The following is a 70,038-nucleotide window of genomic DNA, read 5'->3' as shown; positions in this document are numbered from 1 at the left end:
GTTCAGAGCAGCAATGTGGCCATCAGCTAAGTCTACCACATGGATATAATCGCGTACCTGGAAATTCAATAAAAAAAAAGGCATTTAAAAACTTGTAATCTGAATCATAATGTCATGATTTGAAGCAATGAATTGGCATAAGATGTAAGAATGTCTGAGCATTGAGATTAAAACAGCAGAAGATAACTAGAACCACGATCTATGTCATAAACGAAGTTCTTACCCCAGTACCATCCTTCGTTCCATAGTCAGTTCCATAAAGAGTCAGTGCATGGCGCCTTCCAACAGCTACTTGTTGCACAAAGGGCATGAGATTGTTTGGGATTCCACGAGGATCATCGCCAATAGCACCGCTGGGATGTGCACCAACCGGGTTGAAGTACCTCAGCAATATGATTTTCCATGTGGAGTTAGACTTATAGACGTCACAGCACATTTCTTCACCGAAAAGCTGGAAATACAAATACAGTCAGTTGAGTTGGTTAATGAATATACCACAATTCTTTTCTCATTTTTGATCTCCAAATATTGACATTACAATTGCCAAAATGTTACCTTTGTACGTCCATAAGGATTCAAAGCGCAGATGGGGGATTCCTCGTTACAAGGTACAACTTTTGGCCAACCATAAACAGTTGCTGACGATGAAAATACGAGCTGAGATTTAACGACAAAGAAACCAAGTTCATACAAGAGAAAGAAAGCGATAATAAGGGAACGAAAGAGAGATTTTGCAGGACTACTTTTTTACATCCATGGGCAGCCATAACTTCTAGCAGAGCAATTAACCCAATAAGGTTATTGTCATAATACATCAAGGGTTTTTGCACACTTTCTCCAACTGCTTTTAACCCCGCGAAATGAACAACAGCATCAAACCTATATCAAGTGTATGCAATTTGGTTTCGACATCTTAACACACAGATAATGTAAAACGGAAAAAATTAATGAATTTCATAAGTAACAATTAAACACAATATGATTCTATTTCTATCATTTGGTCAGCCAACTCAGATGCAAACTCAGCTTAAATACATGATTTTAACAGGACTTACTTTTCAGAAGCAAAAAGCTTTTCAAGTGCTGGCCTATCGCGAAGATCAAACTGCAATCAGGTACCAATGTATTATGTATAATAGATTATTGGAGTTAAAATTCAAAGTGTAGCAAGTTGATGACAGCAACCATGTTAGATCAATCAAGTCTCTATCATTTTAACTCAGACAGCAATAAAAATTTAATACTCTAAATTATACACATAAAATATATGGATATATATGTATCAACAGCCACCTAAATATTTAAAGATCAAAACAAGAAAACTAGGAAAGATGAATATCCACACATCCAAAAGTAGCAAAACAGAACTAAGTTGAGACCACATCACTCGTTACATCAATCAGACAATCAAAATCTTAAACAGCTGCAAATAACAAATACTAACAATTTAATCATAGTTTCTCAAACCACAAAGATTAAATTTTTTCACCAAAACAATCATATTGATCACAAAATCCCAAATAATTGATATGGCCAAGATCAAATTTTTTTCAGCACCCACAAATCAATCAAAACCACCGAAAATGTTGAACCCAGAAAAGGGAAGAAGAGAAACCTTGCGAAAGGAGAGTTTGGGGGCATGATCTTGGGCGAGTTGTCTGACTCTTTCAAGGGAAATCTGAGAGGAATTTTCCAAACTATCGACGACGACCACCTTGTAGCCTCCGAGAAGCAACTGCAGCACCGTGTGGCTTCCGATGTAGCCGGCACCGCCAGTGACCAGTATACTCAACGACATCGCACGCCAACAGAATACTAGTAAATCCCTCTGTGATTTTAAAACCCCAAAAATAAACTTACGTACTGTATATATATATAAGTTGCATCAAATAAATTACTTTTGCCTCAAAAAATTAAAAGGTGGTGGTGGAGGTGCGGGGAATCGAACCCCGTGCCTCTCGCATGCGAAGCGAGCGCTCTACCATATGAGCTACACCCCCATGCTATGTCATACAGAGCACCATGTACTCTATAGCACATTGATCACGAATTACTTCTAAATAATTAAACAAATGCAAAATGAATCCACTGATATGTCACTGTAGAATAATTCGCGGAGAGATATTAATTAATGATTTCATTTATAATAATTTCTAAAGATATTAGCCTAGAAATATACAAATAAAAATTTAAAAAATTGCACATGATCTTAGAATTACATGAACTTGCAGAAACCGTCCAAAGTTCGTATTTTTAAGAGCTAATATCTCTTTTTACAATCCCAAATATGTTAGATATCAAAATATTTTTCTCCCCTCAATTTTTTCTAATATGAGAAAAGAATCGGACTTGAAAATTGGCTTGTTAAAGTTGCAAACAGTACTTCCTTGTAATTGCTGAATTAGTTTCTAAGCAGATAAAAAAACATTCATTCTGTATGAGAATGGGTGGTTTAGATATTTTTGGAGAAGACTGCTCTGCTTTAGTATATTTATAGTTTTATATAAATATCCCAGTCAACAACATGCAAAGCTAACTACAGTTCTCAAAAGCAATCTAAGCCGGAGGAGCTACTAGTTTTGGTTATATCCTCTCGCCCACGGCACCCCATGCTGGCTCCTTCCATTTCTTCGTGATCCGTTATTCTGTTGTGACAAGACCCTCATTCTTTCTTCTTTCATGTTACCAAATAGAGCGTCCAAGGTCTGAGGCTTCTGTGCGGATTGTTGTAGCGTTTTCTGCACATAAATAATAAGAATCGACTAATCAATATGGCTACAAACTATCAAAAACTCAGCAGAGGCCCTAGTAGCGTTGTCAGGTGGTTGTGGATAAGGGAGCGTATGAGCTCAAGCAATACCCAACATCATTTCCACCTTTAATATGGCTTCTACTTAAACTACCTACCATCCAATAATTAGTATGCTAAGAACGTAACTTCATACATCAAACCTAAAAAAAATCTCTTGATCTTTAGCTTCTAAGGAAATCATGTAACAATGCACAAGAAGAAGAAAAAGTTATACATAATGACAGAATATGGAAGCATAGAATGGTTCAGTGTTAAATGAAGGGATGTCTGTACCTTCACAACAAAGCCAACTCTTGCTACAGCATTCTTCTGGAAAGTCGAGGCCCCAGCCCTGTAAAAAGATTATATCACAGATTAAATATATATGCAGGTGAAAATAACAGTGCCTTGGAAACAAGGCATCAAGTCAGAAAGATCCCTCAGCTTAAGTGATCAGTTAACCACGGTCCAGAAGCAACATGACAAACTTGTGGATCTCTTATTTTATTCGATACTTCATAACCAAGGAAGATATACCCAGACATATCTGAAGCTCATTATCAACTTACAGACAACCACAATTCAGCATTTGCCATTTGCCAAGACTTATGGAAAACAACCCCTCCTTCAGGGGGCATTAAAAAAGTCTTCCCTGGCTCATTGAAACAACATAAACCTTAGCCGAAACAGTAGATCAACCCCCAGACACGCCATAAACTTCATGGGTTTCTCACAGCCAATTATTTATGTTGAAAACCAAGGAAGATGGAAGTATTGCTTTAGCTGGCAAAAGAGCACACACAAAACAAGCTGGTCTGCATCACTAGCCCCAAATATTCATTCCAACCAATAATGCTGACTAAGTAGGTTCATGTTTAAACAACCATTTGTTAAACAAAGAAAGTAATACACCCCACCCAATTCACTCCCGTGGCCATCATAATATGGAGCAGATGCTGAATATTGTAGAATATTGTAGAACACCAGAGATGCCCAGACCATGAGCAATAACATGTCCACTTAATTATCCCCCTAATATAATACAGGCTTGTCCAAACACCCAAAGAGACTATGAAAAGCTGGGGCAATCGTTTAACGAGAGAGTTTCAGATGATTTTGTGTCTTGAATGCAACAACTAAAACAGAAAGATCCTCCAATAACACTTCATATGCCCCCGAATAAACCTATTCAACAACATTAATAATTTATAGGAGATATTTCAAGTAGGGCCAGTTTATGATATTAGTATACCATAGCAAACAGTCTATGGGGACTTAACACCATTTTCTCTTAACTTCCACAGGGAAATTCGTTTGCTTCACTTATATCACTGCAAAGCATAATTTCTTTGGCAGTAAATAGCCAACAAAATTTAATTAACCCATCCCACATGTCATGCACCCAAACGCCAACTGCAGGGGGTTAACTAATAAGGCTGAAAAAGCCATGATTTCAACGACACAAGCAAAAGTTCCCAGAAGAAGCCAGCACCCAACTAAATGAAAGACAACAACCACTTGCGCTCTGGGAAATAGACAAGTGGATGGCATGGCATAGTCTGCCACGGGAAAGCCATCAATTACCTGCATTAAAACAGAAAAGGAATTAACCCCATCACCATGTGTTAAAAGAAAATTTTGACAGTCCATAATTTAGAAGCATAGATGCTCCAAGACAATCACTGGTGTACCTTGATTTATTAGCATTCAATGGCCTAAACTGATTAGAAGCTTTGTTTCGAATAGGAGCAACAGAAGCCTTTTTAGCAGCCTCAGTTGCCAAAGGGAACTGATTTCCCTGAAAGTTTGACCTCCTTTTAGCAAGAGCACCCTGTCAGGAGAGAACAGAAATTATCATAGTACCAGGAAAATTACAGAGTATTTTAAGTGACAGCAAACCACACCAATTCTTAACACTTCCAGATATTACCATATCAAAACATAGATACATATCATCACACCACAAGTAGATTCTGATGGTTATTACGCATACCTGTCTGAGGGAAGTTCTTGTGTCCATAAACCTTTTGACTTTCAAACCTTTATCTTGGGAAGCATTGTTAAATGATTTCTGACCCTTATTCTGTAAGTATCGAAACCATTTAGTATTTCAGAAAAGATAAAAGAGAATATATGTCCCAAACAGAAGAGTCGAAGGATGGGCCTTACAGAGACTCTTTGTTTGTTCGGCTTCATACCACGAGTCTTCGAAATTTTGATGATGTCATCTGAATTTGAATGGAACAAAATCTTAAGCAAATGCAACAATGAAACTGTAGACCATCATCATATTACTAAAATGCATACCCAATGACATATCCATTTTCTTCTCTGTAAGAGCGATAGCCTCACTAGTTAGGGGCTTAGCTGCCATCTGTATTTGGGAAGAAAGGTCATGCATATTAAACACCGGAGATAATCCCAAAACATAGGTAGACACAGCAACAATGTCTATCAATAAATTAAATTAATACTCCAATTTTTTTTCAGCTCGCATATACACTCCTTCCTTTTCTAATTTCTCAATGAATAAATAATATCACAATCGGCAAACGAAGTCTGAAAGACCTAATTCCACATCATAAAACGATATCGCAATCCGATACTCAGCTCGCATCTTTGCATCAATAAATTAACCAGAATCGTGCGATTCCAAATATGGTCGTGGATTACTAGCACACACTATACAAACAACACAACCAAATATAAATCCATTACGGTTAATCCCGACGCAGATTGTTTACTGTAAGCAAAAATACGGTACCTGATGATCTAATATGGTGGTAAATTGTGGAGAAAAAGCTGAATTAGGGTTTGAGCAGAAGCTAAACAACGACGAAGTAATCAAACGTGACAGCACACAATGTGATATTAAAGGGCAAAAAACAAATTTACGAATATGTGTAAAATGTGCACTTGTTAATTTCCTTCGAGCATCAGCAGTGGCGCGGAATTCCCGACGGAATTCTCAAAAACACCTGAATTCTCAAAAACACCTTCGGCCATGTTATACGAACTTTCCACTGCACTGCCACGTCATAATGACTTCTCACTGCACAGTGGCGGACATCCCCAAGGACTTCCCGAAGAACTTCCCACAATTAAAAAAAACCACAAATTCACAAATTAAATAATTTCCAGAATTAAACAATTTACGGAATTAAAATTTCGGCACAAATAGGGAAAAAAATCAATTAAATAAAAAAAAGAAAAGTACATTTCACCAAATTAAAAAAAATATTTCAATAATTAAAAACTACATCAACGACGATCTCTCCGCTGCCATACTTCTTCAATAATATCGTTCTAGAGCCGAACATGGGCTTGTCTTTGGCGCATGTCGGCAAATGCACAGATTCGATCGACATCGTCATGGGGTATCCCCATGCGTACATTGCTAGTGGCCACGCCGTGGTTTGGACCCGCAGCACCAGCATCATCATTGGTCCAATCAGTTAGTGCTGGACCTTCATCTTCGACAATCATGTTGTGCATGATAATACATGCGTTAATGATGTCGGCGATGCTATAAACATACCACAACCGTGTTGAACCTTTCACTGCCGCCCATCGAGCCTGGAGCACACCAAATGCCCGATCCACATCTTTGAGCGATGCCTCCTGGCGACCCGCAAAATATATCTTCTTTTCATCTGCTGGGCATCTGATCGTCTTCACAAAGACGGGCCACATAGGGTATAGCTCATCCGCTAAATAATAGCCCATATTGTGTTGGTTGTTGTTGGCGACGCTGTTGACGGCCTGACCAACGCCCATGCACTGCTCGTTGAAAATGGGCGACGACTGGAGGACGTTGATGTCGTTGTTAGACCCGGCTACTCCAAAATAGGCATGCCAAATCCACAGCCGGTAGTCAGCTACCGCTTCAAGGATCATCGTGGGGTTCTTGGCCTTGAAACCAGTAGTGTACATCCCTTTCAAGGTAGCGGGGCAGTTCTTCCATTCCCAGTGCATACAATCTATGCTGCCTAATATCCCCGGAAACCCGTGCTGATTCCCGTACATATCCAGCAGAGCCTGACAATCTTCGGGGGTAGGCATCCGAAGATACATATCCCCGAATATCTCCCTAACGCCCTGACAAAAATACTTCAGGCAATCGCGGGCAGTTGTCTCGCCGATGTGGAGGTACTCGTCGAACATGTCGGTCGCGCCTCCGTATGCCAACTGCCTGATTGCGACAGTGCATTCTGAATCGGCGTGTGGCCGGGTTTACCAGCCGCATCCTCCAGCACCCTGAAATACCCGTATCGACGCTCCAAAGCGCCCACGATACGCAGAAAGAGTGGACGATGCATCCTAAACCGTCGCCGGAACAGGTTCTCCCCAAACCGTGCCTCCGGCGCAAAGTAATCCTCATACAACCGAGCGTGGGCAGCGAGGTCGTCCCGAGGTATTATAGTTCGACGATGGATGGGTCGAGGTACCGCCGGTGCCAAGGCCGCTTATTCCTCCCTCTCCGCTAATTCCCGCACACGTGCATGAATCAGACTCATCATGTGTTCATAATGTCCACCACTACCACTACTAGCCATTCCGGATATATAAAAAATTTGTAGAGAGATAAACTTGTTAAAACAAGTGGTGCGAATGAAATGCAGTTCAACGAGCCGTATATATAGAAATTTAAAATAAAAAATAATGCAATAAACGGGAATTCCGCGCGGACGTCTGTGGGAGTCAACGCAATGGCGGACGTCCGCACGCCCGTCGCGACAGAACTCCGCGTAACGCCGCAGAACTGCGGTGTCCTCGGCGGAATTCCGTATCCGTGCATACCATGCCCAATGGCGGACGTCCGACGCAGAATTAAAGTACGCCGGTCGGAATTCCGCCGGAACGGGCGCGATCGCTGATGCTCTTATATATTTTGAGATATGGAAAATCTAAATCTCAATATATAGAAACGCTGTCAATGTTATTACAATTATAAAATATTGTTTGTTTATGTCGGACATATTACCCTATTATTTTCTCTTATCGTCGTCGCTCGAAGTTGACAAAACATAGATTTGGGATATATACTATTTGACATGACATGTATTCATGTCATTATATTGAATATTAACTTTAAAATCTTCAGTAAATTAAAAAATGATAAATATGTTACTATAATTTTGCAATTAATCAAGATTACGACACTGACATAGCTTGACGACTTACTTACATGGCATGACGACTTACTTACATGGCATTATCAGATGTTAACCAATTTTGACGTTGACATAGCTTGACAACTTACTTACGTGGCACTATCAGACGTTGACTAAAACGATCACACATTATAGACAGTGAAATGATGTTATATTACACTAAATTAAATTATAATTAAACAAATTAATTTAATTAATTTAGTATAATACATCATTGTTTTGTTGTTTAAAATATGACATTTTGATTGACACGTGATAGTGTCACATAAATAAAATATTAAGTTATGGCAATATCAAAATCTTGTTGCAAAGTCAAAACAAATTAATTTACAAAATTTAAAGTTGATAATGAAAAACTGAATTGACAAAAAATAGTAGTAATTGGGTGCGCTAAAATGCTAACTTTTCTTAAATTGCTAACTCATCAACGTAGTGCATTAAAAATGTCAACACGATTACATTAAAATGTCAACACGATCACATTAAAATGTCAACACATATTTGTGTTGTCATTTTAATAAACTGTGTTGACATTTAAATATCAATGTCAACATAATGAATTAAAACATCAACTCAAGTTTATGTTGACATTTCAGTATCATCGTGTTGACATTTTTAATGCATTGCATAGATGAGGCAGCAAGTTAGCAACTTAAGAAAAGTTAGCAACGGATCATACCCCTAGCAGTAATTAATTGCAACTAGGGGTGTCGAAACGGGTACCCGCGGGTACCCGTACCCGGAGAACCGGGTACCCGTACCCGTTTGTAGCCAAAATCTTTGTCCCGTTACCCGACCCGCACAGTGACAGGTACCCGCCTTGTCGGGTACGGGATACCCGTACCCGACAGGCGGGTACCCATACCCGACCCGTTTGTTATAATTTACCAAATACTCCAGCACATAGGTTACGTGTTATAATTCTAAAACTCATCCCCAAATACTTGCCACCTAAATCTATATTTTAATGCATAATCTATATTTACCAAATACCCGACCCGTTTTATGGTAACGGACAAAAGACTTAAACAGATATTAATTAAAAAATTTAATACAATATTTATATTTAAACGGGTATATAAGCGGGTATCGGGTATACCCGATACCCGCAAAAACATGAAACTCAATACCCGTACCCGAACCCGTTCCCGCTTATGTCGGGTAGCGGGTACCCGAAACCCGACGGGTAACGGGTCGGGTGTGCGGGTACCCAATACCCGCTACCCGTTTCGGCACCCCTAATTGCAACATATCGAAGCCAAATTAATAGCAATTATTTGAATTCGAAAAAACTCATCTAAATTTCGATCATTTTATAAATGACCCAATCTCAACTTCTAAAATGTTTATTTCCTTTTTTGTCTGCTTTACCAGCAATTTCAACAAATACTGTAAAAGTCACAAATAAAAAGGTGCATTAGCCAAAGGCAGAATGCAAGATTGCTAATATTAGAAGACAACTGCGGCAAAATTTGATCAAGCAGATTCCCTCTAACCAATGCTCTTTCTCACCTAAAGAAAGCATGAAATCACCATCATTTCTTTTGCTTCCCCACTCTTTATTCAAGCAAGGCAGGCTATTATTTTGAACAAATACCAAAAGCTGTGAAATCAGTTAATGCCGTATATCCATTTCTCCGCGTTGCTCGTGTAGTTAACCAGCTCCTCAGGTTTGAACCACAGCTTGATTTCATCCTTGGCGGTTTCAAGGCCGTCGCTTCCATGGATAATGTTTCTGCATCATGCAAGTACGGTTGTGTTAACTAGGCCGGAAAAGTTCAACAAAATGATGAACATATCAAGATATAGTAGCAATCAAAAAGAACTTACCTTCCCACTACAACAGCCAAATCTGCTCTGATTGAACCGGGTTCAGAATTCTGAGGATCGGTCGATCCTATGAGCTTGCGGCCGTATCTGATCACCCCTTCGCCTTCCCAAACCTGGATGAGTACATAGGTGACATGTAATGAATTTTTCTAGAAATGTTTGAGTAGAGCAACAAGATATAGGGGTGGTGGATTAATCATTGTTACCATGGCAAGAACTGGTCCGGAGCTTAAGAAGTTGCACAGCCCATTGAAGAAAGGCCTATCCTTGAGATCATGATAATGCTTCTGAGCAAAGTCCTTTGGAGGAACTATAATCTTGATTCCTACAAGTTTGAAACCTTTTCGTTCGAACCGGGAGACAATCTCAGAGATCTAACACCATAAGGGACTTCATCAGAGTGAATGCAAATTTGCTGACACATAGGTTACTTTAACTATACATTCGTGTTTTAGGATAAAGAAAGGCGAACTAAACGTCGCACTGCATACTAACCATATAGAATGCAAACAACCTGATCAAATTGAATCATGTTTTGAATTGAATAGGCACTTAACAAGGAATGATGAGAAAGAATCAAGACAGTAGGATACCAGTCCTCGTTGCACCCCATCTGGTTTTATGGCAATAAACGTCCTCTCCATCTTCAAACGAAGTGAAAACAATGCAGCGTCAGTGAGAAGGATTTAATGAATGGTAGTTAAACATGAGCGTCGAGACGATTCATCTATGAAAGAAGTACCTGAGCAGCATGTGCTTCCTGCTCTTGAAGCATGAAGGCTGCCGTATAAAGAACAAAAGCAAAACAGGACAAGTGAGAATTTATGTCAAAGAAGCTCAAATCTAATGCCTTATCAGCATACTAAGTTTATTCATGCTAACATGAAACTGGAATTGGTGAGAAGATGTCAAAGGTGATAGATACTACTTTCTCTACAGGCATTAAATCACAATTTGGTATTGTCATCTACTATTCAATTAACCAATTAAAAATATACAACAAACTAAAGTAAGAGCTCAAACAGATATGCTACAAATGAAAGGAGGTAAGAAAGTTGATTAACCTGCAGCAGGCAGAGCAAGGACTCCAGATATCCAACCTCTATATGCATTTCCCGACTCCGATAAACTGTATGAAGCTAAATATGACATTCTTCTTCTGCATGAAACTACAGCTGCTGTGGCTGCTTTTCCTCCTGAAAAAAGATTTTTTTTTAGCTTCGTTTTCTGATAAATGCGACTCCATTGATTTATTTCTAAATCCACTGATAGAAGTCACTTTGGTTGCATAAAATATTCCCAGATTCCTATTAGTTCCATATGAAGAGAACTTGTCTTAGATTCCACGTTATGGACTAACCAATATTTGTTGATTGATTTTTCTGGTCATTTTCACCAGGTTGTGGATCTAAAAGGCGAGTAGATTGGTTTTGGAAGATCGATTCGAGATCTTTATTTTAAGAGATTTGACTTAGATATGCAATTTTTGATACTTTCCAAATGCATGGTTTTTATAAATGTATTTCATGAGATTCAATCTTACAACTCAATCCTAGATGAATAATCATGGGATAATTAGTCATAGCTAACCCATGTGACTAAAATAATCCCACGACTCAATTTTAGATTATATCTTTGTACTATTTTATCTAGGAAACTTAACACCACCTAAGTGTAATTCTGTGCATGGTATTAATATTATTATCAGTAACTTTTCAGGGGAAACATCTTGTTTTGAAATAGGCATGTTTCACTTCATCTACCAAATATGATGCATGCAATTAGGAAAAATGAATATGACAATGGAAGTTTTGAATCAAAATCTGAATCAAGTTTCCTAAGATTACACATAACCTGAAAAGGAAGGAGAGGTGCGCTTCAAAGTAGCAGATAGGAGCGATCTGTAAATCTGAGATCTCATTTTTGGAGAAGAACGATGATTTAACAATCTGCAGAAGGAAGTGAGAGTGAAGTGAAAGTTTATATGAGTAGAGACAAAGGATTTGTTACACACTTTGGAAACGCAAAATAAGGCTTCAATAACGCCAGGAATTGACTGATTAATTTGTTCAGATTAATTAATAACGTTGTGAGTTCAATTTTAGACACATGAATTTGGTATATGATTTCATTTATCACAAACTTTTCATTAATTATGTGGTCTCTACGTCGATGCTTCGGTAGTTTAGTTTAGGCAAAACACATGTTAAGGTCATTGTTTTGATTCATTTTGTTTAATTATGTCCTACAAATTTTTGGTTTATTAGGTTGTTGTACCAATATATTTTGTTTCATTAGATTTTGTATTAATGCATTTTGATTTAAGAGGTCTGTATACTTTTATTTTTAATTTTGTCGGACTTTTATTTAACAGACTTCACTAAGTTAGTTAAATTTATTTATTTTTCATTTTTTCTTCTATTTATTTTTAAATTAATAAAGTTACAATATTTACTCAAGAATTACTGGAAAAATTAAAATTTTTAGATAGTGCCCATTATCAATTTATGAAAAAAATTCAATGATTTTTGTGTCATTATAGTCGGTTGTTGGTCCCTCATAAGAGATTATAACTAAAACCAATTGGTGATAGGAGAAGAGATTCATGAGACTTATATAGTGGATTAATCTCTTTGTGTACACCGACGTGGGATATTGTTACATTAATTTTATGCTTCAATTGCCAACATACAATGCAGTCCATGTAGTCAGTGTGTTACAAGCCACTTAGCCAAAGTCACGAGCCTTGACTTGATTATATGACCACCAACTTACAATGAGTGAGAATGGTACTCCCTTCGTTCCATAGTAGTGGAGTCATTTTGCCATTTTGGCACATTCTGTAGTAGTGAAGTCATTTTTCTTTTTCATAAAAGTCAACATATTTCTTTTCACTTATTTTTACTCCCTCTTACTTTATTCTCTCTCCATCTCTCTACCTTTTTCATTTCCTACTTTATTCTTCCTTTACTTAACTCATTTAACAGAATTTTCTTAATCTTCGTGCAAAAAAGAAATGCCTCAACTACTGTAGAACGAAGGAAGTATATAACGGTGGCAATGAGAAATTATTTTCAACCAATTAATCACAAATATTTAATGTAAATGGATATCTTTACTAGATAGATTAAAAATACACGTATTTGAATATCATTAGGGGCCGACATGTTATTTTTATTCTTTATCTCAAAGTTGTTTATTAATTTTTATGTATATGTTCATTTGTTTATTGTGCTTATTCGTCATTATCATTTCTCTCTAAAAAAACTAAATTGTTACTGATTTTTAATCTATCCTGTGTATATTTACACGCATATGAAGGGGATAATTGAGGAATCTCCCTCGTAATATATTGAACCAAATTAAACCATTGATGTTTATATATACAAGCGATGATTGTTATAAAAAATGCACATAATTAGAACTTATAATATGCATTATCATTTATCTATATAAGTAAGTGTGGCCATTTTTTTTGATTAAAAAATTGCTTTATCAAAATAAATGTGACTCCAAGTGGCACTACAAGTGTGCAGGTTTTCACATGGACATCTGCTGTAAGAGATATGTAGAGATCTTCAGCCTTATCCTTATTAGTCACATTGCATTAATGAGTTCTGGATATTACAAGCTTCCTCAGTTCACACATACAGTACTATGAATTATTGATACATGTGCGATGAAATAAGCCAATCACACTATAGACTTGAAATTTGAAATTTCAAAAGAAGCAGTAGTATATCAAAATTGTCTACCGACAGAGACGTGTTGCAGTCTTTCTAAAAGGCCAATGTGAGCATCTCCAATGGCGGACGTCCGGTTGGACGTGCGCGACGGGCGACCGGGACGTCCGCCATTATAGCAGGGGAGGTCGGATACGGACGTCCCGTGAGGACGTCGGCGCGACGGGCGGGCGGACGTCCGCCATTGTGGCGTGGGCCGGACGTCCGATTTTTAATTTTTTTTAATTTTTTTAAAACTCTATATATACGGCTCGTTGAATTTTATTTCATTCGCACCACTTGTGTTAACAAGTTTCTCTCTCTACATCTCTAATTTCAAGTATATCTAGAATGTTTTATTTGTGAATTTGTGATTTTTTTTTATTGCGGGAAGTCCTAGTGGGAAGGGCGATGGGAAAGGCGGATTGTGAAGGGGATGTCCTAGTGACGTGGCAGTGGGATGAGAAGTCCTAGTGACGTGGCGGGAGGTGTTTTCGGGATGTCCTAGTGGATGTCCGAGTAGGACATCCGCCCACTGGAGACGCTCTAATCTTATGTGTACGTGCAACGTGTGTGTATGCGACACTACAAAGTCGATAACTTATAGTACTAGTATTTAATCTTTCTTTTGAATGAGTAAAGTGAAATAAAGTTATATCTACCTAATGTGTGTATATCACAATTTGATCAAATATACTAGTATTAATTTAAACAAATTAAAGGGTTTAAGTATAATAATTACCACTGTATAACCCAAACTCCAGAGCCTTCTCCAACTTCCAAGAATGACATATCGGTTTTATTCTTTTTTAAGTTTTTTTGAAAATCTCGAACTTTGTAGAAAGTTTAAAATTTCGCATGCGATCGATGTGATATCAATCAAAGAGTTAATTTCCCATATTATAAGGTGGATGGAATACGCAATTATTATAAATCATCCGAAAAATCAAAATGACCTCAAAAGGTCACAAACACGTCGAGCTATTTAGTGGAGTACAACTTATTTTAATGGTGCAAACTACAAAGTGAGTTAGTTGTGCATCCCATGCATATTATTTGATGTTAAAAGCTTATTACATGAAAATTTGTAATTTCTCGAGAAGACACATTGATGCCATGGATGAAACGCAATGGTTCAATGGATAGATTATGTATCCCATCCATTTATGATGCTGGACTTTGGGATTCAAATTAAATTATGGGTCTTCAACAGCCAACTAACTAGATACCCCACCCAATTAATGGTATTGCTCAATATTTGTGTATAAATACAGAATCATTGCATGCAAACATTCTCATCCTAAACAAAAATAAACACCACAATAAGTCGAAGAAAAATCATGAGTTCCAAACTGATCCTTCTTCTCGGCCTTTTCTTAGCTGTGGCTCTTCTGATTTCTTCAGAAGTAGCTGCAGCAAGCAGAGATCTAGCCGAGACTACAAATGCCGTCGATCCATGTAAGCTAATACTTATTCCGGCTGCAGAAATTTGTTATAGGCTATATATTCTAAATATAATTTTGTTTTAATAGGAGCTTTTGCACTTGATTCTACCCATAATAATAATAATAATAATAATAATAATTAGTTTGGGAAGGGCTTAAGCACATGTGTGTCCGCCCAGGCTAATTCTATAGTGAGGGTCCGTTTGGCAGGGTGGATAACTCTTTATCTCACTTAAAATGCGTGTTTTTATCATGTTTTGTATTATCTGTCACAGCTTCGGAAACCAATGGAGATGCACTGAATGACGCCAAATACGGGGGATACGGAGGCTATCCTGGCGGCGGCGGCGGTGGATACGGCGGACGTGGCGGCGGAGGGTATGGTGGTGGAGGGCACGGTGGTGGGGGAGGGTACGGAGGCGGGCGCGGGCGCGGTGGGTACTGCCGGTATGGGTGCTGCGGGCGGAGCTACAACGGACGCGGTTGCAGGTGCTGCACTTTTGCTGGTGAAAAGGCGGAGGTTGGGACTCAGAACTAATTAAGCAGACAGCAGTGTTATAAATTAAGCCTAAGATCGATATATGTAATCTGTTGGTAAAGTTTTATTATGCAAATTAAGATGTGATGAATAAAATGCATATGTCTACACTTTGACTACGTACGTTCAAGGTGTGGCTGTGTGTATTACCTGTTATATATGTTGTAACAGTTGCTAAATTAATATGGATTTGATGTGTTTATCACGTTTAGTCCTCAGATTTTGGGCAAACGGATAACAGAGAGGTATTAGTAATTCCGTAGTAGATATGCAACATCGGCGGTCTAATTCGTTTTAAATATCGTTAAAAAGGGACATTTTATACATGGATGAGACAAATGAGAAAAATTGAAATTTCTATGATTTAATATTCCAATTTCAAAATTCATAACACAAGTCTGAATTTGACCAAACTTCATGATTTAAATGGCTATTAACTAACGAACATAGATATGTAAACTTATCACATGCATTCTCTTAGGCCTCTACTGATGACCATCTAAGAGTATGATTTATATATGAACGTACTAAGTGGGCTGTCTGTGAAATTAAAGCTGTAGGCATCTACCTCCACCAGTTTTTACTCACTCCCACTGCAAATAATGATTTCACAAATAGTTCATTAATTTACTCCCTCTACATATATCATGATTTCACACTAGTACATTAATATACTCACACTCCCACTACAGATAATGAATTCATACACCCGAGATTTGGTGTGATAAAGGATGGATATGCCATTTGATCAGATATGGATACAGCCAATGGTATATTTAATGAAATAGTAAGATTTTAAGAAGTAGATCTGACATTGGGAAAATTTTCTGGGATCGAAATTCTGGGCTAGACTCGTACTGTATTAAACTGTAAAGAAGGTGAAATACATATATTAATTCAATAAATTATGTTGTATTCCATTCTTCCAAATTATAGTATTGCAAGGAAAATTAAATACATGGGTTGAAATTCGGAGATTTTCTATTTAAATAAAAAATAGTACTCATAATTACAATATATTTAAATAATCTGAAATTATACAGTCGAATTAATGTTTTTACTAGTACAATGGAAGAAAGAAAGCATAGAGACAAAATCCATCACATTAATTCACTTGGGATCTCAATTTTTGATGCCTGCAGCATCTTCATTAGTGCACCCAACCATTAAACATATACTTATGTAAAGCACAAAAATATAATAATAATTCCCAAAAGCAACTATGCTACAAAACAAAGTACAAACCTCCAACTTTTACATCAACAAAGAAAAATGTGAAAAAGAAAAAGATCCATAGTCTATAATTATAAAGAAAGAAAATAGTCAAAGACAAATAATAAAGAGAATTGAGAAGAGAAAGAAGTGATTAAGTGAGAACTGAAGCTATTGATTTCCTGAGTCAGTTTCAAGAATGCTATCCAAACAAGGCCTCCAAGCAGAAGGTGGTTTGGCTCTGCTTCTCTGAATCTCTCCCAAGACATCCTCCAATGGCCTCTTGCCACCTGTCTTCTCCAGCTGAAGCAGCAGCTGCTCCAACTCATCCTTTCTCGTAACAACTTTCACTCTCATTGTGTAAGCTGCTACTTGTTCAATGATTTGTGGGGTGTGTTTGGAGGTCATTTGGATGCAGTTTCCCATACTACCTCAAGACTGTAAAAATGGAGAGATAGAATATTGCCCGCAGGGGCGTAGCGCAGTTGGCAATGGAGGGGCAGATCTTGCTGCAATGAGCCTGGGTTCGAATCCCACTGCTGTCGTGTAGTTGCTTCCATCTCTCAGGCACAAGTGTGAGGCCTTGGGAGATGTGCTTCTGGCAGCCAGTGGGTTATGGCCTCCCCCTTAACGGGCTACTGCGTACCCTGATTGAACCCCCTCACATGATGATGGGCCGGAGTGTGGGGGCCGCCAAGGCGACGCAATCGCTTTTTTGCTGCAATGGAGAGAGAGAATATTAATGTGAGTGTGGGCAATGAGGCAAATCCCTTTTATAGATTCTTGACTCGTTCTTGCACACTTCTATTCTTACATTTAAACAAAATTATTGGTACAATCTTTGGTTAGATGGGAATTTAAATTTTTAATACATTCACATATTTCCCTGTGAAAATGTTGTCTATTTATGATTATTTTGTAGCTTGATTAATTAGTACTAGTAACTTGTTGGTGCCAGATTAATGATACTCCATTATTTGGGAGTACTCCATAAGATTCAGTAGAAATTAGAAAGTACAATCTTGTTTTGTCATTGTTATAATCACTTGTTTTAAAAAATTTGTTGACAATGATATACTCTATAATCAACTGCATGAGCGGGAGACAAGAATAATCGATTCCGGTACAATGCAACTTCGTGGAAACTGTGACACAAATTCTTGTTTTCTCCAAGCTACATTTAATAAAAACTTTCTTAAAAAAATCAAAGTACATAAAAGTTCCCATTTACCAAACAATAATAACTCGTATTCACAATAAAATCATAAGCCAAAAAGGAAATAATCACATATGGAGTACTATATAATAAACATTACACACTTTTCCCTTATCCAAATACCAAAATTTGAGTGGATATATATTTTACCCAAATGTGATTGAGTCATTGAAGATGGCCAAAGGAAAACCAAAATTGTACTAGTTCGAACCATAATTTAAGGATAATCTTAAAAATTAGAGGTAACATCATTTTAGGTCTACGAACTTTGTCAAAGTATCATTTTAGGTCCGTGAACTTTGAAAATATCATTTTAGGTCCGTGAACTTTGAGTTAGTATCATTTGAGGTACTTTTTACTATTTCCAAGTTTTTTTGGATGAAAATACCCCCAATACCTTAAAGTGTATATATTTTTAATAAATTTATCATATAGTCATATATTTTTTATAAATATCTTACAATATATTTTTGACAAATTTTCTAAATATAATTTGACCTTAAATATTATCACTTAATTTTGTGACACGCAAGTAACATTGCTTCTTCAATTTTTTATATTATTTTTTTTTAAAATTGAATAAAGAACTTTTCTTTAATAATAAAAAATTGAATAAAGATCTTTTCTTGCATGTCACAAAATTAAATGATAATATTGAAGGTCAAATTATATTTAGAAAATTTGTCAAAAATATATTGTAAAGATATTTATAAAAAGATCTTTATTCAATTTTTTATTATTAAAGAAAAGTTCTTTATTCAATTTTTTAAAAAAATAATATAAAAAATTGAAGAAACAATTTTACTTGCATGTCACAAAATTAAGTGATAATATTTAAGGTCAAATTATATTTAGAAAATTTGTCAAAAATATATTGTAAAGATATTTATAAAAAATATATGACTATATGATAAATTTATTAAAAATATATACACTTTAAGGTATTGGGGGTATTTTCGTCCAAAAACATTTAGAAATAGTAAAAAGTACCTCAAATAATACTAACTCAAAGTTCACGGACCTAAAATGATATTTTCAAAGTTCACGGACCTAAAATGATACTTTGGCAAAGTTCGTAGACCTAAAATGATGTTCTCTCTAAAAATTAACGTACCATCATTCAATTTATAGGAAGCAATTTATGCACACCATCACAAATTTATCCCAGATTCAATAGTGTAATATTACATTAATTTATCCCAAATTTAATTTTAAAAACCGGACCGGCCGGTTTGACCGGTCGGACCGCGAATCGGTAGGTAGTCCGGTCCGGTTCACCCCTTTAAACCACCACTGCATTGAACCGCCGTGAACAGGTGGAACCGGCCGGTCGGACCGGTTGGACCGTGAACCGGAAACCGATTTTCTATTTTTTCCAAAATTTTTTAAAATTTGTTGTTGGTAGAGGTTGAAGTCATGACTTCTCTTCTAGTTAAGAAGACCTCTACCACTCCATCACATGGACTCATTGAACAATTTGAACATTAAATATTTTTATACATTAACAATTAATTTTATCTACAAAAACTAATAATTCATTTTAATTTTATTATTCTTTAATATAATTGTTAATTATAATATATATAATTATCATCCTTTATATTTTAATTATGCTCTACTTACCACCTATATTATTATTAGTACGATATAAGATTCATTATTTACTATAAATAAATTTTTTATATTACATACTTAATTTATATACCCTAGCTATTGACATTAATGAATAATATTATTTAAACTAATTAATAAGTACTTAATTCGTATTTAATTATATATTATTTTACGAAATAAATTTTCTTAAATTAATATAAACATTATCTATTTTAATACATGAAATATTAAAATTTTTATCTAGACTAACTAATATTAAATATATATATATATCTGAATATATTTACTAAATTTTAATATTATTTATATTTATACATCACTAATTATCTATAAGGTTTAATGTTTTGTGATATATTATTAATTGCAAATCATTTATTAAATTTAATATATTTTTATATATATTTGCAATAGTAAAACGGTTAGACCGGTGGTTCGACCGGTTGAACCGATTGAACCGTGAACCAGTAACGTCGCCGGTTTGCTTGCCGGTCCGATTTTTAAAACATTGGGCCTAGCAGGTGACCCTTGATAGGTCGAAATTGTAGTATTGGAGAGTACGTGTACAAATTACAATGTCACAGGGGTGTGATCGTTCATAGTATGTCATCAGTATTTAAGACAAATAGAGTCAAATTAAATACTACTCCCTATAGATGTACATAATAATTGTCAATTTTTTGTTAAGAAGATGATCGATTAATAAGTTGAAATCTAAAAGTGCGAAATATTACTGTCACGCCCGCCCACCCTAGGGGTGTTACAAACGAGGCGATCGTGACCAAGGGACAAACATTAAGAATAACATTTAAGGATAACAGTTCATAAGAAAGACTCAATTAGCTTAAAAGAATAATATATATCAGAGTGTATGATACATAGAGTGCAAACTCGACTTTAGCTCCAAACAAATGGGAAAAGCTCGAATAAAATCAGAGTGTCTTTTCAACAATCAACAACTCAAGATAAAATTATCTCAACAACACTTGGCGGAAGCATTCGAGAGTACTATTATGTATGAAGACATAATATATTCAGAAAGTTTTATCTACAATCTTCTTCACTTTCATGCTCAACACCCACCGCGCTCGTCACCGCTCAACCTGCACATAGAGAAAACATATGCAGGGCTGAGTACTTAGTGTACTCAGTGGACACGTGCCAAAATATATTTTATAAAAACAGATTTTGTCAAGCCACTCTTTGAGTGAACTCGGGATTTTAGGAAAAGTCCGAGAACACTAAACATTTTTCTTTTCCTCGATCTATTTTCCTGGAACATATGCCGTATCTGACAAACCCGATTTCACTATCTCTTGTTCATTCATCAGTCCATTCATCATTCATCATTCCTTAACATTCAAGTGCCGGGGAAGTGGTTACCTTCCACGGTCTCTCATCAATCCATTCCATTCATCGTTGCAGTCAGATAGGCATAGTTCCAAAACAAAATATGGCTTGACATAATCTTTTCAACTTTATTTTCCTCAAAACGTTTTTGAAACATAAATCATTTTTTCTCCGTCAAGATCGAGCATCATCTCATATCACATCAACAAGTCGAGCAAATCACAAATCACTCGATAAATCAACACATATATCACATAACATCACTTTCACCTTAATTATTTCACTTTAAGCACATAATCACATCAACATCGAATAAAAATTTAATAATACTCGCAATCTCAGTTAAAAGGAATTTCGTCACATAAAATGATGCTCGAATCAAAATATTAAAACTAAAGCTCTTGAAAACACTTTAGTTCGAAAGCCCACGTGAAATACTTTTCGTAAAAACTGTAACTTTAACAGAAAGCCTACGAAAAACTTAGTTAGAAAGCTCTACCTCGTTCGTTTAAAGCCTTCACGCCGTGCTCCTCTCTTTCTCCTCTCGGTCGAAGGTAAGACTGCACTTCCCTCGATCAAAACGCAGCGCCGCCACCGCTGCGGGTCCGCCTCAGCCACCGTCGCCGAGGATCTCCCCCAGCCGCCGACGCCGTTCCCGACAGGTAGGTGGTCGGAAATTCGTTCCTCCATCCCCTCTCTCTCTCGGATTTCTCAATTCTTTGGTAGTGAAGTAAAGGATTTGAAGTGGAGGGAGGTTGTATTTATAGAAAAAATTTTCATAAAAGACAAAAATTCACGTCTTTTCGTTTTGATGCGACGAGTAATTAATGCGGCCGTCGTTGGAAAACGTGCCTGATGCGACGTGGTTCTTATCCAACTTTTCGTCTTGATGTGACGCGGTTCTTATCCAACTTTTCGTCTTGATTTGTTGTCGAAAGTGTATTTGATACGTGGTCTATTCTTTCGTGTAGGTATCATTTTGGGCTCGTAACAATTGGGTTTCAAATTGGACTAGGAAAGAATAATTGTTTGGCCCCAAAAGTGAAATACTTCTCTCGATAAAAGAAACAAGGTCGAAAAATTTTCAAGTGCACAAACGACGGTCCTTTCAAGAACATAAAAAAAGATAGAAAAAGTCTGGGTGTTACAATTACTTAGTCAGATATTCTAAACAAACAAAAATACTAGATTTTATTGTCATGAGAATTATAACGTGAAAATCTCTAGTAATATGTACTCCCCCAGTTCCTTCATAGTTTCTTACGAAATTTTTCAGCATGGAGTTTAAAAAATGAATATTGAGTATGTTAAATAAATTATTAATAAAGTAGAAAGTAAATAAAGTAGAGATAATAAAGTAAGAGATGGTAAAGTAAGAAAGAGAAAAAAGTTGCTACTCCCTCCGTCCCACATAATTTGGGACACTTTGACCGAGCACGGGTTTTAAGAAATATAATGAAAAATGAGTTGAAAAAGTTAGTGGAATGCAGGTCCTACTTTTATATATTAGTTTTATAATTAAATGTGAGTAGGAATGAGTTAGTGGAATGTGAGGTCCACTACCAAAAATTGTAAAAGTGAAATGTGTCATATTATGTGGGACGATCCAAAATGAAAAACTGAGTCAAATTATGTGAAGCGGAGGGAGTATATACGAAAATGATTCAACTATAAGCGAATTTCCAAAAATAGAAAAATGACTCAATTATGAGGGAATATGAGGGAGTACAATTTTTTATGATAAAATCATTCATCATCTGCTAATAGATGTTTTATATTTTGGCAGCTCAGGCTTTAAAAAATGTTTATGAATGTTGTTAAAAAGTAATGGAAAGTGTCACTTTTTGTATACATTAATTTTATTATAATGCGAGTAAAGTAAATTAATGAAATATATACTTATGGATTACGATTTAATTCAAATAAACAGAGATAAATAGTGACAAACAGATTAAAGTGATAAAATGATAAGAGAACATGATCACATTAGTCATTAGACAGATGATTAAGATTTTTTTATTAAAAAAATCAGTAATAATCGTGCAGAAAATGCAGAAAATAGTATTCCGAAATCCCAATGATGCAAATTCTCAGCAACACCACCACCAACACCTCAAAAAACCCTAAACCCTAATTGTCCGGAGATATTCTTCCTTGAATTGAATCCACACGGAACGCGTAAGTGTTTAATCACAATCACAATCACAATCACAATCACGAATTGCAGCTGATTCCTTCCGGAGCTGGAAATCTGCACCATTTTTTGAATTTATATGAAGATTATTAGAAAAAGTTTGTTTATTCCCTAATAATTTTACTGGTCTGACCGCAGATTGATGGCTTTCCGACGGAGCGTCGCCGCGCGCACTAAAGCTCTCTATCAGCAGCAGCGAGTCGCCGTTCCATTCTCGCACATCGATCGCGACGATGGCGACAGCGAAAATTTGCCCCGTCATAGCCCTATTTACCGTGGCAGTGGGATCCCCGACATTCTGCGGCAGCGCAGGCAATTCGCGGCCGGAGCAAATCTAGGAGGTTTTTACGGATCGAGGAATTTGTTCCAGGATCGGAGATTTTCAATTCCAGCTGTTTTCGCGGCGGCTTCTGTGAGGAAAATGTCAACTCTTGAAGGTGGGGCGGGTAGTGACAAGATGGAGATAATGACTGACATGGCGGATGTGCTAGGAGAGACGGCTGTACAGGTGGCACAGGCGGCCCCGGCGGTGGGTGAGGTGGCAGCTGCGGCAGCAGACTCGTTCTTGCCTGTGGCTGCACTGCAATACGTGATAGATTACGTGCACACATTTACAGGGCTGAATTGGTAAATATATTTTGATTGGAGGTTTTTTGTAAATTATGGATTTGAATGCATTTGCTTTATGTGATTATGTTCATATTAAGCTTCTTAACAACTGATTGGTTGAAGCTTCTTAACAACTGATTGGTTGTGTTTAGGTGGTCGGCGATTGTTGTTACAACGGTATTGATCAGGACGCTTCAACTTCCTCTTACAATTCATCAAATTAAAGCTACTTCAAAATTCACAGTAAGTTCCGACATGAAATTTCCCCTGTTTCCGTCGGTTTGTTTAGTTGTCCGATTGTGATTTTGGCTTGAAGGTGGATTGCCTAATTGCACACTTGTTTCTTCTTTGTGTTTTTTATTACCAAGAAACCATACTTCTGGTCGGCCGAATAGCTAAACTTATGTATATTTATACACGATGGTTTTAGCTGTTTTAAGTTATTTTCAGCAAGCTCTCATCTTTCCCCACTATGCCCCATAGAAAGATCTAGAAGACATAGACATGTTGATTACTTGAATATTGGTAGAAAATCTTTGAAAGAAGCCAAAGAAGATTTTGTGCTTGTCCAAAAGAAGGTAAATGCTGACATGCAAAAGAGGATAATGGAAACTGAAACATGAAAGAGAAACTCTAAGTGATGATTGGGATGCTCCTCCCCATTTGCACTTTCTTCTTCTGTCAATTCCCTGAGTAGTGTCATCAATCTTTAACTCCATGTACGTGGTGAATAATGCATGCTTCTTTTGCTAATACCAATATTATGTCTTATGATGCAGCTTATAAGGCCCAAATTGGAGGAGATTCAGCAAGAAATGAAGAGTAGGGTATGTGCATCAGACTATCATTAGGTGCTTCTGTGAATTTCTTCTTGATTGCTGGAATTTGTAAACCCATTTGTGTTACTTCATATCGTTACTTGATTTAATTGCTTCAGACACTTGACGAACACACATTGGTTGTTTCCAGGATATGAGTCCCGCTGCTGTGCTTGAAGGCCAGGCTAAAATGAAAAAAATATTTAATGAGTATGTGGCCCTTTTATTTTTCTTTTTTTGATTAAGAATTAATCAGTGGTTTACTTTCGTTTTATTTACTCTTTTGGGTGGTCCAACTTTTCCATATTAATTTATGCGGCAAGAAGCTCTTTACTTTTGTTAGTCTTTATTGCACTTATTTCCTCTTTCAAAAGGCCAAATAGGGACAAAATTACCCTATTGTTACATTAGACCGTGTACACCTTTAGATCCATCATCCAGAATACAGTGATTCTATCTAGTTCACTCACTTCTAAGACATGCATGCAATTGTCTGCTGAGATGTCGGTATTATAGCATGCCTTCCTACTACTACTTGTTTTAAAAAGATATCTTTTGGGAAAGTTAAAAAGTTTCCAGTATAATAATGTGAAGTTGATTACAAGGCTGTCAACGTAAACTGGTGAGATTATGTTAGAGTGAAGGTTACATAAATCAAATATTATAAGGGGTGAGTTATAGTGTATGGCCCCAACTATAGATTCTTTTTAATGAAATTACTCAAATTTACATTTAAAAAAAAATTCCTCCATTGCAGAAAGTTCCAATTTAGCCTGCCACCTAGAATCAGGCGTTGAACATTTGAATTAGCTCAACAGATTGTGTCATAGAGTATACAATAAATTGCGTGGAAACTAAAATTGGCTTTATAATTGCAGACTTCCATTTCAGTCAATGTAAATGCAACCATTTTTAGTACTATATCACATGCAAGATCTGGCTAGCTGATTCTGCTTTTTGACATCTGATTATCATTCGCTGGCCAAAATTGGAGCTTTATGCAATTCGGGCCATATATTATACCTAAACATATTATTAAATCCTTCTATCTAAGTGCGATCTATGCTGAATCAATAAATTTCTGGATGACCTTCTCATAAGGAGACAGAAAGGACTATGAATCTAACTAGAACTATGAAAGCCAATTATTATTATTGTTGTTGTTGTTGCTGCTGCTGCTGTTGTTGTTCTTATGGTTATCATCGTTGAAATATGTATTTATTGTTGAAATACTGGGATTAAGAATACTCAAGTCACAGAGTGGTTGCATCTTTCTGTTGCAGATATGGTGTCACACCGTTCACCCCTTTAAAGGGAATTCTAATTGTAGGACCTGTCTTTCTCTGTTTCTTCTTAGCAGTAAGATCACGTTTCCTTCCAACTCTTATAGATGATTCCTTCAGCTCCCTGTACATTTGTGTTTATCACTCAGTGTTCACTTTTAAACTGTCTGGTACTACTGTCTCGTCACCTCATGTGCAGATCAACAACATGGCGGAAAAGGTCCAGTCTTTCCAGCAGGGAGGAGCATTCTGGTTTACTGATTTGACAACCCCGGATACAATGTATATTTTTCCAGTTCTGACGGCATTGACATTTTGGATAACGGTGGAGGTCAGCCACTTAAACTGTATCTTTGACTGCTTGATATCTGTCAATACATGTTACTCCCTCCGTCCACCAAATGTAGTCCACATTTTCCTTTTCGGTCCGTCCCTAAAATATTGTCCACTTTGCGTTTTTTCCATTTTGGTAAGTGGGACTCACATTCTATTATAAGACTAGTAATATAAAAGTGGGACCCACATTCCAAAAACTTTTTCAACTCTCTTTTCTTCACATTCCTAAAAACCCATGCCGAGTCAAATGTGGACAACATTTGGTGGACGGAGGGAGTATATTCTTGTATGCTATGGAAAAAAGTGTCCAAACCATTCTCCTTTTTAATGAGGGTTATTGCGGGATCCTATGTTATGTGACTTCCTGTTTCCTGTCAGATCTTACTGCTCGGTCCACAAATAAGAATTGTTTAATTTGATTAGTAATCCTTTTTTAGTGCAATGCTCAAGAAGGTTTGGAAGGCAATCCAGCTGCCAAAACCATCAAGAACGTCTCGAGAGTCTTTGCAGCGTTGACGGTCCCTCTCACTGCAAGTTTCCCTAAGGTATGTGGGATTGCATTATACTCCACTTTAGTATCCAAGTTAATGGAAAAATAACTAAATCACGCACGATACTGCAACTTTTCCTTTTCTAGTGCTCATACTTGCAATGATAATTTGTTGTTTGGCAGATTTGGATTCATATAGATATCCCCACCCATGTGGTACTTCATTGTACCATATGGATTATTATAAATAAGATCCATCTGAGAACTTATTATGCACCTTCATTATGGAATAGAAAAACGTTGTTGTATAATTGTCTCCATAGCCTTCATACAATTTTGATAGCAATGCCTTCTAATTTCCTCCTAGGATCTTGATGCGCATAGCTGCTTCCCTTTATTTTTTCCTCATTGCCCTAATCTCTCTCCCTACATCTTCAGGCTATATTCTGCTACTGGATTACCTCGAATCTGTATTCCCTCGCGTACGGATTGGGTGAGTCCTGTGTATGTATAATCAATCAAGTGGTGTTCGATTTTCCAGTTCTTTGTGATTCTTGTCAAATGATTATCGTTTTCATATAATCTGCAGCCCTTTAACATCAATTTCTTCGAAAATCTAATCTTTTTTAATACCCCTGAGTTTGCAGTTATAAAGAAGCCTGAGGTAAAGAAGATGTTGGGAATCCCGGATATTCCAGTACCACCTCCGTCGGCTAATCAGAAACCCTCCGTCCCATTTTTCAAGATGCTGAAGAAGTACACAGCTGCCCAGCAGCAGATTAATTCTTTACCGCCCCCAACAGATAGATCACTATCCCCACCAGAGCAGTCTTCATCACCATCATCTGCTGATGAAATGTCAAAGCCAGGAAGTCGGAAGTTACGGTCAACGCCGTCATCAGCGCTTAGCCGGAGAATTAAGAACTTAGAGAAAGAGGTCAAGGGAAGGAAGAAAGGGAACAAGAGATCTTCCGGGTGATGGAAAACTAAGAAATATATAACCAAAGAGATGTAATAGTTACTTTTGAATAATGCAAATTTAATCCCATTCTCTTAGCCACCATGTTTTTGACTTGTAGAGAGAGAGAGAGAGAGTTCGGTACATTAATTTTATTTTGGCTGATGGGTATAAGTTAGTGAGTCAGGAAATTACCTGCCTGTTAGAAGTTTATCAGGATATTTTGCTTTGGGGAATAAGTCCCTCTCTCATGACATGTAAATGCATCATTTTGTTGTCATCTTTAATTTGTTATAGATGACAATAAAAATGACCTGAATTGCTTTTGTCTCTTTTATCAGTTTTAATCTAAGCTGGCGTGTTAGTTGGATTGAAAGAATACAAAAATGACCTGATTTTTTGAATTTGAGTTGCATATATGGCTCAAGTTATGTTTTCAATCTAAAAGTCTGCTGTCGAAGACCAAATTTGAATATGGATATTTTGATTCAATATGTAAATTTCATGAAAATATATTTTGCCTCAACATGTATTCTTAGAGCATCCACAATGGATGCCCAATCGCCCGAGATCGTGCTCGGGCATCCATTGCAGGTGCTCGATGGATCGTGCGCCCGAGAGAGACGATCGAAAGATCGGTCGTCCCCATCGGGCGCCCATTGCAACGCCGAACCTGAGCCCGATCGCGACGGTTTTTGCAATTTTTTTATTATTTATTAAACCACTATAAATACAACCCTCATTCACTTTTCATACACCAACACTCTCTACTCTATTCTCTTTCTCTTCTCTTTTCTCATTTTCACACTTTCAAGAATGGATCCGAGTCAATTCTCAAACCCCCATGGTGTCGACGATGATATGCCGATGTTTGGCGGCAAAGGCGGCGGCGGGGCCCGTTGGCCAGGCCACGAAGACTACCGGGTCGAGATGCGTGGATCTGTAGGGTCCACTTTCGTTTCTGACTCTGAGTTCGCTCAGTTCTTCAACACCGACGTGTATCGGGTTGAGGGCATGGAGCCCAGTTGTGGGCAACCTTCTGTCCTTGAGCCGCCGAGGAGGAAGAAAAAGATGGCGCAGAAGGAAAAGGCGCCATCCGTCCCAGTCCCACTCCCATCCAACGAGCCCAACGAAGAGTACGCAACGGAACGTGACTACGAGTTGGAGGAGTACATGAAGGTGGCTCAGTGTTGGGTCGATATATCGGAGGATTCGATAAGCTCCAACAACCAGACTTCGGCCAGGATGTGAGATCGCATTGAGGCAAGATACAACGAGGTGAAACCGAGTTGGGCGTACAAGCGGACCAAGGTTCAGCTGCGCAAGTGTTGGGATCGGATCAAGGTCCATGTCAACAACTTCAGCTATATCTACAACAAGAACAGGAATGGAAGGTGCAGCGGTGAGAGCATGGAGGATGTCCTCCAGAAGTCGATGGTCGAGTACCATTCGGAGTATGGGCAGTTCAAGTTGTACAATGTTTGACTGATCTTGAAGGACAAGGCGAAGTTCAACAGAGGGATACCGTTTGGATCCTCAGTTGCGAAGCAGACGAAGAACACCGCCAATGACGGTTACACGTGCAACGGCCCATCTCCTGTGGATCTGAACGCTGAGCCGGAAGGGAGTTCCGGCACGCCTACGTCTACTTTTAGACTCCCATTGGCACCAAGGCTGCCTAAGCCCAGGCCAAAGGGAAGGCGAAGACGGCCGCGTCTGGATCGGCTCCCCCCGCAAGCTGCGCCTCCTCCGTCTACTCAGCTCATGGCCTTAGCGATCGAGGAGTTCAGTGGTTTTCGCGAGGTGTGCGAGTATAGGTTTATACTTGACGTACAAAACAACCTTCATCAGGAAAACAATCCGGATAACCGACAGAGGACTAAGAAGATGATCAAGAATTTGAGCCCGAGGTTAAATTTAGATGACTAGTTAGATTTTTTTTAAATTTAGTAATTTAGTTTAGTAATGTAGTTTTTTTTAGCTAAGTATGATGTAGTTTTTTTTAATTAAGTAATGTAGTTATTTTTTAAAATTTGTGGTGCTTAATAGTATAATATATTTTGGTATTTTAGTAATTAAAAACAAAAATAAAAAATAATAATATTAAAAATTAAAAGCAAATTGAGTTTAACTGTTAGAGCACCCATTAGGGCTAAACCATTGCAGAAAGAAGTGGCATGCTGATGTGGCAACCACTAGAGCTCCCATCCTCCCACTAGGGCATCCATTGTGGATGCTCTTACTTTATTTTCTCTTCCTCCCGGTAAATAGCAAAACATGTATCCTTATTTGATACCACAATTCGCATTATTCTTGTACTTGTTCTTCTAATTGTTTTTTAATTTATCAATTCCACCATGTCCAACAATCTCATTCATCAGGTCGAAATCAATTGAACTTCTTTTCAATGGAGAGATCAACCTATTATTATAAAATCCATGAATAGTGTGTAGGGATCAGACTATCCGGATTCACTATTTACCGAGACCTCTTTGGTCTTGTTTACAAGATGGCTCAGTCAAACCACCAACCAAGCGACTGATTTAATACAAGGACACTAGCTATTACAACCAATGAGCTAATGAACTTAAACACTGCCTTCACGAACTAGAATCCTCAAGATTCACCGAGAACCCTGCACAACTAGAAACCCTAGTTAGTAAAATAAGAAAGATCCTTTCGGATCTACACAAACCAAGCAGTAATAAGCAATATAACAAAGGAATCGCATAGATCTATAAGCAATGGCTCAGCCACCCGCCAATAGTACAGATCTATTCACCAAAACAACAATCCAAGGGAGCAACGTTGAGTTCAACCGTGAAACTCTTCACAAACCATAGGTTGCAACCCCAAACCACTCCACTGCACCGGATCTAGCCGATCTCAAAGCTCACAACCACAGAAACCTCTCCACAAGAAACCCTAACTTCTCTGGAACCCCAGCAACCGAAGTAGTGGCTAATCTCAAACCCACACACTCGTTTAATCACACAAATATCAGTGATAAACCACAGTGGAACAACCAGAGAAACATCAGAGAAGGAAAACTCAAGGGAAACTCAAGAACTCGAGAGAGAAGTGTGAGAAATCAGAGAGTAGAGAGTGAAGTGAGGCGGTGAGTGGAGAGAGGGGGTATATCAAACCGGGAATGGGCTAGGGCAATAACTAGCCCAACTTACCTGATGGGCCAGATTAATTCCAGGCCCAACAATAATAGTCCACCAACTTAACAGCCCAAACAATCAACATACTCCACCTTGGACATTATTTTTGGGAAACCAATTGCACTATTAGCTAAGGTTTTAATCATCATAGCCTACAAGGCAGTTCCCACAGCACCAAAGAACAAAGTTCAATTGCATAGGGAAGCAGCCAGGTTTGCCTACAAGACTCCTGAGGGGCTGACACCCATTAGTCTTGAGGACTTAGTGCCTCCAGCCACCAGCTACCCTTACCACAGTAAGCTTAGAGGCTGAGGTCTTTAACCCCCGGGACATGCAGCTATCCTAGGTCAAAATGCAGATATTTAATGCAGAAAAGAAGTTTTTCAAGTGGTAAGCATTTAGTTCCCATGTCAGCTGGGTTCTTATTAGTGTGTACTTTTAAAAGAGAAACCTCATTCTTTTCTACAATATCTCTGATGTAATGAAACCTTACATCAATGTGCTTAGTCCTATCATGGAAGACTGGATTTTTTACACAGTTGAATGGCAGACTGAAAATCTGAAAACAAAACAGGAGGAGTTTTCACAAAATTGAGTTCAGAGAGCACTCCCTTTAACCATACAGCCTCCTTCATTGCCTCTGTAATGGCAATGTATTCAGATTCAGTGGTAGAGAGAGCTACAATATGTTGCAGCTGTGATTTCCAACTTATGCAGGACCTGCAAACAGTAAAGACATAGGAGGTGGTGGACTTCCTCTTGTTTCTATCATTAGCATAGTTAGAATCAACATAACCCGTCAGTTTTACACCATCTTCACATCTGGAATAGCACAATCCATACTTAGAAGTATGTTTCAGATATCTTAACAACCACTTCAAGGCTTCCCAATGAACAGGACCAGGATTTGACATGTATCTACTCAAACAAGACACAGCATAGGCAATATCAGGCCTAGTACTAACCATCAAATACATCACAGATCCAATAGCATTAGCATAGGGAACCTTTTTCATGGCATTGATATCATAATCAGATTTGGGGCACAAGTCTTTACTCAACATGAAATGAGCAGCTAAGGGAACAGATGTAGGCTTAGCATCAAACATGTTAAACTTCTTCAGAATTTTGAGCACATAGGGTTCTTGATGCAAAACAAGTACACACTCTTTTCTATTTCTGATAATATTAATGCCTAATATTTTCTGAGCATCCCCTAGATCTTTCATGTCAAAATTCTTGCTCAGAGCAGTTTGCACAGCAGTTATAGTCTTCAAGCAGGGACCCATTATTAACATGTCATCCACATACAACAGAAGGAAGACAGGAACAGCAGTATTCAAGTTTTTAACATACAAGCAAGCATCAAAAGTGCTCCTAACAAAACCTAGATCATGCATGCAAGTATTAAACTTAATATTCCACTGCCTAGGTGACTGTTTCAGACCATACAAAGCTTTCTTGAGCAAACACACATGATTAGGAAACTTAGGATCAACAAAGCCTTCAGGCTGTCTCATGTAAATAGGTTTATCCAAGTCACTATGCAAGAAAGCAGTTTTAACATCCATTTGTTTCAGTTCCCAATCAAAATGAGCACACAAAGTAAGCATCAATCTCACAGTTGTAAATTTAACCACAGGGGCAAAGATCTCAGTGTAATCTACCCCCTCTTGTTGAGTAAAACCATTGGCCACTAATCTGGCCTTATATCTTAAACCCTCCACCTCACTTTTAAGTTTATACAACCACCTGCAATCCACAACAGAGGCACCCAGAGGTAGAGGAACAAGTATCCAAGTATGATTAATTTTCAGAGAGTTCATTTCCTCTAACATGGCTTTATGCCATTCATTCCAGAATTTAGACCTAGTAGCTTGTTTATAAGATTGAGGCTCTTCCCCATCAGCTTCATGAACATTGAAAGCTAACTTGATTAAAGCAACCAAGCCTACATAACCATCATATCTAGCAGGTTTATGAATTTGCCTCCTAGGTCTATCTCTAGATAAGATGTAATCATTTAGATTTGGAGCATCAATAGCATTTTGAATACCAGAGGAAGAATTAAACACATTCTGGACAGGCATTATCGGAGGATTACAGACAGGACTACCAGGTAAGTCAGCAACATTGTCCATATTATCATTTGAGGGCACATTCATATCATTATCTTGTGGACCCCCTTCATTAGGTGTTTCATTAGGAGTATAGATTGGAGTACAGTTCCAATAAGGCTGCTCCACTTCACTTGGAACATCCTGAGGATGTTCCACAGCAGTGGGTGTATCTGTGGACTCCACCTCAATAAGAGGGTCACTGTCCACATTCTGTGGAGCAGGGTTTTCTGCCATTTGCAAGCAAGGGAATTCAGATTCATTGAACACAACATCCCTACTAATAATGACTTTAAACCCTGGCTCATCTCTTAGCCATATCCTATACCCTTTCACACCTTCAGGATATCCCAAAAAAACACATTTCCTAGACCTTGGTTCTAATTTATCAGTTTTAGTATGCACAAAAGCAGAGCAACCAAACACTCTCAGATTAGAAAGATCAAGGGATTTCCCAAAGAACACATACTCAGGACAGAGTCCTTGCAAAGGCACAGAGGGAGATCTATTCACAAGATAAGTTGCAGTCATTAAAGCTTCACCCCAAAATTTCTTGGACAATCCAGACTTAGCCAACATACATCTCACTTTATCAAGTAAAGTTCTATTCATCCTCTCAGCCACCCCATTCTGTTGAGGGGTATAAGGGACTGTCTTATGTCTTTTAATGCCATGACAAGCACACAAATCATCAAATTGTTTATTACAAAACTCTAAACCATTGTCAGTTCTGATAACTTTAATCTTATTCCCAGTTTGAGTCTCAATAAAGGTTTTCCAAGTAGTAAATTTTCCAAACAAATCATACTTGTGCTTCATAAGAAAACACCATACTTTCCTTGAAAAATCATCAATGATTGACAGAAAATACACAGACCCAGAGTGGGAAGACACAGAGGCAGGGCCCCACACATCCATATGCAAGTATTCCAAGACATTTTTACTAATGTTTGCAGGGACAGGAGTGGGAAAAGAAACCCTATGTTGTTTACCCAAAACACATGTGTCACAGAAAGGCATGTTGCCCATTACATCAGAATCAGACAATATTGCATGTTTTTTCAAAATGTTTAACCCCTTTTCACTCATATGACCTAGCCTATTGTGCCACAGTAACAATTTATCAGAATTTACCACATTAGCATAGGCTTTATCACAAGTCAGAGGCACAGCATTACACACATACAAGCCACATTTTCTCTTTGCCTTAAAAAGACACATAGAACCCTTACAGATCTTCATACTTCCATCTCCCCACTTTCCACTCAGGCCAGAGTGCTCAAGTGCAGTACATGACATCAAATTGTAGCATAATTCAGGCACATATCTTACATCATTCATGTTCAACACATAGCCATTCTCAAACTGCAAACACACAGTGCCAATACCTTGAACAACACACTTTTTATCATCAGCCATAGAGACATAGGTATTAGTTACAGGCTTTATATCAGTGAACACTTCCTTAAAAGGACTTACATGGTATGTACAGCCAGAGTCACATAGCCAATCATTTGAAGAGAAAGCACATTTGGGGGAGGCATTAATATACATCAGACCATGCAGCATAAACACAGAGTCATTTTCATTTTCAAATTTGACAATATTTGCCACATTTTCAATCTGTGAGTTTCCATTATTATTGTTAGGAGGTTTATACTTCTTTGGCTTATTACAGTTCTTCTTAAAGTGCCCAGGTTCCCCACAATTATAACATTTCCTGATAAATCTAGGGTCCTTACTGTTGGACCTAGATCTGACCTTCCTTCTGGAGTTAGACCCTCCATTAGATTCATTCCCCCCTCTTGAGTTAGACCTTCCCCTAACATTTAAAGCCTTATTAGGAGTAGCCTTATCAGAAGCTCTTTCCCTTAGATCCAATTCTTTTGATTTAAGAGAGCTAATTATCAAATCAAGAGGAGTAGCATCTCTGCCATATTTAATAGCTGCTTTAACATCACTGTATGAATCAGGTATGGCATTCATAAAAGCAATACTGGTATATTCATCAATAGTTTTATCTCCTGACCTCTTAATGTCTTGAACAAGCTTTTGAAATCTATCCACATTGTCATCAATATCTTTTGACAAATCAAGCTTAAATTTAAAAAGTTTTTCAAGCAAATACATCCTTGAAGACATAGAAGTTTCAGTGTACAAGGTATCAAGATATTTCCACATTTCAGAGGCAGATTCAATGTGATTTATCTTCCTAATCACAGAGTCAGACAAATTGAGAATTATAGTTGCTTTTGCCAATTCATTCATTTCATCAAGCTTATCTTGTGGGGTATCAGTAGGCACAGTACCATCAACACATTTAAACACTTTTTGCTGAATAAGAACACATTTAAGCTTCTGTTTCCAAATCACAAAGTCATTTTTGCCATTGAAAGGGACCAAACTGACAGGTTGAGCCATTTTAGAAGCAAACAAAAGAAAAATTTTCAAGCAGCACAGAGAGCAAGAAAGGCAATTAAAACCCTCAGCAGGCAACCAATCAAGCACACAGACAGCCTTTCAGGCAGCAAGAGAACACAGATTCACAGGGAACAAGAAAAAAATTTACTCAGATTTCACAAGAGTTTTCACACAAGAACCTCAAATCCTTGACTGTCACGAGCAAGGCCGGCTAAGGCTATCCCAGTTCGCAATCACTCGCTTGTGGAGGGCGCAGGGGGTCACTTAGGCAGCACAAAATGCTTGGTGGTCAAGTAATAAGAGATTTTAAAGCAGAGAGCGCAAAGGAAAAAACAATAGACAAACACCACGGAAGCAAGAAACACGGTGAAAAACACACCAAGAAACCCTAAGTCTTGCCAAGACTGTCTACCAGCAACAAAAAATCCAATCCAATAGTTGGCACTAAACAGAAAACAGAAATATCCAGAAAGATTTAGCCAATTTACCAGAGCAAACCCCCACTCGAGGGAGGGTTCCACTTGCCCACCTCCTTTAGCGACTCGGCGTGCCGGAATAGTCCCCTCTTGGCTCTGATACCACTGTAGGGATCAGACTATCCGGATTCACTATTTACCGAGACCTCTTTGGTCTTGTTTACAAGATGGCTCAGTCAAACCACCAACCAAGCGACTGATTTAATACAAGGACACTAGCTATTACAACCAATGAGCTAATGAACTTAAACACTGCCTTCACGAACCAGAATCCTCAAGATTCACCGAGAACCCTGCACAACTAGAAACCCTAGTTAGTAAAATAAGAAAGATCCTTTCGGATCTACACAAACCAAGCAGTAATAAGCAATATAACAAAGGAATCGCATAGATCTATAAGCAATGGCTCAGCCACCCGCCAATAGTACAGATCTATTCACCAAAACAACAATCCAAGGGAGCAACGTTGAGTTCAACCGTGAAACTCTTCACAAACCATAGGTTGCAACCCCAAACCACTCCACTGCACCGGATCTAGCCGATCTCAAAGCTCACAACCACAGAAACCTCTCCACAAGAAACCCTAACTTCTCTGGAACCCCAGCAACCGAAGTAGTTGCTAATCTCAAACCCACACACTCGTTTAATCACACAAATATCAGTGATAAACCACAGTGGAACAACCAGAGAAACATCAGAGAAGGAAAACTCAAGGGAAACTCAAGAACTCGAGAGAGAAGTGTGAGAAATCAGAGAGTAGAGAGTGAAGTGAGGCGGTGAGTGGAGAGAGGGGGGTATATCAAACCGGGAATGGGCTAGGGCAATAACTAGCCCAACTTACCTGATGGGCCAGATTAATTCCAGGCCCAACAATAATAGTCCACCAACTTAACAGCCCAAACAATCAACATAGTGCAAGGGAAAAATATGGATTCGATCACTATTCTCTAAGCCATTTAATGACCAACGATTATGAATGCTAAATAAAAAGAAAATAAAAGTAGTAGAGTTTTTCCTTTTGATGCAAATTGTTGACATCGCATATTAGTGTTAATACGTGATAGTTTGAATCCCACCATTTTTTGACGGAAAAAAGGAAAAGGATAAGGATGGGTGTGTGCATGTGGTTCAGTGGATGAATGTTTATACTGATGTAAGGATTGGATTAGGTGGCTCATCTTCGTGTCAAAATTGTTCTTGTTGATTCGCGAATCATCACTGATTCAAATAAACAAAAAAGAAAAAAAAAAAAAAAAAAGAAATCAGTGTTTTTTTCTTTCAATCTGCTAAAAAGAAACAGTGTGATTTCTGACATAGTTATATGTAACAATTTCAGATTGGCCTTTGCTGAATGGGTTTGGGCAAGTGACTAAATATATTGAAGCTTCGTCCCTTTGCATTCGCAGTAGTCAGTTACTATGTCGCATACGGCATACTCTTTTTTTTTTAAAGATTTTGTCAGCCTAAAAATTCAAAAAATAAAGTGATAGATCAACAGTTTGAGACGGCAGAGAAGGGCCCTTAAATTATGGATTCGTCTCAATTCTAGGCCGCATGAGAGTGATGAGGGATCCCATCATGGTGATGCCCCCGCGGAGTCTACCCGGCGGCTACTCCTCCTTCGCAGCTTATGGCTGCGGCGCCGGCGCTATGGTGCCTGAAACGTGCGCCGAGAAGCTTCATCACTGCTTGGAGAGGCACGCGGCCGCGGTGGCGGAGGATCGGATCGGTTGGGGGCAGGTAGTGATGGATTGCTTCAGTTCCATCTATGAGGAGCAGACCGGGTCAGCCGCGGCAAAGAGGATGCTCAAGTTCACGGCGGTGGTGGCGGCGCCTCAGAAGGGGGAACTGGTGGTGGTGGTGAATTCCGGCGGTTCAAGGGCGGTTCTTTGGAGTGGTGGAGTTGCTCTGCCTCTTTGGAATGATCATAATAAGGTTCTTTCTATTTTTTGGGATTTCATGATCTTCATTAATTCCCGCACTCTTTCAAATATACTGACACAAGTTTAAAATAGTTTGTAGTAACTCTTTGGTGATTTTAATAGTACTATTATTTTTTTTATTAATAGGGAGATGAGAGCGTGAAAACTGAAGAAGGTGCACTAGTTTATTTGGAAAATTTATCAGGTATGAACATGTGTACACTAATTCAATAGTCCTATTAGTTTGAATTAAGACATTATATACGTTTATTGGGTCCAAGTGTCGTGTGTCACAAAATTAATGAATCACATGTACAATTTTTTTTAGCTGCCTCAACACCGGCGCAACCTTCTCACTTGGTAGGTGAAGAAGAATGTGTGAAAGGTAGCCGAAGCTGGGAACCGGAGGTGAGGGTGATAAGGAGAAACGATGACGGTGACGACTTTCTAATAATAGCATGTGGCGGTCTGTGGGAAGTGGTTGGGAAAGAGATGGCATGTGAGGAAGTGTCTAAGGAGGTCGCCGTTGGAAGGGGGTGGCGGCATTTCTCAGGCCACCGCAATGTTGGCCGAGCTCGCCATTGCCAAGGGCAGCAAAGACAGCATTGCCATTGTTGTTCTTCAACTCAATTCAACTCAACCTAATGATGTTGCCTTGCTATGCTTGGACTAGTTTTGTTGTCGTTAATTTGTAAGAGTAGTGTTTTTTTTTGGTTTGTATGGCTCAACTTGACTGAGAGCATCCCCATCCATGCTCTTGCCAAAGAGCACGGATGTGGACCCAAACCTATTTTTATTATTTTTTTACTCTCTACTCTTAAGCAAGAGCACAATACCCACATTCATGCTCTTTCGCAAGGACATGCTCAAGTGTCCCACCATTCTATTATTCAATTTAAATAAAAACATTTCAACAATATTAAAATGCATTAAAAATATCCGAAATACTCTTACAAATTACAAAAAAAATAAAAATTACATAATTAAAATACTAAAAATTAAAAATTACATAATTAAAATCCTAAAAAATAAAAAATACATAATTAAATGCTAAAAAATACCCACGTGGAAGACTATTCCTCTTGCCCTATTCCCAATGTTTTTCGGAGACCCCGTATCATTGTCAAATGTGAATCAAGTTGCTCGGGGGTCATATTTGACCTATCAGCCAAATTGAGTTGGGCCAAAAGGGTTCACAATGAGTTGGTGGGGGGTTGAGGTGGCACAAAGGGAGCGGGAGCGGGAGCTGGGGCGGGGGCGGATGGAGTCACAGCGCGACGGCGGTTGGTCGTCGCCTTCTTCCTTCCTTGCGGCCGGCGTTGGGAACTGCTCGAGCCGGCGTCGGATAGACCCAAATTAGCTCCGGCCGGCGTCGTGAAATTTTTTGTGTGGAAGTGGGGGTATTTATAGATGAAAATGTGAATTTTGGGGGAAAAAATTGAAAAATAAATTAAAATTGGGGAGAAAACGGATATAATTTTTTGGGAAGTGGGAAAATATTTTTTTGATATTTATTCGGATTTTTTAATTAAAATTAGATTTTTTTTAAAATGCCAACGGCATTGCCGTTGGCCAATCAGAAAACGCTACGTCAGCTGCTCGCTGGCACGGACGTGCTCGATGCATTGAGCAGCGCTGTGCCAGCGGCAAGAGCGCATCGGCGAGCAGGGCGGTGCCGCGCCAGCGGCACGGATGCCGTCCGTCGGCGTGAGCACCGCTGCGGATACTCTAAGAGTTACCTAATCGAAAAGTAAATATTATTGATTTCAGTCTGTATGTAGAAAGGGTAGAATTGTGCTCTTAAGCACTACCATAACTTTTTATACATATAATTATAATAAGTACGGCTGTAATTTTAAAAAATTATAGTATGCTATTTCAATTAATCTAACAACGAAGCTGTATACCAAAATAGGAGTATTGGTATCAAATTCAATCGAACAAGAGAAATTCTAGAAGCCCACTGCAATCCACTCCCCAACATACATAGAAAAGCCCAAACTCTCTAATAATATTCATATCATTTTCCCAATTGAATTACAGTACAATTATTTTCCGGAATAATCTACTTCTCTGCTGCCTCAGGCCTCGCCTCTCTCCCTCCGTCGGCGACTCCTACACACGGTTAGCCTTCTTTTTGCTATAATTGTGTTAGAACACATCATTAGGCTCTACTTATTGTATAATTTCTCTCCAATCTCAAACTATGCATTCCGTAAGTTGCCTGCTATGTAATTAGGGCTTCAAAGTCTTCATGAATATTTCTGATCTAGGAAGCTCTGCCTAAGTCTGACTGGATTTATTAGATCTGTAGCTTGTTTTATTGTCACGCGATACTGAATGTTTTAGTTTTTCATTAGGAAATCCTTGTTATTTTTTTTATCAGGTTCAGATACTAAAATATGGTAATGTTGATTATCGAATTTTAATTAACTTTGGAGCAGTTCTTACCACTTATTATGATAGTGTGCTTGTAAATTTTAATTGAATTTGATAATCAACATTACCGGTTTTTTTTTGTATAGTTGTAGACTGTTGCAGCTTCTTCTACTTGAATGTTTATTTCTTATTGCTACACTTGTGCGAATAGAGCTGGAAAGGAGAAATATACGAGACATTCGTTACATTCATGTGTTTGCCTCCTGTAACTATGGATATATTAAACACTGTCATTATCAGTATGTAACTTAAGAAATGAAGAAGCAAAATCTATTACCTAAAAATCAATTGCCTTTTTCAGAGCGGAAATGACAAATTTGCCGTCACCAAAACTTTTTTAGGCAGGAGAATGGAATTCCTGCAATTATATAAATTATTGCCTTTTGAATATTTTGTGTCAAATTGAAGGAGAATAGACAATGGCTCTAAGGCGTATGCTTGGATTCTCTGATGGAGAATTGATGCGGTCGGATGCAAAGCCATGTTCGCGGCTGATGAGGCACACTGCTGGAATTTGTTCAGTTGGAGGAGCATTGGGCTTTTGGACTCTCTGCCGCTTGTATTATGGTATGTCTTTATACTTATCCCAATCGTTTAGTGTATTTTGTTATTAAACTCTCTGTTTCTATTTGACGAGAACAGATGGACTTTTCTTATCATTTTGGCATAATGCTTGGCTCTTCAGTTTTGTGCCAAGGCAGGCAGAAAGTTTACCAATTATATTATCTTGTTCGTCTTCATTCTTTTCAGCCTTTTTTATTCATGAAGTGACTGATTGTGTTGTGGAGTATTCTTTAAAGTTGAGTTGAAGGGATGCATGAGATGCAAAGTGTGTATTGAGACTTCATGCAATTGTATGAAATTTTAAAAAATATGAATACTCATATGATTTTCATGATTGATTTAAATTTTAAATTGGCAACTTAGTCCTTTCTTCGGTATCGAGTCAAGGTCAAACAAATTGCTTGATTTACAGTGTTCAATACTTTTCACAACTATTGCCTGCTATTTAATTTTGTTAATTTTTATTAATTTGAGGCTCCATCTTGGTCTTTCATCCAATCATTTTCGAATGAGTCCATTGATATTTCTTGTTTTGTTGGCAATGCAGGTCCTAGAATAACAGTTCCTCGAACTCTTAGGTGGGCTGCTTGTGGTGCTGTCTCAATGAGCGCATCCACAGCTTTGTTGGTTCGTCTACTCAGCCCTGAATGTGAACCCCAAAACATAGCTGCCTACGACCAGAAACAATAACGATGGTGGTACGTTGCTTACTTCTTTGAAGAAAACTAGATGTAGCTAGCTAGAAAAATGAACGAGATATATGAATCTCAGTGTCGAAAGACAAGAGTGTACTCTAGTTTTTAGAGGAGACGTTGTTGTGGTACCGATATACATCTATGACAGTTTAGGTACTCCATTATGATATTATATGATGTACCAGTACAATTTTGGTGAAATTCTATTTAGATGGTCAAAAATACAATGAGAATGCCACTTTCTCTTGATTGTTCATCAAATTAAGGAATACAAAAAACTCAAATGTCACTTCCTTTTCTTCCACCTATATCTCAACCTCATCATATACGCTATCAACAAGAAATTGAACTTAATGATATACATATCTATCTACAAAATCAAGAGAGAATTAGTGAAGTGCGTGTGAAAGAGAAGTGTAAACATCTATCTATACAAGAGTGTAACTTGACACCAAAACTTGCGCTGGTGATGCCGGCTGAATATACACGAACTCCATGGTCTTCCCTGCGCCAAAAACCTCCATCCATTTTGGGAAAAAGTAATCGTCACCGGATTTCGTGAGACCCCAAAGAGGCCCATGTATATTCAATATACGAAGCTTCAAATTCTTTAATTTCTTAGAAGATCTGTTGCTCACTATAGCTGAGTATCGATAGAAATTCTTACCTTCTGCAATCCATGAATTCGTCACCTTCTGCTCAACAAAAATCAACCCTGCAATTTGAAACAAGTATATGTTTGAACAACTAAAAAAGCTCAATCATGTACTACATGTAAATGCCTCGTAATGGTGTATACCTTGGCCTCGATTAGCTGGTTTGGATTCTTCGTCTCTGGCAGCTCGACCGAAAGCAGCTGATTGTAGCCGTTGTGACCAGCGTGTAAGCGCGCCAACAAGAGGGGCAGTGTTGTAGGTGGCCGGTTCGGTTTGCTCATAGTTGTCTCTCTGGTCGACAAAGTTGTCATAAGCATCGGGGCCGCCTACAACAGCTCCAGTGAGAATGTTAGGATCACTGGCCTTTCTGCTAAACCAAGAAGCATAGCCTCCCCTGCAGCTGACAAATGAAGGATCCACTCTGTGGGATACAATGGAAGAAGCTCTATGGTGCACTTGTTGAGGGTAGTTCTTCCCATCCCCCACCATGTAGCTCGTTGCTCGGGGGTTGTCTCCAAGAATGTAGTCCACCTAACCAAACCAAATGTATATGGCTCAATAAATCCGCTATAATCAAACACTAGATATGCAATTCAAAAGAGTCAGTCTGTCTCACCTGAGATTTAGCCAAGGCAAGAAGTTGGGATGGAGAGACGGGGCCGTTAGGGCAAGCGAGGGAGGTGGAAGCAGAGGCTAGATAATCGGAGTAGACAGACATGAGAAAGGACGCAGGGGTAACAAACTGCATATTGTTCCATCGTTGCCGGAAAATGAGGCCGCCGGGAGTTCGCCGAGCACATGAAAAACTCAGCCTGGTGTTTGTATCTTTTAAATATTTCTTTGTGCTTACCACCTTTCCCGGCCATTAGGAACTGCACAAAACACCATTTACTTGATTTTAAGTCCTTGTATAGTAAAATAAAGTAAAATAGGAGAATGGAATAGTCGTAGATAGGTACCTTGGCAACGAGGGTTTGAACTACAGCATATTTAACATCCCAACCAAATTCAGTGACGGACCATCCAGTGCATCGCCGTTGTACCCTAGGTAATCCAAGTAGTACTCATTGTTTGTTGCCTCGTACCCTAGGAATGAACTTACCGCGTATCCACTGACAGATCGGTAGTACTTCTGCGCTACGGTGATGCTGCTATCATATTTGCCCCTCTATACTTGTCCGCAAATTCAAATACCTGAAAATTAATCAAACATTTAATTATTTTTTATCATCTTATAAATATTTTTTTTGTTTTACAAAGACAATGCATAAATCATCTTATAATTACAAACCAAATTTCATATTGATAAGATATTTTCATTAATACGCACGCTCACGCCCAAGATTCTGTGTCTATAGAAAAATACTCCATTATAAACTGACATAGTACTAGTTTTCAATAGTACTATCATGCAGTCTTGCCTAAAAAAGAGTAGCATCACAGAGTCTGCCTGATTTCCCATTTTTAATTATTTTATCCTTTCGTTGCCCGCGAAGGCCAATTTGAATGAAAATAGTATTAATATACATATTTAAAGTAGTAAAAAATAGACTAAAATTAAGGAAAATAAGACACTCCATATTTCATGGCTAATTCATGTTAAAAACAAATATAGACCTGACGAGAATGTTGAAGAAGCTGCGCGGAGTAGGAGGAGTTGTAGGAGCGGAAAGACAATGGAAGCGGCAGCAAGGTCGGATCCCGGGTGGTCGGCGTCAATCTAGTAGGCAGCTCTTGAGGTGCTCATGTCTCTGCAATAGTGGTCTGTGTTTCCATCTCCAACCTACACAATTAACATTACTTCAGAACATTCATCATATTTCCCCTTCATCACCTAATTCCTTTACAAATGCTAATAATTAATTTTATGAACTCACTAAAATAAAATCACCATAAAAACAAAATAAATGGCCCATGCAGGTTTCGAACCTGCGACCTTCGCGTTATTAGCACGACGCTCTAACCAACTGAGCTAATAGGCCACTTGTTTTAAATCATCAAATAAACGCATGTAGTATTTGATATGCATGTACAAGAAAATTTATTCTCTTAGTAATACTACTATTATTTAAATTTTTGAAAATTGGGTAAAAGGAATTATTATTCCAAACTCTTACCTCTCCATAGAGCACATAAGGTTGGGGATGAGCTTTGATGAAATAATCAGTCCCCCACTTAACTGCGTTGACGGCCGCCGTATTCGATAATGCTCCAGCTCAGCATAGTAACCGTGAAAGCCATCGGCAGTCCAAATTTCACATTATCTCCGGCATCATAGTACCGTCCGACAAGATCCACCTGCACTAATACAACAATATCAATCCTAATTCTCTTCAAAATCGTTGCAAAATTTAACGGCGCACTTACCCCGCTGACTGTGCCGTCGCTGAGGCCGGAATCGCCGCGCCATTGAACTCTCTGGTTGTCGGGCAAGTTAGTGTTTGTAAATAGTAGTAGTTGGCAAAAATGAATACAATTTGGAGAATGAGAAGTGATGTATGTGCATATATATAGTGGAGAGAGGAGTTGGAGGGAATGGTGGTGGAATACAACTAAAGGAATACAAATTTAGGTAGAGATCAACGAGTTTTTACAAGAATAAAAAGGATATAATTATTTATAAATTATTCAACTTTGACTAAATTCAGATTTTAGACCAACTTTCAATTAATCATGTATAATTTCAGTTAAAAATAATGATAATTTAGTAGGTTACGTCCGGTTAATTTGGTTACCTCGAATTCTCGGCGTCCATGTCATTATAAAAAAAAAGGCAAATTGTCCGTAAAGTTATTAACTTTTAAAGTATTTTGATTTTTCCCGTAAACTTTAAATATTGCATGAAAAGTCATGAACTTTACCGGACTGTGTAAATATCTATCCGACCCACACGATAGATTTCCGACACAAATTTATCCTATACTTGGCAGGCCGGAGGTGTGACTTCGCAACTCCACTAATTCTGATTGTTTCGCTTCTATCATTGCAATCTCTGACCCCGAACGTATCACAAACATACAAGCAGCACAAATGAAAACATACAAATCGAATTTAACATACAAATCGACATAAACATACAAATCGACATAAACATACAAATCGAATTCAGCATAAAAGTAGCATTAATTCCACAATTCGAATTGAACTCTAAATTTGTCATTTGCCAAGTCACGCCTCCGGTGCACCACGTATGATAAATTTGTGCTGAAATCTATCGGATCGGGTCGGGTCGGCTGGGAAATTTACTCAGTCCGATAAAAGTTCATGACTTTTTATGTAACATTTAAAGTTAACGGGAAAAACCAAATTATTTTAAAAATTCATGACTTTACATGCAATTTGAAAAAAAAAGGTTTGAATCTAACTCAAAATAGTAAAATTACATGAAATGAAACTCAAAGTACAATAGTTGTTTGATTATTTAATGGGAAATGGGCAGAGATATGCATGTGTATTTGTATGGGCGTATTTGCTAGGAAAGATCGGCGTCGGATCTTCCACGTTTGAATTGAGGTGGCAAATATATGTGCATGTGTGTGTGTTTCTATATTACTTAGGTACATACATATTACTATATTGATTTGTGTTCAACTATAATGTGGGGAATAAATTAATCAACATATTTTTATATTGTCTTTATGCAAGTTGTCGATTTGTGTAAGTTTTTAAAATTACGAATAATATGTTCGAATTGTCGGTCGAATCTTCGCTTGTTTCTGATTGAAATTGAAATTTTGACTTTTATCTTAGTGTGATAATTCCATACTACTTATATAAGCAAGTTTAGCAAGGTAACTAATTAGTTTGATGAAGTTGCCAAAAGTAGTAATTAGTGGGAGAAGTCAAATTCTAAATGATGCCACCCCAATTTTTGGCCTTTTCCCAAAACATTTGGCTGACATTTAATTTTTTTTATATTAGATTTTAAAAATCAAAATTTTATATTGAATTTTCCTGCGATTAATTTGAAAAATTCGTCTCCCAACCCATATTAGCAAAAATACATTAGGTGCATTGCAAATTTGCACGCACCAAATTAGGTAGTTTAGAATAATACCCTTGAATTTATTTTAGACGAGAATTCGGTAATATCTTTGTTATATTTTCATTAGCCTTGAGTTAGATGAAATGCCACAAAACCATTGAAAATTATTGTATGGTCGAATTTCGACTGACCATAAAATTTAGGCGAGTTGACATTGATTTTTGATTGTTTATTTTGGTGTTGGGTTGGGGATCGGTTGAATAAAAATTGACCCAAATACCAGATAAAACTATGAATTTTGTTCGACACTCAACAAATAAAAATTTAATTATTTTATTATTTTTAAAAATAGAAATGCGTCATCTTATTTGGGACAAACTAAAAAAAAGTGTACCATCTTAGTCGGGATTGAGTGAATATAAATTTCCCAACTCAATTACGGACTACGTTGTACTCATGGGCTTCAGACGCCATTAATTACTTTTTGAGTCTTAGAGGCCTCATTGCTCGGTTGCTCCGATTATATAATAAGAGTTGAAACTAAATTGGAGCCCACTTCTATTGTAAAGAAGAAAACTTTTCGTGGGCTACATATTAATACGCTAGGCCCAAATAAAAGGAAAATGGTAAATTATCAGAAAAATTTAAAATAAATAAAATTTTCACATTTACATGTAACTCTCGACATTTGAAATAGTTTCAATATTTTTAATTTGTAACAAATACAATATCCCCATTTTTGGGCGAGTTTTGTTTTCAAATTATTCAAATACATTTATTGGGTTCTTGGTTTCATCCATCGGGCAACCGGCCAAGTGCAAGCATTACTTGAAATAATAAAAGATTGCTCAAAAACCAAAACAAAAGATCAACTATTTTTAAAAGAAAAGAAAAAAAAAGTAGGGCAAAGCATAAACAAAAGACCAACAATTCTTAAGCAACACCGAACTTGGGAACAAACACACAACTGGTAAATCAAACAAAGTAAGTAGCATGATACTAGAAAGTGAACAATAAAGATCATGGTCCAACAATAAAAGTGAGTATTGTTTCCAGCTATCTTTCTTGAAGTCTCTAAGCCGTCCACTTCCTTATCGAGCACTGATCTTGGCTATAAGGAAGTTTGAACACCAACCTTTACTCCAAGTATCAAGACGTCATATTAACCCTTTATGTTCCATTTCCCAGTCATATGCTTGGATTTGTAGTATGCTTCAGCTTCATGATATGTAGTAGCATTTCAAGAAGAATGAGGACATTTTTTTTATTAAGAAAATTCTTGAGGGGTTTTCTAAGCTATTTGGATTCAAATGTTTTAAGTTTGTGTCCGAAGTAGTAGTATTTTTGTATGGGTCCCTTTACTCCTTTTGATAGCACCTGAGGGAAAATTTGGAATTCCTTTGATTATTAGTTAGAACTTGGACCTTTTCAATTAAGTGCTGCTGCTAAATTGATGAGGTCAACTTACGTAGCAAAGTAGCAAACGTAATGCTCTAAATTTTGAAGGTCAACTTACGCAGCATTAGTAAATAGTAATGCTCCAATGTGAAGGTCAACTTACGCAGCAAATCGAAAAAGTAATGCTCCAAATTTTGAAGGTCAACTTACGTAGCAACTAGCAAAAGTAATGCTCCAAATTTTGATGTTAAAAGGTCTTCCCACTAAACTCAGTGGTGGGATCCTCTGCTGTGCACAAGTGCACCGTAGCCCATGTTGTTCCTCACAATGTAATAAAATAATATATTTTTATTTAATTTAATTTAATTTAATTTATTTGATTATTTTATTTGTTTATATGTAACATCAGGGGTGCTGCGCACAGCAGAGGATCCCCATCCCTAAACTCATGGTCTATCAAACTTTATAATTAGTTGTGAATATCTAAAACTACTAACAAATAGTACTATGTATCTACGAGTCTCATTATCCACAAATCCAGTCTTAAAGACCGAACTAGAGACCAAATTTGGGCCATCCATTTTTCTTAATCTTGTGGTTATGATTAATTTACAATTAATTTAATATTTTAATCAATAAAAACTTTTTTATTTAAATTTATTTTTTTTTAAAATTTTTTTTAAAAAAATAATTTTTTTATTCAATAAAACTTGCTGGAGTAAATAATGAACTATATACACTACATAATGAACTAAATGAACGTATGTTATGAAGTAATTTTTCGCATTCATTACATACCGAATTTACTTCAACTGAAAGATAATTATGTCATAACACATTATGAAGTAATAAACTAATGGAATGAAGTATTAAACTAACGGAATGAAGTAATAGCATGACTGAATGAAGTAATAAGTTCATTACTACTACTTGACGTTTAACACAGTTAACATTGTATTTCAATAAAAAGTCATATTTACTTCATTACTAACGTTCATTTGGTTCATTATTTATTGAATATAGTTCATTACTACCGCTTAACGTTTAACACTAAAATTTGTTGTATCATTAATGTATTTCAATAACATGTCAAAATTATTTCATAACATACTTCATTTAGTTCATTATTTAGTGAATATAGTTCATTATTTACTCTGGCAAATTTTTATTGAATAAAAAATAATTTAAAAAAATTTATTTATTGAATAAAATATTAAATTAATTATAAATTAATCCTAACCACAAGATTAAGAAAAATGGATGGCCCAAATTTGGTCTCCAGTTCGGTCTTTAAGAAAGGTTTGGACATTAATCACAACTCATGTATCTACAGTATATTAGGATATACTAATAGTTTAAGTTATACTCTTTCTGTCCTATAAAATAAATCTTCTTTTTGTTTTGGTATGTTCTATAAAAGTAGTCTTCTTATACTTTTGGTAACTTTTTTTTCTTGAATGAAGTGGACCTCATTTTCTATAACAAAACTCGAAGGCCATTTTTTTCTATCGGGAAAGTAAAATTAGTAGGAAAATGATTTCTAACAACTTTACTTTCTCGTGTTTAGAAAATATCAAAATTTTATATTTATATTTAATTTAAATATATAAGAATCCTAAAATTGGGTCAGATTCTTGAAAATTTTTACAACTATATTCTTTATTTTCAGGATTCTGATAATTACTTTCACAGTTTATTAAAAATCAAAACAAATATTGAAAATAAAGAAATTAGTATACAATTTTTGTAGATAGAACATGACCTAATCATTTTTTGTCTACTTTATCAAATATGCTCTATGTTATTCTAAAAGTCTCTCTATTTTACTAGAATGAGAGGAGTATCACTTTACCAAAAAAGAATATATAAATGAAACTAAACTTAAGAAGTGAATCCCAAATTTATAATTATGATGTTGGGTCCATCCCATTAAATTATTGCTCTACTTTTTTTTATATTATTAATTTGTGGTCCTTAGCCTTAGGCCATACGTACTATTACATCCACGGTGATCCACCCGATCATATTATTTTAAGGATTCCCAACTCCTTTCCAATTACTACTACTATTTATCATGAATTGACTTTATATGATATCTATAAATTTAGTAGGGCTCTCAATTATTAATTTACCATCATTCGGATCTAATCAATTAAGCTTCATTGCGAATTAATCAAAATAAACTAATCGTGTTAGAAATTTCCCAACTCTAATCCTAAATATTTGAATTTTAACCTTAAAGCTAGTGATGAAAATTGACTTATGCAGTTTTGTTCTTAATTATCCTTTATTTATAATACTAAATAGGTAGCATATAAAAAAAGGTAAAAGATATGAATAAACATATAGAGATATCGATCAGGCCAATTCATCGAATTTTAGATCAATATATTTGGATCATGGGCTAATTGGACTGAAAATTTATTAGATTATAAATTCAGCCTTAAATGACCTCTTTTAATTTAGTTTGTTATTTTGATATAAAGATTATCGGTTGTACTTGCATCCTAAATTTAGATTCTAGGATCATAGGATGAATATATAAATATTTTAGCAACGATCACAAGTCCCAAATTTTCAACTAGTCGGCGTCTAACTTCCACCTAGGCGAAGAGACCAAGTCAAGTGCCCTAATTAATTATAATTTTCTGAGAGTGATAGTGACTCGTGTACAAAAATTAAACTTATTTAATGAAATTAGCATCCAATTTCGGTAGGTCGGAATTTGCAAATTAAATTTGACAACTAATTAATAGTATTAATTTATTGTATCAAATAGTCAATTTCATATCAATAAATTCACAAGGGGATGCTATAATTTTGTCAACCGCTTTCTTTGAAATCGTAATGTGCGTTCAAGACATCATAACCAATACATATATCGAACTGGATTTATATGTATTAAACAATCTTTTTAGATATTGTGTTAGTTGTGACATTTAATCAATAGACATGACGATGCATGTGATGTGAATATAAGAGTTGTGACGATGCATTGTAGTATACAGTAGTGAGTATATATTTTACTTAAGAATGTATCGTCTTATATACTCATAACAAAACATATTTGCTCCATCTCATTAAATTGACCTCAAGCTTCAACCACAAATATTAAGGAATGACTAGTTTATATAAAAACTACAAACAGAAAGAATGTTTACTTTTTGTTGAGAGTTTGTTTGCCAAAAAAGTGGGAGAAAGAATTAATAAAAATATAAAATACTCTATTAGAAAGAGAGATTTAGATAAAAGAAATGGGTCATAATTTTATATGAAGTAAATAATAATTAGTACTATATTGGAGTACTTATTTTATTGAATTTTGTTTTAGGGAGTGATATATTAAAAATAAAACATTTAAATAAGATTATATTACCCGATATGGGTGGGATGAAATATGTACCCTTTGCTCAATAGTAGTGTTAGCTGTCTAACATATGCATAATTAAAACGAAAGACAAAATCGCGTTCAAACTTGCAATAGCCAATAATAGGTAACCCACACTTTTAGTTGCGGCATATTCAATTTATAAACGGCTCATACACCATATTCAACCATTTACACTAAACTTAAATTTATTTTAATGTAACTGTTACATTAAATATAATTTTACTCCAATCATTTACATGCACTAAATTCGAACTTAAAAAAATATTTTCTATATTATTCCCTCCGTCCCCAAAGAATATGAACTTAGGGTTCGGCACGAGTTTTAATGCATAATTGGTAAAGTAAAAGAGATAGAAATAGAGATAGAGATAGAGAAAGTTTTTTAAGTATTGTTAATGGAGAATAGGTCTCACCTCATTAGAGAGAAGAGAGTTTACAAAATTGAAAGTTCATACTTTTTGGGGACGGACAAAAAAAAAGTAGTGTATACTCTTTAGGGACGGAGGGAGTATGTTTTTTTTACTCACAAAATTTGAAAAACTTATAGGTTTTGTTTTAATGTAAACCTAAAGATAGGTATTTTTTTTCTCAAAAACCAAAAATGAGATTGATTTTGAAGTACTATTGGAGCTAATTACCTATCCCATTTTAAGTTTTAGTATACACTTGGAGATGGTCTTGAACCATTATATATTAATTCCTTTACTAATAAATATTATTCCAAAAATTAAAATTCCAATATTTTTGGGCCCCCAAAGAGTTGATGTTGCAAGCCACACACTATTAATATCGGTCAAGGTCGTCGACAGTAAAAATTGAAAGTACTAAAGTTGAGAATTTCCCACATAATTCACGAGAATTTCATAACTTTGTAGCTTAAAAAAGCTACGAAGCTATAAGTTCAGTTTTTCTCTTTTTATTTAATTCCTTTATTAATTTAATTATTCAAAATTAGTTTTTCTATAGTTCTTTGTATTGATTTTATCATGTGAAATAGAGAATGAAAATATGAAAAACAAAAAGGAGATAGAATTAAGTGTTTGCTTAATTTTTATGAAATTTATGAAATTGACTTTATAATTTCATCTTAGTTGGAACATTTTTTTTGTATGGAAATTATAAATGAGTGCTTGCAGATTATAGAAAGAGAATAAAGTTTTTGTCCAAATAGGAAATGACTCAACTATCTTAAGACGATCTAAAAAAGAAACATGACTCAACTACCGTGAGATGGACGAATTATACAATGAAGCATCTCCTTACTATATTTTCTGCGTCCGCCACTGATTGCACCTTATTTTTTGCGTTCATTCCCATTTAAGGTATTCGACGAGAATGACTTAGTTATAATTAGGGAGAACATTCATTTTTTGGTTTGAATTTTTTTCCAATCCAAACTGAATCTCAAATCAAAGTCTTTTGAAAATTAAAATCGAACAGAATCGAACCAGACCAAACTATACTTATAAAGATGCTAATGTAGTACTCCCTCCATCCCACTTTAAGAGTCTGTTCTACACGGGCCTTAAAAAATATAAAGAAAAGTTGGTGAAAAAAGATAGTAGAATGTGAGTCTTACTTTTATAAAGTACTATTAGTTTTATACTCTCTCCATCCTAAGGTAGTTGAGGCCTTTTTTTGACGCGAGATTTAAGAAATTGATTTGTTAAAGGCTAAAGTATGGAGAATAAAGTAATAAAGATGAAGAGAGAGATAGAGTAAAGTAAAAAAGAGAATAAATTTTTAACCAAACAAGAAAATAACTCAACTATCTTGAGACAAATTAAAAAAGAATACGACTCAAATACTTTGGAACGAGGGGAATGAAGAGCCTATTTCCAATTATGCAATATTCTAACTGAAACTTCTAAAATGGGACACCTAAAAATGGTAAACCGAGAGTCCTAAAATGGGACTGAGGAAGTAATATTTTACTATATAATTTATGTTTGAGTTATACTCATTCCATTCATAAAAATAGTAAAAAAATTAATTTGATCCATCTGTAAATATTAATCTTATACTACTATAATAAGGGGTATCTTGTTTCTGTGTTTTTTCTCTCATACAAATATTTATTTTTATTCACTTTTTCTTTCCTATTTAATCTGGTTTAATTTCCGTCTTTGGGAAAAATAATGGTAAAATGATTGCATAAATGATGGATGCGCAGTTGGACACGGTGAATGGGAAAGCAAAGGGCCGACATCTTACTAGAAGACAAAATAGACCTTTTTCAAGGTCAACACATATTAAATGCATTATTGATTTCATACAGTTGTTCTGAATAAATTGTTTTCCTTCTTACTCCATTTATATACATGTTCTTCTTAGTGTGTTATCTTACATTTTGAGAATGGACGTAATCGTTTTTCTCTTCTCTCTTTAATTGTATTTTTCATTTAACAAAAGTAGTAATGCTCTCTTTAAAGTTTTATATTAATTGAGTAGGTTATCACAAAAAGATTTCCGGCAATTCTTTTAATTCATAGCTAATTTTCGATTTTAATTTGTTATTGCTCTTCCAATCGAAAATAACAGACAATTATAAGCATATAATGTGTGAAGAACGAACCTACGGTTGTGATGATCGAAATGCAAATTAATGAAATGACAACATGCAAGGAAGAACACAAGCGAATTACGTGGTTCGGCGTAAGCCTACATCCACGGGCAGAATCTGGCGTGTTTCTTTATTGATCACTCGAGAAATTACAAACATAAGAGCACTCAAAACTCTCAAGAATTTACAAGATGGAAAACCCTCAACTCGCCCGAAAACTTCTTGCTTCGAGAGCTAAAAACGCACAGCTGAAAGATAACACTTCCTCTCTTGAATTCTCTCTCTATCACTTTTGATTTCTGTTGTTGTTGGTTCTGGAATGAATCGCAACTCCCTTAAGAAGTATCGATCAAGAAAACCGCCGAACAGCTTCCTTTGCCGAACAGCTTCCTTTGCCGAACAGCTTCCTTTTGCCGAACAGCTTCCTTTTGCCGAACAGCTTCCTTTTGCCGAACAGCTTCCTTTGCTGAAAAACGGTTATAACCGTTTCCAACGGCTAGTTCCTGTTTTGGTTCCCAACGGCTATTTCCTGACTTGATTCTTCCACCAGCTCAATCCGATCTTGATGAGCTCAAACACTAACAAATCCTCCACCTTTGAGCAATCTAAGATCCATCACTACCAGTTCCACCTTCCTTCCCATACTTACAAATTTCGGACCACCCCAACCAAATCCAAGCAATGTCGGAACTTGGATCTTGGTAGGGCTTTAGTAAGTGCATCAGCCGCATTGTGCTCGGTGCTGACCTTCTCAATCTTCACCGCACCCTTCTCAACCTCATCTCGAATGAAATGCAGCCTCACGTCTATATGTTTGCTGCGTTCATGATATGTCTGATGTTTCGAGAGACAAATCGCGCTATTGCTGTCGCACTTGATCACAACATTCTCTTGCTTCACCCCAAAATCACCAACTATACCCCTAAGCCAGAAGCTTTCCTTTACTGCCTCAGCAAGAGCTATATACTCTGCCTCCGTCGTCGATAGAGCCACCACGGATTGGAGATTAGACTTCCAGCTCACCGCGGAGCCGAACAAGGTAAATATGTACCCAGATTGTGAGCGCCTATTATCAAGGTTAGCTGCATAATCTGAATCGCAAAACCCAATAATGCTATCCTTATCTCCTTCATTCTCTGATTTGAACATTATTCCCAGATCACTACTTCCTTTGAGATACTTGAGAATCCCTTTCAAAGCCAACCAGTGCTCTCTTCCCGGACAGGACATGTATCTGCTCACCACGCTTACCGCATGAGAAATATCAGGCCTTGTGCATATCATCATATACATCACACTCCCAACTATGTTGGAATAAGGTATCTGGCTCATCTCTCTTTCTTCTTGCTGATTTCTGGGACATTGTGATTTGGACAGCTTAGTCTGTTGTGATAGTGGAACTGAGGTTGCTCTACTCTTGTCAATCTGATATTTGTGCAGTACTTTCTGAATGTAGCCTTCTTGGGACAACCACAACACCCTCTTATCTGCATTTCTGAATATATCCATTCCCAAAATCTTGCTAGCACTCCCCAGATCCTTGATTTCAAATCCCTTTTTCAATAAGGCTTTCACCCTATCTAGCTCCTGTCTATCTGGTCCAGCAAGCAAGATGTCGTCTACATATAATAGCAAATACACAGCAGGTCCCTCAGACTTTGATTTGAAGTAGACACAACTATCATATCTGGAATTTATAAATCCCATACTCTGCATATGTTCATCAAACTTGATATGCCATTGTCTACTTGCTTGCTTCAAACCGTATAGACTTTTCTTTAGTAGACAAACCTTATCTTCACTCCCATGTATCACAAATCCCTCTGGCTGATTCATGTATATAGTTTCCTCAAGCTCTCCATGAAGAAAGGCTGTCTTCACATCAAGTTGGTCCAAAAACCAACTTCTTTGAGCAACTATAGCTAGCAAAATTCTGATTGAGGCATGCTTTACCACTGGAGAAAATACTTCATTATAGTCTATTCCCTCCTCTTGTGTGAACCCCCGAGCTACAAGCCTAGCCTTGAACCTAATCTTGTTCCCAACCTCCAACTTTTTCTTGTATATCCACTTACAACTCACTGGTTTTTGTGTGGAAGGTCTCTTCACAAGCACCCATGTCTTGTTCTTGATCAGGGACTGTATTTCATCTATCATAGCCTCCATCCACTGCTTGCTCTCCTTAGAACTCATAGCTTCCTTGAAGCTTGAAGGCTCTGCATACTCTATGTTTTCTGCAACACATAGTGCATATAGCAAGTATTCTTCTTCACTGTATCTTGTAGATGGTTTAGGGATTCTTCTGACCCTATCTCTGGCTAGAACATAGTCACCCAAATCCTGCTGCTCTTCTTCAGGGTTCAAGACATCAGCATCTGCTTCTTCTTGTTCACTATGATTTCCCATCTGCTGTTCAGGCTCAGCAATTCTATCTGCTCCAGAAACCTCCACCTGAACTGATTCCTCAGCCTCCTCAGGTTCTGGAACACCCATCTCCACCATCCTCTCAGGCTCTGGTTCTTTCTCAGAATGAGATGGCCTCTGGCTCTCTTGAGCCTTTTCCAGAAATGGCATCCTACTTTCTTCAAATTGCACATCTCTAGAGATAATAACTTTCTGATTTCCTGGCTCTATGCACCACAGTCTGTAGCCCTTCACTCCCTTTTGGTATCCAATCATCACACATCTCAAGGCCCTTGGCTCCAACTTACTTTGCCTGATGTGTGCATAAGCCATACAACCAAAAATCTTCATATTCGAATAATCCATGGCCTTTCCATACCATCTCTGATCAGGAGTGTCAAAAGCTATAGCTGAAGAAGGACTTCTATTGATGAGAACTGCTGCCATACTCACAGCCTCACCCCAGAATCTCTTAGCCATTCCAGAGCCAAAGAGCATACATCTAACTCGCTCTAGGATGGTTCTATTCATGCGCTCAGCAACTCCATTCTGTTGGGGATTAGATGGAGATGTCCTATGCCTCTTCATACCTTTCTGCTTGCAGAAAGAATCAAACTCCCCACTCAGAAATTCCAGCCCATTATCAGTTCTTAAACACTTCAAAGAACACCCTTTCTCCACCTCCACTTCCCTACACCACTCCTTGAATTTCATGAATGTCTCTGACTTTTCCTTCAAGATAAACACCCATAATTTTCTAGAAAAATCATCAATAATGGATAGAAAGTATCTACCTCCACCCAATGAAGCTGGTGTAGCTGGGCCCCACAAGTCACTGTGGGCATAGTCTAGTGGTGACTTTGAGCTGTGAATTCCTCTTCCATAGGGCAGTTTCTTACTCTTTCCGAGCACACATTGCTCACACAAACCCAACTGCTCATTGGGATTTTCCAGCTTAATCAGCTTCTTCTTGGCCAATTCTTTAATTCCAGTTTCTCCCAAGTGTCCGAGTCTGAGATGCCACATTCTTAAGTCTAATACCTGCACCAGATTCACAGATCCAGTAACCACACTTGCCTTTAGATAGTATAGGCTTCTCTTTCTCTCAGCCATCATAACAACATCACCATTCTTGACGATGTTCATAATCCCATCAGATAATATGCAATTATATCCTGCTGCATCCAACACTCCAATAGAGATCAAATTCCTCTTAATCTCTGGAATAAACCTCACACCAGTGAGTAACCTGATGGAGCCATCATGAAGTCTAAGCCTGATGGACCCAACTCCTCTGATTCTGCATATCTGGTCATTTCCTAACAAAACTGATCCAGCTGCATTCTTGATTTCCTCAAAATGACTTCTAGTTGGACACATGTGGAAGCTACATCCAGAATCCATGATCCATGGAAGTTCTTCCATGTCCTCAGTCACACACAGAGCCTCCGGGACCACCAACTCTTCTGCAATATCAGCATTGTTCTTGCCATTCTCTTCCTCGGCCTGCTTCTTCTTCCAAACCCAACAATTCTTCTTTATGTGGCCTGGTTTCTTGCAGTGATGGCATGATCTGGTCTCTTTCCAGTCAGCTGTCTTGTTTTTCCATGGCTTCTTCTGTGACTTTCTTTTCACATTCTTCTTGTGATCAGCAACACTCAGACTCTCAGACACCATTTCAGTGGACTTTGGATTAGATTTCTGGATTTCCTTGAGCTTTAGAGCAGAGTACACCTCTTCATATCCAATCTTGGACTCTCTACCAAGAAGTATAGCATCCTTGAAATGCTCATAACTTGGTGGCAAGGAATTCAACAACATCAGAGCCTTGTCCTCATCTTTAATCTCTTCATCAATGTTCTCAAGATCATCGATGCATTTCCCAAATTCTTCGAGCTGTTCCAACACACCTTTTCCATCAGCAATCTTGAAAGTGAGAAGTTTCTGCTTCAGGTGCAGCCGATTTGCCAAGGATTTGGCCATGTATAATGACTCCAACTTGGACCAAACTCCAGCCGCTGTCTCCTCCTTTGAAACTTCTCTGAGGACTCTGTCATTGAGGTTGAGTATCAAGGTACTATATGCCTTGTACTCTCTGTCTTGAGCCTTTGCCTTCTCCTTTTCATCAGGCTCGGGCTTCTCCTCCTCATTACTGCCTCCACCATTTAGGGTTTCCCATAAACCCTGTTGCATCAAGATTGCTTTCATCTTCAGCCTCCATAGGCCAAAATCATTTCGGCCTGTGAACTTTTCAACATCAAACCTTGCTGCAGCCATTATTCAAACAGGTTGAGCGCCTTCTTGAGGAAAAAAAAACAAAGAAAGAACTCCCAAAACTTTATGCCTTCTCGATCAATTCAGTGGACGAATTTCCCACAGACGGCGCCACGTTGTGAAGAACGAACCTACGGTTGTGATGATCGAAATGCAAATTAATGAAATGACAACATGCAAGGAAGAACACAAGCGAATTACGTGGTTCGGCGTAAGCCTACATCCACGGGCAGAATCTGGCGTGTTTCTTTATTGATCACTCGAGAAATTACAAACATAAGAGCACTCAAAACTCTCAAGAATTTACAAGATGGAAAACCCTCAACTCGCCCGAAAACTTCTTGCTTCGAGAGCTAAAAACGCACAGCTGAAAGATAACACTTCCTCTCTTGAATTCTCTCTCTATCACTTTTGATTTCTGTTGTTGTTGGTTCTGGAATGAATCGCAACTCCCTTAAGAAGTATCGATCAAGAAAACCGCCGAACAGCTTCCTTTGCCGAACAGCTTCCTTTGCCGAACAGCTTCCTTTTGCCGAACAGCTTCCTTTTGCCGAACAGCTTCCTTTGCCGAAAAACGGTTATAACCGTTTCCAACGGCTAGTTCCTGTTTTGGTTCCCAACGGCTATTTCCTGACTTGATTCTTCCACCAGCTCAATCCGATCTTGATGAGCTCAAACACTAACATAATGCAACTTACAATGATTTGGATCTTTCTATAATGAATTTGTAAGAAAACAGTTAAATCTTACGATGCCAATCTCTCGTTTGAGGTGAAGAAGTCATTATTCTAAATTATACTAAGTTAAATAGCCGATCTACTGATTTGGTTCAACATGATATATGGCCAATATTAAGCACACGACAATTAAATAACGAATAACCTAATAATTTAAATAATATCCTAGAGGATAGATATGGTATTATTGAACCAATAATGAAAATTTGGGGTGGTTCTTCCTCTACTCCAAGAGACACGTGGCATAGGAGAGAAATTTGGTAGTTGATTGTTGCACAAAATACATCTCATTGTAAACCAAAAGGTAACATGAGATATTATCAATACATTTCAAACTTGTAACCGTGAATTAGTATATATACTCTCTTCATTCCGTAAAAATATAGACTCTGAAAGTTACACGAGTTTTAATGCAAAATTGGTAAAATATGATTCATAAAGAAAAAAAAATGAAATAGTGGTAGTTAATGAATATTGAGACCCATATTATTAATAGTGTAATGTACAGTGAAAAAAGTTTTAAAAAAAGTTATAATTTCAGTTAAAATTATAATAGTGTAATTGAGGGACGGACCACAATTGCAAAATTCAACTTATTTTATGGAGAGAGTGAGTAGTTGTACTATATAATTTCAGTTAAAATTATAATAGAAGGTCTAATAACCAATTACCACCTTAGATTTTGTAAATTAGATTGCTCGTAACTAATTAATGAAATAATAATTAGATAATAATAATAATAATAATAATAGTAATAATAATACTAATAATAAGTAATACTTAGATTATCATGTTCGAGAATCTCTCACATTCGATTCGGAGATCAGAGTTTGAAAGTAGATACGAATACAAAATACTCAGAAGTTTGTCATAAAAGTGAAGAGAGTTTATGAGTTTTGTTTTTCATGTAAAAGTATATCAACATGTGAGATACATTTACATATATTTACCATAAAGTGTGTATCTTTACGAATCAACACTATATTCTACGAGTCATTTGTCGTGCATTATCTTCATTGATAAGAAAATTCATAGACTTTTACTACAATAATAAAATGAATAACAAATTTTCGATTCATGCAATGTAAGTAAGAAATGTTAAGATCCTATAAAATAATTTGTTATTTTACCAAAAAACTTACTCTTCTCTTCGTTAATTTAAGACACTGGAATTGACAACGTTGTTAGGAATTTAAGTTGTATATGACCTATCTCATTCCACTATTTTTAAAGCTAACGTGTAAAAATTTGGAATTTAGGTGTCACACATCACATTGATAAATCATTAAAATTGGATTCTCATGAAATATGCCTTTTACATTTTATAGGTTTAAATGGTGCTATAATTAGTAGAGTTTTTGTGTATCAGAATTCATAATGTGCCACCACATTTAGTAATGATATTATCATGTGACACCTAATCATATAATTTTCACTCGGTGCATTATGTAACCGACCTTGTACACATTAACCACGTTTTAAGTTTCAATAGTGTTAGAAAATACGTAGGATTACCACAGGCTGCTTGTCTCACTAAATTGTGATAGTTGGAGTTTCGTGAGGCAAGTTCATTCTCCATTATTAGCTATATTGTTTAGGGTGAAAATAATATAAATTTGCTCAATTATATACATTCTACAGTCAATTATTTCATTTCATTTAAGAAATACTAACAAAACATGTATCAGCACATAAAAACGTTTTATGTCATATCATTATGAAGATTAGTGTTTATGTCGAACTGCTCATAAATTTACAGGATCGGAGTCAATATTCTTACCATATACTCACTCTGTCCCATAATAAGAGTCTTGTTTTGTCATTTCAGTCCGTCCCACAATAAGAGTCATATTTCACTTTTATTATAAATGGTAAGTAGGCCTCACATTCCTTCAACTTATTCCACTCATATTTCACTCACTTATTCAATTCATTTTTCTTTACATTTCTTAAAATTCGTGTTATAACTAAATAGGACTCCTATTCCGAAAAGGAGGGAGTAATGACTTAAATTTCAAATTCTGGATCGCGTAACCTTAGATTAAGAATCATTGAATCAATACACATTCGTAGGATACACATTTTAAGAAGGATTGAAGCAATAATACACACATAAGATAAGTGGTGTTTGACCTATTCAGACTACAGATTATAATTAGGTGATTAAATGAAAGAAGTGGTGTTTGACCTACTAAGATTTCAGGAATCAAAAATCTCCTGCCCTGAGAGTGAAAGTGTACCAAAATGCGTGGCAGTGCCAGATTGTAAAGGGGCCCACTCTTTAAAGGGATTTCCTCAGTTGTACGGACCCAATATGGGATCCACACGTTATCTAAACACCAATTACTCTTAATTTTCTAATTTCTAAATGTCAGATTTTTTTTACTTTATTTAACACTCCCTCAGTGAAAATAGAGCTTTTGCAATCGCACTAATTTTAATGTTAACTTGGTATGGTATTAGAGAAATAGAAAGGAAAAAGTAATTGAAGTATTATTAATAGAGAATGAGGTTCACTTTATATGAGAGAAAAGACATGCTCAAAATAGAAATTGACTATTTTTGTGGGACGGACTAAAATAAAAAAAGAAGACTATTTTTATGGGATGGATAAAGTAGTAATGAATTTGAAATAACTCGTTATCACAATAAAATATACTTCCTATGTCCACAATTTAAAGTCTCATTTTGCTATTTGGAATGTTCGCGATTTAAAGTCTCATTTACTTTTTTTTCTATTTTAAGTAAGTGGCTCACTATTCAACTAAATCGTTACACTCACATTCTATTATAAAATCAATATATAAATGTGAAGCCTACAATCCACTAACTCATTTTTTTATTTTGTTCACAAAGTCAAACAATTTCTTAAAACTAGTGCATAGTCAAAATGCGACTATAAATGGCGGACAAAGAGAATAATCTTCAGCAATAATGTTAAGATCAAACCGTAGTACTCCCTCATGTCCTCATTACAAGTCCTATTTTTTACCAGCATGACTCTTAAGAAATTATTTGATTTTATAAATGAAAGTGAGAAAAAGTTAGTAAATTGTGGATACTATTGATTTTATAATAAAATGTGAGTGGAGTGAGTTAGTGAAATATGATGTCCATTTACTTCAAAATAGTAAAAGTGAAATGGAACTTCTAATGGAGACCAAGGGGAGTACTAAATTTGGTCAAAATGCCACCTAGAAGGATGAAAAAGCTGATCAGATTGCTATAGTAAGGGCTATATTTTTTAAATTTTATTTGAGACAATAACTTTATATTTTATTATTTTAATAGAAACTTTTGCACATTAATTCAAATTCTAATAGAACCATAATTTTATAACTAGACATTTTTAATTAGTTTGGGAAGGGCTTAAGCCCATGCTTAGTATATGTGTGTCCGCAATTGTTCAAAGATGGTGGTTGAACCCCTGGCCACTTGGTTAAATATGAAAGATTCGACCACACCCCTCTATCAATTTGATTTTCATTTTGACGACTAGTTATCGGCCCCAATTCTTCTTCTTTTCAGGGTATTAAAGATCAATTCATCGATTTCATATTGACGTAATTAATAAATTGTAGCCAACACCATTAGACGTTTTTAAAAATAACTACTACATGATTATTAATTAGGGATACACTATTGATAAATTCTTTTGGAGTTCTTTATTATACTGGCATTCTAAATTAACAAGACATGACGACCAATTCCTCTAGAAGCATACAATACTCATCATAAATTTTTATTAATTTCTTGTACAAAATTACAAAATTTGAGAGGCAAGTCATTTTCAGACGATATAAATATACAAAAAGTTGAATAATAAATGTGAACTGCTTAATTCCAATACAACCAGAAACAACAAAGACCCATTCCTCTATAAATACACCACTCTTATCCTAACCAAAATCTAACACCTAAAATCAACCCAACTTTTTATGTTTCCATTCATCCTCAAAGAGCCCTCCTTTTTCTTTCATATTCTCTACTTTCAATTTCCTTTCTTCCTAATTTTCGATTTCTGCGGAAAAGGGACAAGTTTTTGAGTTCCCATTTCCCTCCCCTGTTTTCTGTTCTTGAAATCAAGAAAAGAAAATGAACATAACCAATCAAAACTCTCCTTTTTTCACTGAAAACCATGATTCCAACATCGGATCTTACCTCTCGCAGCTCATTTTAAGCAGTAATTCAAACACCATTGATTCAATATTTTCAAATTGTTACGAAGCGGCCCCTGTTTTGGGTCCGGTTGGATCGTCCGTGTACCTCCAGCAGAGAGATTTGATGATCAATCAATTTTCCCGCGAGAGCAGCGCGATTTCGAAGATCGGGGCGAGAAGCGGGAAGCTGTACAGAGGGGTGCGGCAGCGGCAATGGGGGAAGTGGGTGGCGGAGATACGGCTGCCGCAGAACAGGATGCGGGTGTGGCTCGGCACCTACGACTCGCCCGAGGCCGCCGCCTACGCCTACGACCGGGCGGCCTACAAGCTTCGCGCCGAGTACGCCCGCCTCAACTTCCCCAACCTCCGCGACCCGGCCCGCCTCGGCCTCGGGGACGCCCCGCGCATCGAGGCGCTGGGGAGAGCCGTCGACGCCAAGATCGAGGCCGTGTGGCGGAAGGTCAAGAGAGAGAAGAAGGCCCGCCGGGATGCCGGGAAATTGGCGGGAAAGAGTGGTGGGAAGAAAAGTGAGTCTTCGGGAGCGACGGAAGAAGGCTGTAGGGCTAGTGTTGTTGGCGAGGGGTCGTCGGGGTCCGGGGCCGTGTCGTACGAGTGGTGCTCGGGGGCAGAGGAGGCCGCGGCGTCGGAGATGGAGGGATGCTTGCTTGCTCGGGTGCCGTCGTTTGACCCGGAGTTAATATGGGAAGTTCTTGCAAATTAGTCACAATATGAATCTCCAAAAACAAAATACTAGTTGTAATTAGGAATGTTGTTAATAGTTATGTATTCAAGAAATTTGGATGAGAAGTTTTATCCATCTGGTTTTTATATAAGGATGGAGTATTTTATATGCTTCTGATAAGAAATTGTATGACGTTTTACTTGCTTGCTATTATGTGTTACAAAATCTTGGCTAAGAATTATTGTTGCCAGCTATGAATGTGATATATAGTGCATCTTGTATTAACAAAAGAATGAAGCGGAAAAATGAGGGATGCAATTTATTGTATTCACATGTTTGTATGCAATAATGGCACGTGGGATCTTGGTATGTTTGGATTTAACAAGTGACGTGGAAAATATGATGACACAATGAAATGAAATGGAATGGACCCCATTAATGTTGTTAATATACGTTGATTGATAACTTGAGTTTATCAAACAATTAATTTTTTAATAATTATATTAATCAACATAACCAAAAGTTGTGAGTCACGCACCTCTGTTTATGTGGTAGATTAAATTATCGTTTACGATTTAACCTAGTTTCGTGGCGGTGGAGCATACCGTGACACAACTACCAAATGAGTTAGATATTTTTCTTATTTTGTGACTGGAAAGAGGAGGATGTGTGCTGCTTGTGAGTTGTATGTGTGTGCATGGTTTGCACAAATTTGCTTGGAAAATAATGTTCAAAATATTGTCCTCCACGACTCATACCTCTCTCCGTATCTAAATCAGTTACGTTACCGTGCTCTCATATTTCTCATAATTCATACTTCTTCTGGTAGTGGAGTACTAATATTATGGTATACTAATCCTGCTCGATCAGGTTTGCGGATTAAGACCGAAAATCTTCCAACGGATGGTGGGTTTGAACCCGTGACCTCAAGGTCACCACAATTCCGCACTACCCACTGCACTACAACCGGTTGATAGTAGTAATTTTATTATTCACTTTCTAATTATTATTTAATTTTATACTCCCTTTGTCCCATCTTAAGTGTTAAAAAAAATTCCAGACAAGATTTAATAAGATAAAATTTATTGAGTTAAGTGGAGAGAATAAAGTACTCCATAAAATATAATAAAGGTACTATTATTTTTTGCTTAAAGAATTGGTCACTTATAATTGGATTATGGGACAACAAAAAATGAATATCAATAACTTATAATGGAAATATTTTCCGTATACGCAAATTAAAATAACAACTAAAAATGATTTTGTTAAATACTACCAAAAATACAGTATTAACATGTCCAAATTTATACTATTAATTAAATAATCAAAATTATACAATTCAAATTTCTAAAAATTACATAGATTATACGGCAAAAAAATACTCTCTCCGTCTCTGAGTCGTATTGATTTTTGGATTTTCCTATTGTGGGTGAGTCTTTTTCTTTTCTAAACACATTTCTTCTCTCATATTTTAATGGTTCTTACTTTATTTTCTCTTTAATTATCTATGTACCATTTTTCCTTTCATACTTTATTCTTTCTTTACTTAACTCAACAATCTGAGTATAATCTAATTTTCAAATTTTTGATATAAAAAATTTGATTGAATTTTTTAAAAATTCCTTGTGGTCGGGCGTTGAGCGCCACAACAAACATATAACACTTCTGGTGTTGGACTGCACCCCAACCCCCAGTCTCACACCCCTCCAGCTGCTCCAGACGGCACCCCCAAATTATTTCGTGTAACCATGCTTTATGTTTTACTGACTTTCTTTTGGAACTTTAATTTGTAGTAATAGAAACATCCAGCCAATGTTAAGCAAAATAGAAAAAAAGAAGAAAAAAAAAGGTTTGGGCCAAATCGGCCTGTAAAGAACAGGGCCGAGATTCATGGTCAGGGTGGGCCGGTTCAGAGCATCTCCCTTCATCGTGATAAATGCAGTTTGGTAAATGGAGTAACAAAATTTGATTAAAGCAGTTCAAAAAAATATTAAATGATTAAAGAAATGGAATTAATGTATAGTTTCCGTATACTGCCACATGCCTCTAAAACGATTGACAATGAAATCTGCCAACTTGTATCAGCAAATACTATTATCCATTCCAACTCAAATAGATGCAGATAGAAGATCTATTACTTGGATTTTTTTTATTCTAAAATTCATTACTTTGATATTCATAATACTCCATCTGAAATGAACGATTTCGCTACAACACTCGTCTATGGATATTATTTATAGATTTCGAGCTACTTTGATGGTAAAGTGATCGAGTTGTGGTGTAACATTACGGCTAAGAATTTATATTCCATCACTTGCACATATTCTTTTCCCTCACTTACCTATTGATTATATTTGATCACTTATTCCAATTTAAGTGTGATTAACTAATAGCTACTACATCTTCGATTATATTTTTTCGCTAAAACAAACAAAACAAAACAAAACAAAACACCAAGTTAATTTTATTATCTAGAGAATAAGGACGACGAAATCAAAGAAGGCAAAAAAGCGAGTTTTCAGAAAAGGCGAGATGCGTCAAAATGCTCCATTGACGGCAGAGAACGTTTACATGATGATGGACGCTGCATAGACTCATGTTTAGAGGCAGAGCTCCATACTAGGCAGGTCAGATCTCCGAGGATCAGTGGATCTATTATCTCCGGAGGTTGCTGCCACCGTCTTCAACTAGTGGTCAACCAATTTACATTTTAATTATCATTTTTAATAAATTAATAAAAAATATATTAAACTCCAAATGAAATAAATATAAAATTTAATGTTTATTTTAAAATGAATAAAACTCTAGCAATCAATTTGATAGTCGTAGTAATTATAAAATTAACCCCAAACTACATATGCGGAGCTTTTCGTGGAAACATCTGAATTTATTTAATGGTAAAACTTGACATTCCAGTTTAAAAATTCACTGTCCAATTTTTTCCCCAGTTAGTATTATCCACTAAAATTTACCTACTTCAATGTTAAGAATCCCAACTCGATAACAATTAATTATCATAATATGCTCACAATCACAATTAATTATCCAGCTAATCTGTGGAATAAAAACTTTGATCTTGCAATTAACGACTAATTCATGCTATATCTAATGAGTTGTGTTGATATTTTATTTATAATAAATCTAATATTCAAACTAATTACTGGTTATTGATTTCCACACTGTAAGTAGTGTCAAACATTCCCTTGTGTATATTAAAAAAGACTTGCTAAAAAAAATTATATACTAATCTCCGTTGCCGACAACAGTCGCTTGGAAATCTTGTGCTATATTTTGATATACTATCCGTTAATTGTGGATTCCTCTCTTAATCAATAATTAAAACAGAGAATACGTTTATCACAATTTTACGATATTCTGCATAAATCTCTCCGCATCGTGTGCAGTATTTCCTCTCTCTCTCTCTCTGGAGAAGACAAACACTTGCTGACAGAAAATTTTCTGCTCGCCCCACTTCAGGTAGCATTTCGATTTTCGCACTACTAATCACACATATGTATCCGTTTTTGTGTTTGCTAGCACTGCTTTTTTTGTTTACTTCTGTTTGTTGTTTTCTCTCATTTTTTTATCACAACTCTAGTTAGCTTCTAGTTTTTGATCTAGATTTTCCTAATTTATGAGCTCACGTTTTCGTCTGTTGATATTTTGTTAATTTTCCTTTTATATGCAAATTTGCTTTATCAGCATTGCAGAAGCTTCATATTTGGAGGTTTCTGTTTGGATCGGTTTCCAGATCTCACGCTATTAGGAGTTGCTATAGTCACTGCCTTTTTAATGAGTGGTTGATTATGTGTTTTAGTTTCTATTAAAGCATAAAGCATAAAGCAAGTAGAACTCTCCTTTTTCCAGTCACGGTCGAGATCAGAGTGTTAGGTTTCAGCAACCGTAATTTATTGAAAACTTTGCAAATTAGGTTCAGAAAAATCCTGCTCCATAAAATCACTTACTTTTGTTTCCTTCCGTTTGTTTTTCTTTATCAAATCTCTTACTATCCATCGCTTGTTTGGATGATTCTGACGCTCCCTTGCTCCGTATAGCTCAAATCAGCTCAAAATGCACGATCGTGGATTTTCGATTTTGCTATGGTTTGGGGTTGCTGTGCTTCTGATACATTGCTTGGTATCATCTGTTAACGCGGATGGGGTGACGTGCTCGGGAATTGTACCGATGAAGCATCGCGATGAGAACATATCCATAGCCGATTTCGGAGGTGTGGGTGATGGAGTGACTCTGAACACCAAAGCCTTTAGGGAAGCTATATACAGAATTAGGTATTTAAACAGGACCGGCGGTGCGCTTCTCTACATTCCTTCTGGAGAGTACTTAACTGGACCATTTAATCTCACCAGCCGGATGACTCTATACTTGGCAAGAGGTGCTGTCCTCAAAGCCACAGTGGTATTGGAATCGCCTCCTTTTTTTTATTTTTGTTTTGATTCTCTACTCTGTCCTTCCCTTTTGGCTTAAATGTGTGGTTTGTTCTATATTTTGTGTTGTTGTTACTGTATTTGGTATGTTAGTAGGCATATGCAGGTTATAGAATGAGTATTTTAGTTTATTTGTTCTTATATGGCTATGTGAAGGTGTTTATCTATTGTGGGAATTTTGTTTTCCTATTTGGACATCTTACAAGCATAGAGCGCATTTAAGTTTAGCTTTCTTATTTTTATGAATTTGTTTTTCTTCTCAATAAAGGCCTTGATTTTTTTCTGAGAACTGTGTGTTTGCTGCTTGAACAAGCATATCTCGCCCGTTTAAATGCAATGTGATGAAAAGAAAATGGGATAACTCAACAAGTATATTCAGTTTGTCTTGAACTCTTATCTTCTTGACTGGATTACTTATGGAGCAGTTCTGATACTGCTAGTTCCTCAAACTTCATCCAAATAACTTAATGAGAGCCTATAGTGTTCCAGAATATGTTTGGGGATATCTGTGGATAGAGAAGCTAGTGGAGGGACTTGGTTGCCATTTGCGAATCTGACAGCCAATAATGGTGTTACATTTAGATGTTATCCTTCTAATTCCATGTTTTATTTTATAAAGGAAGTCAATAACTGTTAAATAGCCTTTTCTTTTTAACAAAGTCACTTCTACTTACAATCAGCTTAATTACTTAAAAGTCATTTTTCAATCAATGCACTTAGACTTAACTTTATGCTAGCTTGCTCTACATAACAGTCAATGTCCATGCATTAGTTTGTGTCTTGAAAGTCTTTCTTATAAAGGTTTCAGTTAAAAAACTATGTCTAGTTAGTGTACCAATAATTGTGATTCTTAAAATACTATTTTTTGTGGATCTTCTTGCCCATGATGGGCTTCCAAGTTTCTATAGTTTTGTACTTTCTAGCATTTAGTTTATGATGTTTTTGTTAATTGTGCACAAATTTTTTATACTTGATTCTCACTTATATCTTAGTAGTAAACATTTCTACACTTGGGAAAATTTGTCCATTCTCCTTAATTTTTTATGCCTGGAAGTAGAGTGTCATATATTTCATGACAAGCCATGTGTGAATGTGTTATGGCATTCTGAAAGCTTAAAACTAACCACGGCAAAGATTGACTCAACTCCTTGTTTTTCTTCTCATAGATATCCCATAACCGTATGATCTTTAACTTATTTGTATATTCATTGTAGGATACTAACAAGTGGCCCTTAATAGCTCCCTTGCCTTCTTATGGTAGAGGGAGAGAACGGCTTGGAGGAAGGTATATGAGCTTCCTCCATGGGGATGGACTCCATGATGTGATTATAACAGGTTTGTATACTATAGTAGATTTGTTAAAAGTGCTTTTGAGTATTAAAAAAAAAATCACAAAGTCAACAGCGCAAGAAGGCTTTTAGCGGATTATCTTCCACGATATCATATTCAAAATATGTAAACGACCCTGCAGTATGCTATTGAGTTTTGCTATTTTTAACTGGAACCTGAACTTTATATACTCTTTTGTTAATAAAATGCTATATTGGTAGGTGAAAATGGGACGATTGAAGGTCAGGGTGACATTTGGTGGAACATGTGGAGGCAAAGAACTCTTCAGTATACCAGACCCAACCTAGTTGAATTGAAGAACTCCAGAGACATTATAATTTCCAATTTAACTTTCAAGAACTCGCCATTTTGGAACATACACCCTGTGTATTGCAGGTATAAGTCGTTTATGATGTATGACAAAATGTTTATTTTATAGCTACCTCATTCACTCCCTCTTGATCTTTATATTGTTTCCCTCATTCTTTACCTGTTTTCAGCAACGTTGTCTTCAATTATTTGACCATAGTAGCTCCTGCTGATTCTCCAAACACTGATGGAATAGATCCAGGTTAGCCTGCATATGCTGGTTTGATACTTACAGTTTCAAGTTTTACAGTAATAGCTTAATTTATAT

General features: G+C 36.8%; 9 protein-coding genes, 2 non-coding genes and 1 pseudogene across 15 annotated transcripts in view; 6 read left to right on the top strand and 6 right to left on the bottom strand.

Moving 5' to 3' along the window:
- Positions 1-1,854, bottom strand: part of LOC121766416 (UDP-glucose 4-epimerase GEPI48-like) — a 2,666-nt gene extending 812 nt beyond the window's left edge. The window contains exons 1-6 of the mRNA XM_042162709.1: positions 1,616-1,854; positions 1,056-1,105; positions 744-879; positions 556-657; positions 224-451; positions 1-57 (exon numbers count right to left, since the gene is read on the bottom strand). The exon at positions 1-57 is cut by the window's left edge and continues 22 nt beyond it. Of these exons, the coding sequence (XP_042018643.1) occupies positions 1-57; positions 224-451; positions 556-657; positions 744-879; positions 1,056-1,105; positions 1,616-1,798 (756 nt within the window). The 5' untranslated portion in view covers positions 1,799-1,854. The remainder of the gene's footprint in view (positions 58-223; positions 452-555; positions 658-743; positions 880-1,055; positions 1,106-1,615) is intronic.
- A 73-nt stretch (positions 1,855-1,927) lies between these two features.
- On the bottom strand, positions 1,928-2,000 carry TRNAA-CGC. The gene has a single exon. It is a non-coding gene; the product is annotated as a tRNA-Ala (tRNA).
- A 459-nt stretch (positions 2,001-2,459) lies between these two features.
- LOC121768610 lies at positions 2,460-5,715 on the bottom strand. Of its 2 annotated transcripts, none has more exons than XM_042165139.1 (7): positions 5,556-5,715; positions 5,099-5,165; positions 4,961-5,019; positions 4,785-4,874; positions 4,483-4,622; positions 3,086-3,143; positions 2,460-2,738 (listed from the first exon to the last, which is right to left on the bottom strand). In XM_042165139.1, exons 2-7 carry the CDS (start codon positions 5,163-5,165, stop codon positions 2,574-2,576), a joined length of 579 nt encoding a protein of 192 aa, XP_042021073.1. In that variant the 5' UTR covers positions 5,556-5,715; the 3' UTR covers positions 2,460-2,573. The 2 variants fall into 2 exon arrangements, 1 of the variants encoding a protein (XP_042021073.1); XR_006043392.1 differs by having other exon boundaries at positions 2,673-2,738; positions 3,086-4,375.
- A 3,579-nt stretch (positions 5,716-9,294) lies between these two features.
- Positions 9,295-11,772, bottom strand: LOC121767793 (nucleoside diphosphate kinase 3-like). Of its 2 annotated transcripts, XM_042164121.1 has the most exons (8): positions 11,650-11,772; positions 10,860-10,991; positions 10,538-10,575; positions 10,389-10,439; positions 10,002-10,169; positions 9,796-9,908; positions 9,563-9,700; positions 9,295-9,477 (listed from the first exon to the last, which is right to left on the bottom strand). In XM_042164121.1, the coding sequence occupies exons 1-7, from the start codon at positions 11,714-11,716 to the stop codon at positions 9,577-9,579; spliced, it is 693 nt and encodes a 230-aa protein (XP_042020055.1). In that variant the 5' UTR covers positions 11,717-11,772; the 3' UTR covers positions 9,295-9,477; positions 9,563-9,576. The 2 variants fall into 2 exon arrangements, with proteins under 2 accessions (XP_042020055.1, XP_042020054.1); XM_042164120.1 differs by having other exon boundaries at positions 9,295-9,700.
- A 3,023-nt stretch (positions 11,773-14,795) lies between these two features.
- On the top strand, positions 14,796-15,705 carry LOC121767102 (glycine-rich protein 3 short isoform-like). Its single transcript, XM_042163296.1, has 2 exons — positions 14,796-14,975; positions 15,238-15,705. The coding sequence occupies exons 1-2, from the start codon at positions 14,858-14,860 to the stop codon at positions 15,498-15,500; spliced, it is 381 nt and encodes a 126-aa protein (XP_042019230.1). The 5' UTR covers positions 14,796-14,857; the 3' UTR covers positions 15,501-15,705.
- A 7,204-nt stretch (positions 15,706-22,909) lies between these two features.
- On the top strand, positions 22,910-27,929 carry LOC121767519 (mitochondrial inner membrane protein OXA1-like). The gene is made up of 10 exons (XM_042163803.1): positions 22,910-23,067; positions 23,222-23,710; positions 23,845-23,935; positions 24,472-24,519; positions 24,662-24,720; positions 25,794-25,869; positions 25,993-26,124; positions 26,567-26,674; positions 27,058-27,112; positions 27,267-27,929. The coding sequence occupies exons 2-10, from the start codon at positions 23,226-23,228 to the stop codon at positions 27,596-27,598; spliced, it is 1,386 nt and encodes a 461-aa protein (XP_042019737.1). The 5' UTR covers positions 22,910-23,067; positions 23,222-23,225; the 3' UTR covers positions 27,599-27,929.
- A 9,373-nt stretch (positions 27,930-37,302) lies between these two features.
- On the top strand, positions 37,303-38,365 carry LOC121768180 (protein phosphatase 2C 51-like). 2 transcript variants are annotated; one of them, XM_042164564.1, is made up of 3 exons: positions 37,303-37,693; positions 37,828-37,885; positions 38,045-38,365. In XM_042164564.1, the coding sequence occupies exons 1-3, from the start codon at positions 37,313-37,315 to the stop codon at positions 38,323-38,325; spliced, it is 720 nt and encodes a 239-aa protein (XP_042020498.1). In that variant the 5' UTR covers positions 37,303-37,312; the 3' UTR covers positions 38,326-38,365. The 2 variants fall into 2 exon arrangements, with proteins under 2 accessions (XP_042020498.1, XP_042020497.1); XM_042164563.1 differs by having other exon boundaries at positions 38,009-38,365.
- A 1,284-nt stretch (positions 38,366-39,649) lies between these two features.
- LOC121767202 lies at positions 39,650-41,639 on the top strand. 2 transcript variants are annotated; one of them, XM_042163418.1, is made up of 3 exons: positions 39,650-39,804; positions 40,528-40,686; positions 41,231-41,639. In XM_042163418.1, exons 2-3 carry the CDS (start codon positions 40,539-40,541, stop codon positions 41,371-41,373), a joined length of 291 nt encoding a protein of 96 aa, XP_042019352.1. In that variant the 5' UTR covers positions 39,650-39,804; positions 40,528-40,538; the 3' UTR covers positions 41,374-41,639. The 2 variants fall into 2 exon arrangements, with proteins under 2 accessions (XP_042019352.1, XP_042019353.1); XM_042163419.1 differs by having other exon boundaries at positions 39,651-39,804; positions 40,536-40,686.
- A 162-nt stretch (positions 41,640-41,801) lies between these two features.
- LOC121766753 lies at positions 41,802-44,794 on the bottom strand (annotated as a pseudogene).
- On the bottom strand, positions 43,943-44,016 carry TRNAI-AAU. The gene has a single exon. It is a non-coding gene; the product is annotated as a tRNA-Ile (tRNA).
- Positions 44,795-62,502: 17,708 nt separating the features above from the next.
- Positions 62,503-63,795, top strand: LOC121767628 (ethylene-responsive transcription factor ERF061-like). The gene has a single exon (XM_042163954.1). The coding sequence runs from the start codon at positions 62,881-62,883 to the stop codon at positions 63,664-63,666; it is 786 nt and encodes a 261-aa protein (XP_042019888.1). The 5' UTR covers positions 62,503-62,880; the 3' UTR covers positions 63,667-63,795.
- Positions 63,796-66,916: 3,121 nt separating this feature from the next.
- LOC121769476 (probable polygalacturonase) overlaps positions 66,917-70,038 on the top strand; it is a 4,106-nt gene continuing 984 nt past the window's right edge. The window contains exons 1-5 of the mRNA XM_042166294.1: positions 66,917-67,104; positions 67,683-68,043; positions 69,287-69,407; positions 69,623-69,797; positions 69,902-69,972. Of these exons, the coding sequence (XP_042022228.1) occupies positions 67,699-68,043; positions 69,287-69,407; positions 69,623-69,797; positions 69,902-69,972 (712 nt within the window). The 5' untranslated portion in view covers positions 66,917-67,104; positions 67,683-67,698. The remainder of the gene's footprint in view (positions 67,105-67,682; positions 68,044-69,286; positions 69,408-69,622; positions 69,798-69,901; positions 69,973-70,038) is intronic.

Source organism: Salvia splendens, chromosome 15, assembly GCF_004379255.2.
Source record: "Salvia splendens isolate huo1 chromosome 15, SspV2, whole genome shotgun sequence".
In the NCBI taxonomy this organism is placed as follows: domain Eukaryota; kingdom Viridiplantae; phylum Streptophyta; class Magnoliopsida; order Lamiales; family Lamiaceae; genus Salvia; species Salvia splendens.
Note: the sequence above shows the minus strand (reverse complement) of the source record. Positions and strands in the feature narration are given on the sequence as shown.

Coding starts and splice junctions, on each gene's coding strand:
- LOC121768610 (XM_042165139.1), bottom strand. CDS start 5,165: ATGGCAGCTAAGCCCCTAACTAGTGAGGCTATCGCTCTTACAGAGAAG. Junction 4,623..4,784: donor CAAGAACTTCCCTCAGACAG/GTATGCGTAATA, acceptor CTCTCCTGACAG/GGTGCTCTTGCTAAAAGGAG. Junction 2,739..3,085: donor GAGTTGGCTTTGTTGTGAAG/GTACAGACATCC, acceptor ATTTATGTGCAG/AAAACGCTACAACAATCCGC.
- LOC121767793 (XM_042164120.1), bottom strand. CDS start 11,716: ATGAGATCTCAGATTTACAGATCGCTCCTATCTGCTACTTTGAAGCGC. Junction 9,909..10,001: donor CCGGACCAGTTCTTGCCATG/GTAACAATGATT, acceptor GTACTCATCCAG/GTTTGGGAAGGCGAAGGGGT. Junction 9,701..9,795: donor TTGGCTGTTGTAGTGGGAAG/GTAAGTTCTTTT, acceptor TGCATGATGCAG/AAACATTATCCATGGAAGCG.
- LOC121767102 (XM_042163296.1), top strand. CDS start 14,858: ATGAGTTCCAAACTGATCCTTCTTCTCGGCCTTTTCTTAGCTGTGGCT. Junction 14,976..15,237: donor TACAAATGCCGTCGATCCAT/GTAAGCTAATAC, acceptor TATCTGTCACAG/CTTCGGAAACCAATGGAGAT.
- LOC121767519 (XM_042163803.1), top strand. CDS start 23,226: ATGGCTTTCCGACGGAGCGTCGCCGCGCGCACTAAAGCTCTCTATCAG. Junction 24,520..24,661: donor AGCAAGAAATGAAGAGTAGG/GTATGTGCATCA, acceptor GGTTGTTTCCAG/GATATGAGTCCCGCTGCTGT. Junction 24,721..25,793: donor ATGAAAAAAATATTTAATGA/GTATGTGGCCCT, acceptor TTTCTGTTGCAG/ATATGGTGTCACACCGTTCA.
- LOC121768180 (XM_042164563.1), top strand. CDS start 37,313: ATGAGAGTGATGAGGGATCCCATCATGGTGATGCCCCCGCGGAGTCTA. Junction 37,694..37,827: donor TTTGGAATGATCATAATAAG/GTTCTTTCTATT, acceptor TTTTATTAATAG/GGAGATGAGAGCGTGAAAAC. Junction 37,886..38,008: donor TTATTTGGAAAATTTATCAG/GTATGAACATGT, acceptor AATTTTTTTTAG/CTGCCTCAACACCGGCGCAA.
- LOC121767202 (XM_042163418.1), top strand. CDS start 40,539: ATGGCTCTAAGGCGTATGCTTGGATTCTCTGATGGAGAATTGATGCGG. Junction 40,687..41,230: donor TCTCTGCCGCTTGTATTATG/GTATGTCTTTAT, acceptor TTGGCAATGCAG/GTCCTAGAATAACAGTTCCT.
- LOC121767628 (XM_042163954.1), top strand. CDS start 62,881: ATGAACATAACCAATCAAAACTCTCCTTTTTTCACTGAAAACCATGAT.